Source organism: Scaptodrosophila lebanonensis, unplaced genomic scaffold, assembly GCF_003285725.1.
Source record: "Scaptodrosophila lebanonensis strain 11010-0011.00,11010-0021.00 unplaced genomic scaffold, SlebRS2 tig00000147-arrow-arrow-pilon, whole genome shotgun sequence".
Taxonomy (NCBI): domain Eukaryota; kingdom Metazoa; phylum Arthropoda; class Insecta; order Diptera; family Drosophilidae; genus Scaptodrosophila; species Scaptodrosophila lebanonensis.
Window position 1 is genome coordinate 336000 of NW_022060591.1, and position 72089 is coordinate 408088.

Below are 72089 nucleotides of genomic sequence, written 5' to 3' on the forward strand. Positions count from 1 at the left end.
GAAATTCCAAGAATTACGGGAGTTACGATTTGGGGATATTCACATCGTGGACTAAAATTTGGTATCCATATGTCTTATAATCTCCGAAGTCATTAAACGAATGGAAAATCGGGAAATCAAAAAAATAAAACAAACTCGTATAGCGTACACACATAAACCATCTTTGTGCAAAATTTGGTGTCTCTATCTCTTAAAGTCTCTGAGATCTTATCGGACTGACAGACGGACAGACAGGGCTAGATAGACTCGTCTTGCACGCTGATCAAGAATATATATACTTTGTGGGGTCTACCACGCCTCCTTCTGCCTGTTACATTTTTCAGCTCTCGCAAACCTTATAAACTCTTGTACATTTCATGTACAGAGTATCAAACAAGTAAAAAGCTAAAGTCGGGGGTCCCGACTTGGAGAATCTGGATACCAAGTTTGGTTATTCTAGCTCTTATACTTTCTGAGATCCTTGCGTTCATACAGACGGACATGGCTATATCGACTCGACTTGTCACCCTGATCAATAATATATATATACTATGTGGGGTCAGTCACGCCTCCTTCTATGTGTTACATACTGTAATAAAAGAGGGAAGCTGGTTCGTTTAGCTTCAAGAATGCACTGTGTCTTGTATGTTTACTTAGCTCTTTTTATACAAAATGTGGCTTATGTACTAATTATGTATATAATGTCTTATGTATTAACAATATTTGCTTAATGTCTAATGTGTGTAAGTAGATCAACTGTGTAAGTGTAAGTGAAGTGGAGTGGCATACGAACTTTGGTTGTTCCTATTCTTTTCCCTATTCATCGATCGTCAATAAGTCTGCTTCGTTCGCTACTTTGATTGGTCATTGGGTCAGAGCCAGTGCTGACGCTGCAAGTCAAGTGGCGCACTTAGAGCGTTGACACTTGCCTTGTCAGTAAGTCAGCGGGCTGTAATCTTAAACCTTTCTTTCGCGTTCGTTGCTTGTGACAGTGGGCACTAGGTATTGATGAACCGTGGCTATACTACAATACATTCGCACAAAACTAGTATACCCTCTCACCCTTTGGGTACAGGGTATAAAAAGGGAATCTTTAACAAGCACGTGTATAGCTTCTATGTCGCTATACTGAGGTTCGATCTGCAGTGCAGCTAGGTGTGCACCAATGTCTAGAGTACGCCCAATAATTCCTGTCAGTATTTTTAAGGGAAAGCCCCAGCCATCCTCTTTATTTTAGTATTGAGAGCCAACTGTACTTGACTGACGTAGTTAGTTAGTTAATAAATACCCGGTATATTAAGCCACGGTGTCAACATACAGTTCCACCTGGCCGTTTCCACTGCTCTAGCACCCGACGAAATTAGTTGATGCTCTTACCCAAAGGAATTGCACGGATCTTGGAATTTTTTATTGAAAAATTCGTTCTTCGGTCGCTTATGAGCTTACGTGAGACTTTGGTTGCTTCTGATACTTTTAGAGGTGTGCAGGAAAACTTCAAATTTCGTAAGAGCATCTATGACGGTCAAAATATATGGGTGATATTTTCCTACAAACAGCACCATGAAGTCAAAATGTAAAACATCAAAGGGAATCAAGGTTCTCTCTTAAAAACTTTTTTCTTTCCTGTGAACTATTTCGAAATAGATATCATAAATTCATAGCGGGCTACGCGTGGTAACCAGTCTTTCTTTAGTTGTGTTTCCTTCAGTGCCCTTCAATCCATGACCAACAGAAATTTAACGCCCAAAAGATAAAGTCGAAAGTGTCTTTCCGCATTTAGCATAGCAAGAGTTTCTACTTCGAAACTGTGGTAATTAACAAGACAGTAGGAGGCGTGGCAGACCCGACAAAGTATATATATATATTCTTGATCAGTATTACGAGTCAATCTAGCCCTGTCTGTCTGGATCTCAGAGAATATAAGAGCTACCATTCACCAAATTTTGCACAAAGATGCCTTATGTGTGTACGCTGAGCAACTTTTTTTATTTCTTGGATTTTTCGTCCCCACTCCCCTGATATGGGAATTTTCCGTAACACCGTTCGTATAGTCACCCAAATATTGGAGACTATGAAACCTAGGGACACCAAATTGTATTCCAAGATGCCTAATATGAATACGCAGGATTTCCATCACTCTTTTTGACTCAAATTTGGGAAGTACCTACACTTATTAATTCTGTGTCAGTATACCAAGTATCGTCATGATACGCTGATTTTAAAGGAAATTATAGCCTCTCTCTGTACTCTAGGCCCGCGGCTGTGCTGCTTTGTACAGACACACGAGAAACACACATAACCACACAAATGTATAAATGTGCAGTTATACACGCATTACGTGAGTTTAAATACCCAAGGAGGTATAATCGATAAAAAAAATAATTGTCCTCGTGTTAAGTGGCGGCATGATGGATCAAATGTAAAGTGTAATCTCTGCCCGCGGTTGTTGTTGTTGCTTTCGCTCGACTCTGTGCTGCTCACTTACACGAACATAAAGTCACGCTTAGTCACAGTATCGATATAAATCTATTAAAGTCAAACAGTGCGACTCTATTCACCTGTTTTATATTTTTGATGTTATTAATTTTAATTAATTAGTTTAATTTAAAAAAAAAATTAGCTATATAAAATAGTGGGTTTTTATGAGAGTGGGTACAGGGTATTTAAGAGTTCAACCCGTTCAACTCCAGCATTCCTTTCTTGTTTGATACTGCATGTTTTGCCTCAATCCCTGCTATTGGTAGAGTATGAAAAAGTGATAAACTTTTACCCCTTCTGTTATGCAGACAACTGACTTGCTGTTTAATACTTATAGTATATTAAAATTCCGTTAAGTACAATAAAATCAAAATAACTGTGTTTTTTATAGCACTCCCTATCGGCTTCTTACGCACAAGTATTTTAAATCTCAATCCAGCCAAGACATTTTTCATTGCTGTTTAAAAGGATATTATACTTACCCATACAGATAATCAAACTGTTTATCAATTAGGGAGCTAATAAGATCCCAAAATTACTTTATTTTTTACGCAATTACAAAATTCAAATAACGGTAAATTTCACAATAAGAGGCATATTAAAATTGCAGAATTAATGCTGCCCATAAAGCAGTTCCGACCCTGGTGGTATGCTGCTGGGATCTACGTTAGTGTTGAAATAATTAACAGGAGTGTTTGCTAACCCTGCAGCGTCAGAACAAGGGACGGTGACCAGATTAGTTTGGTGCTGAGATCCCATCTGAGATGGGACAGATTGTGGCACCTTCAAGTTATATGGATTCTGTACACATTCTTGATAAATCTCGCTGGAAGAAAATGAGGGTTCTTTAAAAACTGGTGCAACGCTCATGCCCACGTGTGAAGATTTTGGCAACAAGGAATATGTATTGCCAGGTACTTGGGAATTTATTGGTACACTAACGGGATCGTTAGACTGTATTGATTGGTGTTGTAACTGATACACTTGCCGTTGCATTGAGGTTGGATTCAACTGCATTGTTGTTATAGGAAGCTCAAAGGCAAATGTGGAGGAGTTGTAGGCGTTGTTGCTGGTGATAACTGTTTCCTGCAAAATGGCTGGAGTCGAAACGGCGGATGCTTCGTTTACCAAGTCAGGAAGAAAGGTTTTATTAATGATGAGGTTACCGTCATTCGTGGTAATGGTTCCATCTATAACTTCTTTCTTAGCTGTTGGCTGTTGGGGCGACACAAATATAAAATATGATTAAAAAAAGGTTATATGGATAAAAACAAATAAGCAGGGGAGCATAGTCGAATTAGCTCGATCTTAAAATACTATACATCGAACTTCCGTAAGGGAAAAGCGCGTAAAAACTTGGCGTGCGAGGTTTTGCTGTTATATTGTATCGGAAATAACTATTCGCTTTAATTGAAATGGTTTATATCAGGGACTGTAATCATTACTTGTATAAGTGTTATTAAAAAAATTACAAAATAATGATTATTTTTCAATTTTATTAATTCGCTCACAGTTTAATGATTAATTTTGAATTTTACTTTAAAAATTAACCAATAATCATTATTGATGAACAAAACTTATAAAATAATGATTATTCTTTGAGTTTTATTTTTTTGATCAAAAATAAAACTCAAGCTGAAATTTTGTTTGTTTCATAAGGATTAAGGACAAAATTTATATATATCCTTTATCAGTGAGTCAAGGCGAACATTTTTAATTAATTAATTTTTAATTAACTAAATAATTAATTTATTAATTAATTATTTTTAAAATCACAAATGCGAATGTATGTAACAGGCAGAATTATATTCAATGCAAAGAATAATCATTATTTTATAATTTTTTTTTTTTGCTCATCAATAATGATTATTGGTTAATTTTTAAAGTAAAACTCAAAATTAATCATTAAATTGTGAGCGAATGAATACAAATTAAAATTTATAAATCATGGTGAAAATACATACATAGATAATCCTTAAAAAGGATGTCAGTAAATTCCTCGCTTTCCAAAAGTTACTATAAGTGATGATTTATTCGTTTAAAAAAAAAAAAAATCATTATTTGCGGTCCCTGGTTTATATAGATTCGGAATGTTAGAATTATGGTGCACTAGCATGAATTATTAAGTCTACAAGTTTATTCGCAATGGGTTAAGCCGTGTCACAAATCCAGGCATTTTTCCAGACCGACGGACGGATCTATGTAAATAAGTTGAGCCAAAGAAGTACCAACAACAAGAGCTGCTTGGGCAGAGATTACATTTATGGCAGAAATTTGCTTTCAAATTTACCTATCCTGGCATATGGACACATAATCACTAATAACCCAGTCAAATTAGGGTTTCACCTAGGAATTTGAGATAATAAGCTAAAAATTGGTATACACCTTTATTTTGGCATTGTATCAGGGCTGCTACAGAAATCTCTTCTGCCCAAGTTTCGCCTCAAAACCAATTATCGCTGCACGGAAATGGGAGATTTCAAATCTTTTTTGTTTTGCTGGGAGATTTAATTAAAAATACCAACAGACATTTTTCCAAATAAAAAAAAATCATTGGAATAAGCCTTATAGTTGTTCTGAACAATCTGCATCAAAAATAGTTTGCATATCCTACGTAAATATTATTAAATTACCAAATTATTAAATGTATACTTAAAACACCAGCATCCAAAACAACCGCACAATAGAGAAGCCCCATTGGCCCAAATAGAACATTACATTTTTCGAACATCACATTTTGCTGAGTTAAGTCTAAAGTTGTGAGTCAATTGAAAGATAAAAATAAAATATAATTGACGCAATGCTTGTTTTAAATAAGTACCTCATAACTGTGTATTAATTAAACAAATTTGGCGAAAATTGTGTGTCGCCGATTGGGCAAGTCTGTTTCTTAGCGAAAATGTGAATGGTCATAAACTGCCATTTGAATACACAATACGGTCCAGGGAAACAAAATGTATGAAAATTTTTGTAATTTCTGAATTCAATTTTAAATGATAATTTTTGCAAGATCGTCACAACAGGACGAAATTTAATTTTTAATAAACAACATTATTTTGGGGGAACATATAAGTTTCTTAAACATTTGTTGTATTTTTTCAACAATTAATTGGCGTTTCCGCAAATGCTCGCGGGGTAGTATTAATACAAATAGCATTTTTTTATATAACATAATACGTTACAGAATTTAAACACAATTAGTCAGTCATATGTAATTGTCGGCAATCAGCTGTTGCTGACAGTTGAGTGCGTTACAGAATTTATACAGAATTAGTCAGTAAAATGTGAGCGGCGACAATCAGCTGTTACTGACAGCTGGCAGGGAGGGGAAGTTCGAAAAAATGAAATCATACGCCAGATTGTTAGCTCGACAGGTTGTACGAGCATGTACACACTGTTTCAAGTACAAACTCCTGTTAGTGCTTATGTGTCCGTATGCCAAGTTTCATAATGATAGACTGATTTAGCAGGAAGTTATAGCCATAAATATAATTACTGCCCAAGCGCTGGCTGCAGCTGTTGTTGATGTTGGTGCTTTGGTTGACTGCAAACATGCTCACACAAACACGCATAGATATGCATACACTCACATAGACGCAATTGCTATGTAAATGTGCAATTATACACCCATTACGTGAGTTCTAATACCGAAAGAGGTAAAATCAATCAAGTTTTTTTTTTTTAATTTTCTTAATTTTTTTCATTTTTATTTCAAGTCCGGGACACTCGACTTTAGTTCTTTTTCACTTGTGTATTATTAATAGCCACCATCTTTTGAGACGCCGATCAAGCGTACCTGTCCCCGCGCTGTTTGGAGTTTTTTGGGCATTGCCTGCTGCCCAGTATTGGACTGATTCAGGAATGTGCGGAGTCTACCAAATTTATCTACGTTCACAGTGCATTGCCTGACGCACAGTGATGGATATACAAGGACTGGTGAATAAAGTATTGTGCATTGCCTGCGGCAGGCAGTGGTTGATATAAAGTTTGTGCATCGTCGCCGTGTCTCCTATTTAACGCGAAATGCATAGTGCAATGTAATGTATTTCCCCAAAAAAACCGATTCTGTTTTTGTTGCCAAAGTCTAGGTCACTCACTACAAAATTGTTCACGCCGAAGAGATTGTAATATCGACTCTTGTACTAAACCGCATAATCGTTTGCTGCATTATAGCGCCGCGATGCAAGGTAAAAGGAAAATCCAAGAACCAAAATCAGAAGTCAGTGTTGTTAATACAAGTACAACGGTCATCGAAAATGATTTTCCAGATAAGTTTGTTTCAAAAGGGTCCAAAAGGAACATGTGAAATTATTGCATTCGTTAATAGGTAAAGTGAAGGTTCAACTATTTCCTTGATTGAGAACGATGTCGCTAAATTGATAGGAGCTAAAGGAAATAAATGCCTAATGACGCTAAAGTTGATTGGCGATAAATTCGTAAGCGAAATGTCCGAACAAGTTAATATAGAGGTAGTACCTTCCACAATTTGCCGTCTGAACACAAATAAAAACAACAAGCTGCGACTTATTTTTGACGCCGCTGCTATGATGAATGGAGTGTCTCTTAATTAGAACTTAATGAAAGGAACAGACGCTTACGAATCCGTACCGGTACCAACAATTTTAATGAAATTTCGTGAAGGAAGCACTGGCATATGTGAAAACATCAAGGAGATGTTTCATCAGGTCGCCATTCGAAAAGAAGACCAAGATTCGCAAAGATTTTTATGAAGAGATAGCAATGTCAGCACGCCTAGCACATACGTTATGCAAGTAATGATTTTCTGACAGTTCTTCTTGTTCAGCGCAGTATGTTAAAACACAAATGTCAAAACCTATTTAGATAAAAACAGTAGATCCGAATTTGCCGCACTTCGGAACGGACAATCCGTACCAAAAGCCAGTAAAATCGTATGATTAGCCCCAGAAATTTACGAAAATATAGTTACTGATTGGTGATCAACGCACAGTCCAAGCGGTAAAAGCTAGGAAGCTGAAATTTGGACTAAGTATCCTTTCATAGTGTAGGTGCCCACTAAGAAGGGATTTTTTAAAATTGCTCCAAAGGAGGGTGTAGTGTGCTCACATAAGGAGTGCATACTGTATGCTATGCGCACTTGAGAGCACACACTGTAACACTTTGTTGCAGTGTTTATGCAAACTCAAGAGCTAGGCATAATTCATACGCGACGTAATATGATCGCGCCAATATACATTGGGCAGCATAAGTGCAGCGTCGGCATGTTTAGCATGGCGACGGCGCGGTTAATGTCCCATAGTGCCCACGGCATTTTCCCTCGCACTCTCGCTGCCCACAGCGCTGAGTATATAAGTTAATATATAATGCGGCCACTCCGCTGCCGGTGTTTCTGGTAGCGCAGCTACGCGGCCTTAGCTTAAAGCTACTTTAAGTAAAATGCAAGATACAGTTATGAATGTGATGTCTTGCGAAACAGCTAAAATAAAGAAAGAAACAAAAACTGAAAGTGTTTAATTTGGATACATAACAAAAACTGAAAGTGTTCAATTTGGATACAAGGGAAAACATGCTTCAACGTTTGTATGAAAAATCTTCAAATTACATCTGATTAACTTTAAACATTGTTTGAATTTGTTAGCTGCGCACTAAGAAGGGATTTTGGAAAATTCGAGTTCTTGGAGCTTGATTATTGGGTTTTAATATTTCTTCACTATTTTCCAAATAAAAAGTTTGTGTTATTAATGTTGTTCGATCCATTTCCAATAACTATATATACAAATTGGAATTCAACGACTTTAGAAATATAGAACTATGTTTTTCACTTTACAAATGCAGCAACAATAAATAATAACAATATTAATGTTAGCCACATTTGCATAAAATAAATTAATATTTTACGAAAAAGTAATATTATGTACTTATGTACTCGGTGCTTTAAATTGGACTACTATATACACATGTAATAAATTAAATATCGACATTCTCCTAATTATTCGATTTACAAAGAAAAATGTGTGTATCCATTCGCCGTGCATATGGATTCGTGATTATTTACAGCCAATTACGTGATCGCGTTGTGACGTGCCGAAAAAAGCCGACACATGCCTATCTCTAGCATCTTATTTGATCGCATATGTAGATTTACCGTTTGTATTAGCTGACGCAACAACAACGCTACAAATGTATTCTGAAGAATTCTGGGAAACATTAAGCGTTAAGCTTATTCCGTGAATGTATACTTGCGATTTACAAAAGCAGAAACACGCCTTTTACACTCACAACATTCATATTCAAAAAACTCATATGGATAAGTGTTGAACTGTACAATTGAATACATACACTCATATGTGAGTATATGTACATGCATATGAGGATAGCTAGCGCCTGCATCAAAAAATAAAATGTACATATGTGCATATCAGCGTTGCCAGACGTCCCGATTTTGACGGAACATCCCGATTTGTATAGCCTGTACCCAAAGGGTGAAAGGCTATACTAGTTTTGTGCGAATGTATGTAACACACAGAAGGAGGCGTGGCAGACCCCACAAAGTATATATATTCTTGATCAGGATGAGAAGACGAGTCGATATAGCCATGTCCGTCTGTCCGTCCGTCTGTATGAGCGCAAGGATCTCAGAAGGTACAAGAGCTAGAATTACCAAACTTGGTATCCAGGTTCCCCCAAGACCTAGGCAGGTCAAGTTTGTTTTTTTATTCCGATATACCCCCCCACTCCCCCGCTATTAGTGATTTACGTAACTCCCGTAGTTCTTGGAATTTCGAATTCAAATTTGGTAATTCCAGCTAGGGATTGTGTCCGTGTGCCAAATTTCATCATGATAGGTCAATTCTAAAGAAAGTTATAGCCATAAGTAAAATCGCTGCTCATGCGCTGCCTGCAGCTCTGTCGGCAGCGCTGCCCGCAGCTGTTGTTGTTGTTGCTGCTTTGGTTCAACTTTGTCCTGCATACATACACGCATATAAACACGCATAGGTACGTGATGTAAATGTATGCTGTTAAAACTGAACATAAACATGTATTCTAATTTAATTTAATTAATTAATTTTAATTAATATTTCATTCATTTTTCTTAATAATTTAATTTTTTTTAAATATATTTTTTTTAATTTTCCCTTTTTGTGGAGAGTACAGGCTATTTTACTGTCGGGCTTGCTCGACTGTAGCATTCTATCTTGTTAAATCAAAATCAGGCTCAGTCCCGCTTTTCGGGAATAACTCGATCATGCGTGCAGCGTGCTAAAGAATTTCGGACGAGTTGCACTTATAAGTGAGGACTGTATGTATGTTGTTGTTACATTTTACAGTCTTTAATTCTAGAAACTACTACCCCTTAATGTCACAATTTATATATTTATGCATATGTACGTATGTATGTATTTTATGTAGATACATGTTTAGGTATGTAAATATATAAAATACTTGTAGTTTTTATAATATATCTGCCTTTTCAACCCATTTTTTGCATTGGGGCTTTACTGGTACACGAAAAAAATTGTATGTATTTATGTACATCTGTAGGTAGGTATGTAAGTATGTACAATCAACGCACAGCCGAAATGGTAAGCGTTAAGAAGCTATCAAAGTGTGGGTGAGTACTAAGAAGTGGTTTTTGAAAATTAGAAATCCGATTGACTTTAAAAATGGTTTATCTATTTACTCTGAGAAAGAATACAGAATACCTCAGTAAAAAATATATTTTGCATTTATTTTTTTTGTATATAAGTAATGGATAACTATTTGATCAATAATAATTTAACGCAAAGAAATTGGAATTGGAACTAAATCCGGCATTTTTGCAGGACAATGCATTAAGGGGATATTTCTTGTCTAGACAAGTATAAAAGCTAAAGTCGGGTGTCCCGACTTTGAAATACTCTGTACATATACTTACAATAATTATAGAAATTAAGAAAAGTAAGAGAATAAAAAAAAAAAAAAAAAAAAAAAAAAAAAAAAAAAAAAAAAAACGCTACAGTCGAGCAAGCCCGACAGTGTAATACCCTGTACCCAGGTAAACTTCCGTCACTGAGGTATATGCGCCTCTAGCAGAATCAAAAGGAAGAAGATGATGCTGCAGCTTGTGGGCGTAGTACCGAAAAAAATTGTTTCGCTAATAAACTTTCTAAGACCTAACCGATTTAGATGAAATTTTAAAAAAAAAAGTAGATAATCATATAGAAATTATGTGTGCAAAGTTAGGGTAGCTTTTGAAATGTGGACGGTATTGACGAAATACTGTGGCGAGGGAAGGGGGGGAAATTTCAAAAAATAAAATAAACTCGTCCTTTGTCGGACCTAGGAGAATCTGGACTTTGGTTATTCTAGCTTTTATAGTTTCTGAGATCCTTGCGTTCATCCAGACGGACGGACATGTCTAGATCGATTTCTCTCGTCATGCTGATTCAGAATATATATACTTTATGGAGTCGGAGATGCTTCCTTCTGCAAATTACATACTTTGTACAAACCTAATATACCCTTTTTACCCTACGGGTACAGGGTATAAAAAATTTGATCGATTTTACCTCTTTTGGTATTCGAACTCACGTAAAGGGTGTAAAATTGCACATACACAAAGCAATAGCGTCTGTGTGAGTGTATGTATGCCTATGCGCATCTATTCGTGCCTGTGTAAACATGTGTGCAGTCAGCCAAAGCACCAGCATCAACAGCCGCGGGCAGCGCTTGAGCAGCGCTGCAGCTGCAAATATATTTATGGCTATAACTTCTTGTTAAATCGGTCTATCATAGTGAAACTTGGCATACGGACATATAATAACCAACTGGGGGTATTTCCATTTTTAGTTCGAAATTCCAAGAATTACGGGAGTTACGATTTGCGGGGGAGAAGGGGGGAAGGAGGGAAATTCCAAAATATACATTTTCTGCGTATTCACATAAGGCATCTGGGACTAAAATTTGGTGTTCCTTGGTCTTATAGTCTCCGAGATATAGGCGATTATACGAATGGAAAATCGGGAAAACCCCCATAGGGAGGAAGTGGGGGGGGGGGGGGGGGGGGGGGAATCAAAAAAATAAAACAAACTCGTATAGAATACACACATAAGGCATCTTTGTGCAAAATTTGGTGTCTCTATTTCTTATAGTCTCTGAGATCCAGGTGTTCATACGGACGAACAGACAGACAGGGCTAGATCGACTCGTCTCGTCATGCTGATCAAGAATATATATACTTTGTGGGGTCTGCCACGCCTCCTTCTGCCTGTTACATTTTTCAGCTCCCGCAAACCTAAAAACTCTTGTACATTTCATGTACAAAGTATAAAAAAACGTCATATTGGGGACCCATTTCCTCCCTCCAAATTTTTTGCAACTGTAGCCCAGTTATTTGCATCTTTAATCCTGCCCTAATTTGGGCTCAGCTCATTACTTTGGTGGTTGCCAAAGATCGAATATGCCGTTAAAGTGCGGTCACCAACTTTGGGGGACATTTTAAATAATTATTAATTTTAAGTTCGCCAAAAAACTGGAATACGGGTTGCCTATTTTTGGATGGAGTTCGTGTTCTCACCGGAAAAAAATTCAAGCGCCGTACCATAAAGCAATCTGTCGCAGCCTAAATGCCTTTCCAACTAAATGTTAAGAGTTAAGTCGAATCAATTGGTCGCACGAATTTTGAGCTCCGCTGTTTTCTGAATTTAAACATATATTCTGAACTTATCGTAAAATAAAAACAAGATAGAACGCTACAGTCGAGCAAGCCCGACAGTAAAATAGCCTGTACTCTCCACAAAAAGGAAAAATTAAAAAAAAAAATTTTTTTTTTTTAAATTAAATTATTAAAAAAAAAGAATTAATTAATTAATTAACATTAATTAATTAAAATTAATTAATTAAAATTAATTAATTAAAATTAAATAATTAAAATTAATTAAATAAAATTAAATAATTAAATTAAATTAGAATACACGTTTATGTTCAGTTTTAACAGCATACATTTACATCACGTACCTATGCGTGTTTATATGCGTGTATGTATGCAGGACAAAGTTGAACCAAAGCAGCAACAACAACAACAGCTGCGGGCAGCGCTGCCGACAGAGTTGCAGGCAGCGCATGGGCAGCGATTTTACTTATGGCTATAACTATATGGATGTACCTACCAAAATTGATTTCAAAATTCCGAGAATTACGGAAGTTATAAGAAAAAACACGAATTGCGGGGGAGCCTTTCACCCTTTGGGTACAGGCTATAATAACCTCAACCATTAACCGTTAGTCTGTTGCTGTGATTTCCATTTAATTTCAACCGTGTTAACGAAATTGTGTTGAATATTTATTAATAAACTTGAAGTGCAGTGACATTGTGAAGCTTTTGTTGTTGTAGTTCACCTCCGTCTGCAAATTTTTTTTCACATAACAACAACAAATAATAGTACTTCTCTTGACTGATTTTTGGTCAAGGTCTTGAACATTGATTGTTGGAATTTTCCATTTCTGTAACACAAGCTCTGGATACTTAAAAATTATTTTATACTTTTTAGTTCGGTTTGCCATTTAATCGTGTTTTTTGGTTTTTTAAACTATAATTTATTTTCTTAATTTTTAGTCTCAAAAAGATGTCAAAAGTAATTATAGAAATAAAGAGCCTTGTCCTATGTTTGACAATAAATCTAAATTCTTTTCATTCATGTTTACGTAACCCTTCCATTTCAATAACGCATCACTATTACATGGAACTTTTCCCGTTAGCTTGGAGAAATCAATTTCTTCTATTCGAATACCATTGAGTGATCTTCTGCGACTCAGAGCTACATAAGCCTGACCGGCAGCAAACAATCGAGATCCCAGATAAATAACTGCATGATCTACCGTAAAGCCTTGTCTACGGTGGAAGCGATACTATAGCTATATTTTGCTGGAAACTGTATTGATATTGGTTTAATTAGATGTATACCATCTTGACCAAAGTCAATACTTGATCACGACGAAAACTTGGCCAAATATTTTCAGTGATAATACCCATATTACCATTTACTAAACCTTTTGCCACGTTAATATTCGATCTCATCATTACTTTAGCTCCCACGAAAATTTTAAATACTTTAGGAAGACCACCCGTCTTGTTAATATCATTAGGTATAACAGAGTCCACATTCTTATCACCTAAATTTCGTGTAGCATCAGTAAGTTTATCTTGTGCTTTTATTGTAAAAATATTTGTCTCTTTTTTCTCAAAATACTGAAGTACTTTTTCATTATGCTTAGCTACTTGATCATTCGTTGGGTAGATTCTTAATGCGTTATCAATTGAGAATTCATTGTTAGTATCTGTCGAAACTTTTTCTAGAAGTATTGTAAAATGCTGAGATGTCAATTCTCCAATCCTCAAGGCGTTCAGTACATCAATGAATATTGTGTCTCCTCGTTGTCGCATATTTTGTTTTAGTTCAACAAACTTGAAGAGCCGCCATAAATGTGTAGCTGGCTTCATATGTTTTGGTTGTTGAAAAACTTGATGTCCTCGTACAGGAGGTAATTGCATTAAATCACCGAATAATAAAAAGTTTATCCCTCCAAAAAAGCATTTGAACTTTTTAATTGTCGCAGACGAGAGTCAATCATACAGAGCATCTCGTAAGGAACCATAGAAATTTCATCTATAAAAAGAAATGCTACGTGTTGCCATAGTTGACGCATTACTCTTAAATAGTTACCAGTTAGAATTGGCATATTGACGATGACTCCATCTTTTTGTACAGGTAATTGTAGCAGACGGTGTTATGTAGATCCACCGACTAATCATGCTGCAACTCCAGTGAGGGCACCAACTTTCACTGCTGATTTTCCATAACACCGATTTACTTGGTTTTTCAATAAATTAAACGCGAAAGTTTTTATACTCTGTACATGAAATGTACAGAAGTATATTGCTGAAAATGTAAGAGGCAGAAGGAGTCGTGGCAGACCCCACAAAGTATATATATTCTTGATCAGCGTGACAAGACGAGTCGATCTAGCCTTGTATGTCTGTCCGTCTGCCCGTCCGTATGAACACTTGGATCTCAGAGACTATAAGAGATAGAGACACCAAATTTTTCACAAAGATGCCTTATGTGTGTATTCTATACGAGTTTGTTTTATTTTTTTGATTCTAAGAAAAGTTATTAGCGAAACAACTTTACTACGCGCACAAGTTGCAACATCCGCTTTGCGTCAAACTGTCCACACCAGAGAACAGCAACGAGTATGTTCAAGTATGTTCGACCACCCCTGCTGAAAATGCAATCAAATCAGATCTCGGCTTAGTTGCAAACGAGTTCGAACGGGTTAAATTTTCTTATGATCGAACTTGAATGAGCCAGAGTTCTATTTTTGCGAACAAGTACCAGCCTTGATTGGTTTGCTCTCAAACAATTCAGACATTGCGCGAGTTGTACTCGGGTTTTGCGCAGGTTATACCCGAGTATGTCTCGAGTATTGCGTGGGTTTTACCCGAGTATGATCGTAATAAAATACATGTATGTATGTACATATGCATGTATGTACATATGCATGTATGTACATATGCATGTATGTACATATGCATGTATGTACATATGCATGTATGTACATATGCATGTATGTACATATGCATGTATTTGTGCGTGCATGCGTTGCTTGCAATTATGCGCAAACATGTGTATACATATTTATATGCGTATTTTAAATAATGATGCACAGAATTAAAACAAAACATATTTATTGATTTTCATATTATGACATACTAGCAGGTATTGCCCGTCTTAACCCGGCTCAATATAATGTTTCCAATTGTATTTATTTTGTGTGTGCATAACCTACCCATATGTTTTCACCTTATAAGTTACCAGTAGGAAGGCATTTAAGGTATTTAAATGAACATTTTCTGTTCTTGACAAAAAATTGTTCAGTAGTCCGTTACATTTTTGTTCTTGCCAAACTATTTCGTTAAACGAACATGACCACTATAACTAATATTTTTTAAAGCTCGTTTTCCCCCCTTTGGAGCTAGAATTTTCCAAAAGCCTTTCTTAGTGTGCTCCTACACTATGATGGATGCTATGAAAGGATACTTGAGTCCAAATTTTATCTTTTACCATTTGGGCTGTGCGTTGATCACCAATTAATCAGGACAAACTGTTTTATATATAGAGATAACGCAACGTTTTAAGATAGACTATGTGCAAAAAAGGGGAATAATTATAAGGGTATATCCTAATTTTAAATTCACATTTGAGCCTTTTCGTGCCATATTGAGTCAATACGGTCACGCACAACCTCGGAATATGAAACACGGCACTCGTGTCCATGCCGTGCAGCGATGAGCCACGATCAAAAAGCACTGACAATTCTCATCTCAATTTGCTAGAGTAAAACTTTCGATAGTTGAAGCCACCGATACCATCAAAATATCGAAGTTTGAATGCAATAAGCAGAATATTTAAATAATAAAATCTAATTATTTATTGAGATCAATAAGAACAAATCATATACATACATACATCTGCCCGCAATGCGAAGCAGAATATGCGTAGCTCCGTTATTCGGTTTCTGCTTTACTATCGCTTACGCAGACGTTGCCTAGCGACGGTAACTGTTAACTTTTGGCGTTTTACCTTTGCAATTAACATTAAATGGTCAAAACGAAAGAAGAAGAGCGAGCCAATGACTTGCAGTTGTTGTTGTTGTTTTGTATGTACATGCTACATACATATACAGGCATACATACATATGTATGTACATATGTATGTATGCATGGGCACACATAGATACGAACTGTTGCTTGTTGTATGTATGTGTGAGTGTGTGTATGTGATGTCCCCAACTATTTGATATTTGACATATGGCAAGTAAAAAACATATTGCTATATTTTAATCGTTGAATGCCAATTTGTTGATATAGTTATGTTGATTACATTACCCAAATTTGAAATCGATCGGACAAAATTTATAACACAAACTATTCATTATACTCTGTACATGAAATGTACAGAAGTATATTAGGTTTGCGGGAGCTGAAAAATGTAACAGGCAGAAGGAGGCGTGGCAGACCCCACAAAGTATATATATTCTTGATCAGCATGACGAGACGAGTCGATCTAGCCCTGTCTGTCTGTCCGTCCGTATGAACACCTGGATCTCAGAGACTATAAGAGATAGAGACACCAAATTTTGCACAAAGATGCGTTATGTGTGTATTTTATACGAGTTTGTTTTATTTTTTTGATTTTTCCCCCTATGGGGGTTTTTCCGATTTTCCATTCGTATAATCGCCTATATCTCAGAGACTATAAGACCTAGGAACACCAAATTTTAGTCCCAGATGCCTTATGTGAATACGCAGGAAATGTATATTTTGGAATTTCCCTCCCTCCCCCCTCTCCCACACAAATTTCTCTAACTCCCGTAATTCTTGGAATTTCGAAGATTTTGGAAATACCCCCAGTTGGTTGCTATGTGTCCGTATGCCAAGTTTCACTATGATAGACCGATTTAACGAGAAGTTTTAGCCATAAATATATTTGCTGCTGCAGCGCTGCTCAAGCGCTGCTCAAGCGCTGCTTGCGGCTGTTTGGTTGACTGCTAACATGTTTACACAGGCACGAATAGATGCGCTTAGGCATACATACACTCACACAGACGCAATTTCTATGTAAATGTGCAATTATAAACCCTTTACGTGAGTTCGAATACCGAGAGAGGTAAAATCGATCAAATTTTTTTTTTATTTTCTTAATTTTTTTTATTTTCTATAATTATTGTAAACATATGTACAGAGTATTTCAAAGTCGGGACACCCGACTTTAGCTTTTTTACTTGTTTGAAAAAGTGAATAAATATTAAAACCCCAACAATAAAATTAAATGCGATATATCGAAAATATCGATACTTGTGTTGATATATCGTAATACATGTCGAATACAAATACATCGAAAAACATCGTTTGAGAGTTATTGATTATAATACTGTATTCGATTGTTCACTGTACACATACATACATACATACAAATGTATTTGTATGTGTACTGTAACTGTAAACTTTTGGCATTTTGCGTATGCAATGAACAGACGTAAATGATCAAAACGAAAGAAGATTTGCGAGCCAATAACTTGAAGTTTCTGTTTTAAAAATTTTGATTTGAAACCATAGAACACTATTTATTACAATTAAACAACAGTGTTCGATGGCCCACTGCATACTTGTACATACAAACCTATATATGTATATATATACTTGTAGGAATGTATGAACGTACATACATACTTATTGATGTACATACATATGCACATACTATACATACAGACGTATGTACATATGTATGTACGTATGTAATACATATGGTGCTGGTGTAATTCATAATGCGAAATTCTTTCTAGGGGGAGCAATGTCCCCCCTGCCCAACCTGCGTACGCCCTTGTAGTCCGTTGTCCTAAAAACCCCTTATGCCAAATGTACTAAACAAAGAAAAAATAACATAAAAATGTTTATGTTATAATGTTAATAATTTTTAATTAATTAACATTTCTTGCCCTGTCACTGCAAGACGAATGTACTTTTGTACATATGTATGTATGTATGTACGTACATACATGCACGCAACTACACGAACAGCTGCTTGTTTGTATGCATGTGTTTGATATTTTTTATTGTTTGTTCATTTTACAAATGCAGGCGTAAAATGCATATTTTAAAAATCGTTAAATGCAAAGTTGTAATTTTAGTTACGTAGATTATATTACCCAAATTGGAAATCGATGGGACAAAATTTATAACACAAACTTTTCATTTGAAATAGTGAATAAATATTAAAACCCCAATAATTCAAGCTCCAACACAAATACAAAATTTGTTTGTATTCTTTTATAGATTATAAAAACCAAATTTAAAGTTGATCGATTCAGAAATGCGGATTTTTCAAACAAAATTTGGAGCTACTTTTCCCCCCTTTGGAGCTCGAATTTTCCAAAAATCTCTACACCATGATAGGATACTTGAGCCAAAATTTCAGCATCCTAGCTTTTACCGTTTGGGCTGTGGGCTGTTGACGCGGTTTGCTTTTGTGCCCCAACATTTTTTTACAGGAAAACTGCCATATTTTAGGCCCCAAAAAAAATATCAAAAAACCAAGTATACAGTTTTTCTTGAAATTGTTCTGAAATTGTACAAACTAAGTTTAAAGCTAATCAGATGAAAACTGTAGATTTTTCATACAAACGTTGGAGCCTGTTTTCCCCCCTTTGGAGCTCGAGTTTTCCAAAATCCCTTCTTAGTGGGGACCTAGACTATGAAAGGATACTTGAATCCAAATTTCAGCTTCCTAGCCTTTACCGTTTGGGCTGTGCGTTGATCACCAATCAGCCAGTCAGTCAGGACAAACTGTTTTATATATATAGATAAGAGAAACTAACTTTACTCAATAGCATTACTTATGCCACATATATATATTTTTTTAATGGAATATGCAGTCCTAGCTCTTTTTACCTGAGGGCCATCGCAAATAAATGAATGTAACTGAGATATACCTAGTATATTCTTCACTTCCTTCCATTTTTCGTTTAACTTATAATGAAGGGACAACTTTTCAATTTCAGCAGAAGGCATAAAATATATTTTAGTTCTATTAATGTTGTTTTCTGCACATTGATAAAACGAAAGAGCATCCTCTAAAACAATGTTTTTCGATTTGGTTATTTGCCACACTTTTCTTTTAATTACGGCACCAAGTCCATCAACTGCTCCTTCCCGCGAGAACTTGCAAAAAAAATTCCATTCAATATACAAGCATCCAATATCTTTAATTATGTCAGTCAAGCTTGTCAAAATATATTTATTTTTGAATTGACTGCAGCTTCCATTCGAAAATATTAAAATTTTGCCCATACAAGCTTTTAATTTCGAATAAAAGCTTTAAAACAAACAAAAAATACGTTTTTATTTATTTTTGTATGTACATATATAAATAAGGTTGTTTTAGAATTTTTTTTTAATTTATACATTTTGCACTTACAATGTCGCACGCAACAAACTTTAAATAGGTTCTGCGACCAAAGCGCTGACTATTTTTTTCAAATATTATTTGCAATAAAAAAGTGTGTTCGCAGCTAATATTTGACGCTCCTTGTACAAATACCTTTGACGCTCTGATAACAAATGTACATTTTCGATGTCGCACGCAACATCCAAATATACCTTAAAGCAAAGTTAAAAATTTACCGTAATTGGCAATCGCATCGTTCCTTTTACATTTTTCTTATATTGCTTAAATATAAACCAATATTTTATAGAGCAAATATCAATGCATAACGTCTCTCATTAAGAACAGTAATCAAAACAAAACGTGCAACAGATGTGTTCAAAACTTAACTTTTGCAGTTGTTTGACTTTGCATTTGAATTTTTCGAAATGTGTTATGAATAAATGTAAAATTTGATTACGTTAGTTAAATTTGATAGATTCTCTATACAAATATGTTAAAACATCATACTTTTACAGACTTCGAATTTTTTGGCTGCGGTTGACATTTCTAGAGACATGCCCATATTTAAAATAAATGAAATTATTTAAAAACAAGAAAAGAATGCTAAGTCGAGCAAGCTCAACTCTTAAATATCCTGTACCTCCCACAAAAAAGGAAAAAATGAAAAGTTTAAATAATTAAAAAAAAGTATATTAATTAAATTATTAAATTAAAGACATGTTCATGTACAGTTTCAACAGCATACATTTACATCAGAATCGTGTCTCTGCGTATTTATATGCGTGTATGTATGCAGCACAAAGTTGAACCCAAGCAGCAGCAACAACAACAGCTACGGGCAGCGCTGCCGGCAGCGGTACAAGCAGAGGATGGGCAGCGATTTTATTTATGGCTGTAACTTTCTTTAGAATCGACCTATCATGGTGAAACTTGGTATACAGACATTATGGAACACGAATTTCGGGGGAGTGGGGGGGGGGGGGGGGGGGGGTGTATCAGAATAAAAAAATAAACTTGACCTGCCTAGGGCTTATGGGAATCTGGATACCGAGTTTGGTTATTCTAGCTCTTGTACCTTCTGAGATCCTTGCGCTCATACAGACGGACGGACGGACGGACATGGCTTTATCGACTCGGCTTGTCACCCTGATCAAGAATATATATACTTTGTGGGGTCTGCCACGCCTCCTTCTGTGTGTTACATACATTCGCACAACACTAGTATAGCCTTTCACCCTTTGGGTACAGGCTATAAAAATTTAATTACTCCATACATAGAAGACATGTTTATGTACAGTTTTACATTTACATCACGTGTCTATGCGTGTTTATATGCGTGTATGTATGTAGCACAAAGTTGAACCAAAGCAACAACAACAGGTGCGGGCAGCGCTGCAAGCAGAGCATGGGCAGCGATTTTATTTATGGCTATAACTTTCTTCAGAATTGACTTATCATGATGAAACTTGGCATTTGGACTCATAAGCACTAACTGGACGTAACTACTGAAACTGATTTCAAAATTCCAAGAATTACGCAAGTTATATAAAAAAACACGAATTGTGGTGAAGTGGGGGGGGGGGGGGGGTTGGTGCCTAGGGCTTAGGGGGACCTGGATACCAAGTTCGGTAATTCTAGCTCTTGTATCTTCTGAGATGGCTAAGTCGACTCGGCTTGTCACCCTGATCAAGAATGTATATACTTTGTGGGGTCTGCCACGCCTCCTTCTGTGTGTTACAATCGCACAAAACTAGTACAGCCTTACACCCCTTGGGTACAGGCTATAAAAATTTTAACATTAAAACATCTATTAAAATAACGGTAACATCAAAAACAAATTTTGCACATACATACACTGCCGCTCAACTGAGTAGGTTCAACGATTCTCAAAAGTTCAAATGGTTATATCTTTTCAACCAAATCGTCGATTTTTATCAAATAAAATTTTGTAGGAAGAATAGTTTATTGTTAATAAAACAGCAAAGTTTGAGGCTTAAGGCAATTTGTTTTCCATTATTTTTTTAAATTTTTTCAAAAACATAAAATTAAATGCCTTTTTTTTTGGCTCAATTGAATAGGTTCAGTAATTTAAAACCTAAAAAAGTAAATAATAAACGCGTTTTTCATGACTTCAATAACTTAAAACATAAAAATAAACTAATTACGAGTAAATTAGTATTTAGTACAACCATCTTTGGTTGTAATATCTTCAAAGATTCGATCTCTTAAGGACTTATAATAATTTTCTAGGACTGTAATCGATATAGTAGCGCAGGATTTTTGTATGGCGTCAATTAGGCTCTCAGTGTCGTTCAATTGTCGCCTGCCTTCGTATACTTTTCGAGACAACAATCCACAAGCGTTTTCGATGGTGTTTAGGTCAGGTGAATATGGCGACCACTCGAGCAACTCAACATTTTGGTCCTTGATTCACTGTTTTACCACTTTTGCGGTTTGAATGGGACCGTTGTCTTATTGAAACAACCATGGAATCGGTCCAAAAATATTATAAAAATGTGGAAATGCCTTTTGGATCACAGTTTTGTACACATTTGCATTCATTTTTGTTGACACAAACTGAAGCTCACATGTCTCATAGAACGAAATCGCACCCACACCATTACGCCGCCTATACAACTGTGATTTCGACTCAAAACACATTCTTCCTTTCATAAGTCGTGATAGTAGAAGTTATAGCCATCCGGTACTTCCAGGCTGAATTTTTTTCCATCGTTAAAACTACCTTCTACCATTGATTGTCCCAGGACATGTGCTTTCTGGCAAATCGTAGGCGTGTCGCCTCACGTGTGTCATTGAGAGGTGGTTTTCTTTTTATTTTTAGTCTCTTCAAATGCTTGGCGCTCCGAATAATCCGTTTTACCGTTGCCAAACTTGCGGTTATACCGCATTCTTCCCTGATTTTAGCCGCAGAAAGTTGGGAATTAGAGGCGATTCTAAGGATTCATCTTCTGTCAGCTGGAGTTGTCGCATGCGGAGACCCTCCTTTCATATTTTTCCCGTAAAATTCTTCATTGCGCACAAAATTACCAACAACATTTTGACTTATTCCAATTATCAGTGCAATTTCGCGCTGATTTAGGCCGGAATTGAGATATCCTTTTATTTTACCTTTTTCAAAGTCATTCAATTGTTTCTCGCGACCCATTCCACCAAAAAACAACGGTAAATACTTCTAATTACAATAAGAAAAAATGTTGACACCATTAACTTTACGCTGCCGATCACAAAGTAAAACTAAAGTAATTGAACCTATTCTGATGAGCCAAAAAAATGCAGCGTTTTTAGGCAATGTAAAGCGAAAGAAAATTTCCTCAACTACCGTTTGAAAAATCCCGTTACTTGTTTATGCAATATTAAATGTAAAAAAATAAAGGTTCACAACATATAATTTTAAAAAATTTATGTGCAGTACAAGCTGAAATATTGGACGAAATTAAGGCAGCATTCTTTGAACCTATTCAGTTGAGCGCCAGTGTATATCCATTTTACTGAGGTAAACTGCGTTGTATTTTTGTAACTTTTCATTCAAGAGTAGAAGAAATAATTATGACATATGTATTGATGTACATACATACAAGTATGCGTGTGTGTATGCTCATATAAATGTTGTGCAGTTGCATAAGTTGACCAAATAACATTGCCAAATTGTACAATTCTAGGAATTACTGTCCTTGATTTACTTATGTATATACATACAAATTATTTATTTTACTTTATGTTGTAATAAGTGGGGCCCCATCAAATGGGCCCCATTATAATAACTCAAAAATGGGAGTCTTTTGGATCAGTTATGTTTTTATTCATCAAGTATAGTAAAGCAGAAACCGAATAACGGAGCTACGCATATTCTGCTTCGTATTGCGGGCAGATGTATGTATGTATGTATATGATTTGTTCTTATTATTATAAATAATTAGATTTTATTATTTAAATATTCTGCTTATTGCATTCAAACTTCGATATTTTGATGGTATCGCTGGCTTCAACTATCGAAAGTTTTACTCTAGCAAATTGAGATGAGAATTGTCAGTGCTTTTTGATCGTGGCTCATCGCTGCACGGCATTGACACGAGTGCCGTGTTTCATATTCCGAGTTTGTGCGTGACCGTATTGACTCAATATGGCACGAAAAGACTCAAATGTGAATTTAAAATTAGGATATACCCTTATAATTATTCCCTTTTTTTTGCACATAGTCTATCTTAAAACGTTACGTTATCTCTATATATAAAACAGTTTATCCTGACTAATTGGTGATCAACGCACGGCCCAAACGGTAAAAGATGAAATTTGGACTCAAGTATCCTTTCATAGTATCCATCATAGTGTAGGAGCACACTAAGAAAGGCTTTTGGAAAATTCTAGCTCCAAAGGGGGCAAAACGACCTTTAAAAAATATTAGTTATAGTGGTCATGTTCGTTTAACGAAATAGTTTGGCAAGAACAAAAATGTAACGGGCTACTGAACAATTTTTTGTCAAGAACAGAAAATGTTCATTTAAATACCTTAAATGCCTTCCTACTGGTAACTTATAAGGTGAAAACATATGGGTAGGTTATGCACACACAAAATAAATACAATTGAAAACATTATATTGAGCCGGGTTAAGACGGGCAATACCTGCTAGTATCAAATATAAGAACAAAATTTGTTAGAACAAAATTGTTAGAGCCTTGGTTAATAAGGTAAAGTCAAGCTGCCAAGCCTGCAAAAATGCGTACATAGCACTATGGTTTTTTGCCCGTATTTTGGCAGAAACTCGAAATATATTTACCCCAAATTTAGTTCGTACGCATATTTTAGTACCTCAAGACGACATACCAAGTTTGGTTCAGTTTGGGTCACTATTTCATATAGCTGCCATATAACCGATATGGCCGACTTTCACTAACTTCAGTATTTTTAACTGTATCAAACCAGAAACTGGCCTATATTTTTCTCCCATGCAATATATTTTAGTTCACAAAATATAAAAATTGGATATGAGTTTAGTTTATTTTTTGATTCCCCCCCCTCCTCTTTCTCCCACGCTACAGAATTTCGTTAATACTGTCTACATTTCAAAAGCTACATAAACAAAACTTTTCACACGTAATTTATATATAATCATATATCTTCGTTTTAAATTTCAATGAAATCGGTAAATTTTTCGAAAAGTTATTAGCGAAAAAATTTCACTCCAGAACTCGCCCACAAGCAACAGCATCAAGAGACCTCATCTTCTTCTTTTTGCGTCTGCTATGGGCGTATATAACTCAGTGCTTGAAATTTCTCTGGGTACATGGTATTCAACAATCATGTTAGAATCAAAACAATTAGTTTTTTATTTTTTTATATATTCTGCTTAAATGCGTCCCAAACAGTAGTTTTGCTGCAACAAACGCAATTTTACCGAAAACGTGCAAATTGGGGCGAAGTTCTTTGGTAATTCCATAATAAACATATATTAGTTAGATTTCCACATTTATAACTTTTTGCAACTATTTACCATTCAAAAGTACTATTACACGAATCACAGCGCACATTATAAAGGTTAATTAAAAAAACACATAAACAACACATGGCACAATTACATAAACACACTTCATCGCTTTAAAACAGTTTTGGACTATAATTTTAATTAACGTTTTCCATTATAAGACTTATTATTTGTTGGTTCTTTTCGTAATCTGCAAGCTCTGAAAGTTTACCAAAAATTGCCGCCAAAATCACAAATCACACATGTGTTTCACACAATCAGGTAACTTCGACTGCGCGCCAAGGAAATGGTGTTGCCATATCAGCAGGAATTAATTTAATTTTCGCTTAACTAAACAATTTATAATAAAATACAAATAAAATTGTTTACATTTGGGTAAATTTTTTTTCTTTCTGTCAAAAATCATAGTGCATAGTCCGAAACCGCTATTGATGGGACATAAACCGACTTTCGCCATATGTAAAAGCCTCTACGTATATTGGATTAAATTATTTTGGTCCGTTGGTGGTCGCTATTGGAAGACGTCAAGAGAAACGCTGGGTTGCTTTGTTCCCTTGTATGACCACTAGAGCAATTCATTTGGAGCTCGCTAAGGATCTCTCATCGGACTCTGCTATAATTTGTTTGCAAAATGTTTGTTGCGACAGAGGCTTACCGCAGAAAATAAGAAGCAACCAGGGAACGAACTTTATTGGTGCAAACCAAATACATTGAATTGAAGCCGCAAATGGCATGCCATCAGAGTGTGGCCGGCGCCGCATTGAATGGGAGGAGTTTTATTAAAAGGGTGTAGCATTTACATTGAAATAAAACTTTGCAGAGTTTGTTAATAGAAGCAGACACCTTGATTGATTCTCGGCCATTAACACATATTCCTTTTGAAGATTCCTAATCAGAACCTCTCACTCCTAATCATTTCTTAATTGGGTGCCCTAAGATAATGCGTATTGGAGACTTCACATTCATCCATAGAACATAATACAAGGTGCGTTCCAAAGTAAACAGGACTTTTTGAATCTAGCGCCCCCTATGTCGACTGGTGCGTTAGAATCTGCTATCTTTATCGATTGTCCAGTGAGAATTTCATGACATTTCATCGATTGGAAGTGAAGTTATTGCGTTTTAAGTGTCAGTATGTTTGTGTTATCGGTGCGAAAATGAGCTTCGAACAAAGAGCCAACATTAAATTTTGTTTTAAAATTGGTAAAACTTTTACCGAAACGTTTCAATTGATGGAACAAGTTTATGGCGATGATTGCCTACCCCGTAGCAGAGTGCACGAGTGGTTTCAAAAATCAAAATAGAATTGAACATCTCCAAAACATCGATTTATCGCATTTTAACCGAACATTTGGGCTTACGAAAGGTGTGTGCACGGTTTGTTCCGCACAAATTGACTGACGACCAAAAATTGCTCAGAATCGATCTACGGTTGTGACCGAATATTTGACCAAAAATCACATTTTAACCATTAACCACTCGCCGTATTCACCTGATACGGCACCGTGCGACTTCTACCTTTTCGGAAAAATGCATTTGCCCATGAAAGGAGAGCGTTATGAAGACGTAGAGGCCATTCAAAAGGCTTGCACCGGCTACTGGCGGCCATACCGGCCAACGAGCTAAAACACTCGTTCGACATGCTTTTGGATCGTGCAAAAAGCTGTATTGAAGCAGAAGGAGACTATTTTAAATAAAATAAATTGATTTTGCGAAAAAACCATTTGTTCTGTTTTTTTTTTTTTAAAGTCCTGTTTACTTTGGAAAACACCTTGTATCTCAATGCATTCATCACCTATTCGCTATAAATAATAATAAAAATAATAATTTTATTTCAATTGTAAAGGTCTAACGCACATCGGTATGTATCGATGTTATTGTAACGTATAAGTAGTATTTAAATAAGAGTGTATATTGATATGGCATGGGGGTAGGGACACACTGAATGAAGCAGATACAACCGATGTGGTCCAAGCGAGTCGAGCGGATGAGTTGGCTTCAATCAAAAGCCAGATTGCGTAGTACACCGCTCGTAAAAATCTTGCACAACTAAAAGCCGAGGTTAACGAACTCGAAAGTCGGCCACAACAGGAAATCCAGCGATCTCAAACGGATCTGAATGAAATACAAGCCACTATACCCGTATTCTCAGGAGACGATCATTTGTCCGTACATGTCTGGCTTCGCGAAATGGAGAAGACAGCCCGGATGCACAGCTTATATGACACCCAGCTTTGGTCGTTGGGCAACCGTCTGCTTCAGGGATCAGCAAAGGATTATATGCTGTACGAAGAGACGTCCAACTGGACAGAGTTCAGAGAGCGCCTATTCTTGGTATTTGGTCATAAACTGACTAATAACCAAGTCGCTAAGCTCTTGCAGAACCGAACTATCGCAAAAGGCGAGTCGCTGCTGCAGTATTTTATTTGCATGCGAAACATTGCTCAGCAAGGAACATTCGAGGACGTGGACGTAATCAAGTACATTGTAGATGGCCTCGGAGATCGGTCCAACAAAAGATGATGCGGTTCCAGACTCTGCAGGATGACAGCGTGCGCAAACCAAACGTTTCGCGTACGCTTGCTGCTGGCCGTACACAAGTTGTCGGTTCGCCGATCACCACTGGAGAGATCAGATGCTACAAATGTCACCAGATGGGGCACTTGAGTCGGCAATGCCAACGAGCCAAGAGACCAGAAGGAGCTTGGTGGACCAACGTAAATTAGAAATAAGCAATTTTCGTGGACTTAGTGGCCAGCCTATTTTGACATATGGGAAAGTCAGCTGTTTTTTGTTATTTCATCAAAAATATTATAAGATTGAAGTTTTTGTAATTCCTAATTTTATTTTACCAACGCCACTATTACTTGGCAGATACGCTCTCAGAAGCCTTAATGTTAAACTAAGTATAGGCAGAAATGTAAAAGGCTGTACTGAAACAGCATTATTAAATAATTCAATTTCTTTTGTTTACGACTCGTTTTGTGCATCTCTGTTTGCTAAATTACCTAGATATAATGATAAGAAAAACAATACTGTTGGCATTGCCATTAATAACGTTTCTGTAAGCACGAATGCATCTATGGTTGAGAGTGAGTTGCAGAATTGGTTTTCGGAAATGCAATCAGTTTGCGCTGTAGCATTGGACAACAACATTGTTGGCGTGGGCGGCGAGTTTGGTTGCGACGCAATGCGGGAGTGCCAGAGAATTGTGGATGGCCATTATGTTGACAAGTTTTCGATGAGTTACGGGTCACCTAAGCTTATGATGAGTATTCGACTGACTGACACTACTGCCTTCTATAACTCCCCGCAGATTGTCCTATTACGAGAGGGGTGTTGTCAATGACACTATAAAAGAGTTGTTGGAAAATAAGCTTACTCGGCCAAGTAATTCCCCATACTCATCGGCAGTGGTATTGGTGAAAAAGAAAGACGGGAAAATTAGGATGTGCGTAGATTACCGTGGATTAAATAAGAAAACGACCAGAGATAATTTCCCGTTGCCCTTGATAGAAGATTCTTTGGGATACCTTGAGGGTAAATCGGTATTTTCTGTAATTGATTTAAAAAGCGGTTTCCATATGGGAGTAGACGAGGAGTCTGTTAAATTGCTGCGAAAACTACTTGATAGACTCTGTGAGAATAGCCTCGAAATTAATTTCAAGAAAAGTATTTTCTTACAGAAGCGAATCGACTACTTAGGATATGATGTCAGCGCCCAAGGGATTCTTCCTAATAACTCACATCTCAAAGCTATTCAAGAATACCCGGAGCCACTCACTGCTAAAGCGTTACATTCATGTTTAGGATTATTTTCCTATTTCCGCAAGTTTGTTCCGAAATTTTCAAGTGTGGCAAAGCCATTAACAGAGTTGCTGAAAAAGGGAGGCCCTTTTCCAATGCAAGCGCTTGAAAGAGTTGCATTCAACACATTGCGATCTGCCTTATCCAGTCCGCCCGCTCTGTCTATATTTAATCCCAATTATGTAAATGAATTGCATACGGATGCTAGCTCGCATGGATTCGGCGTTGCGTTGATGCAACGGCAGCCCGATGGCAAGTTTCACCCAGTGTTCTTCTACTCTAGAAGAGCAACGGCAGCCGAGTCGCGTTATCATAGCTTTGAGCTTGAGACTCTGGCCATATTTGGAGCATCGTCCATTTCTAATAGTTACTGACTGTAGTTCCTTGGTGCAGACTTTGAGCAAGAAGTCGATAAAAACTATAATTGCTCGATCGCCCACCGACTAGGTTCAAATATGGCGCATTTGGATGCATTGAGTAGACAAACTGAGCTTTTACAGGATAATTCTGGGGACGTAGTTGATCCGTGTGTTATTGTGTCCAAAGAACCCGACATAGAGAAAGCGCGTGATTTAGTTAGAAAAGTAGATTCGGCCAGTTCGTTTGATAATAACGTATTAGACAACAGCGATGCACAAAATTATTTGGTGTTGTGGGTGCCACTCCGCAAGATGTTGATTTGCTATTACAGACGGAACAGATGAGAGATCCTGAAGTGCGCCAACTGAGTGAAAAATTGGAAAATGGCGCTGCACAAAATTTTGAGTTGATAGATGGAATTGTGTATAGAATGAATACTGAGGAAAAACTATGCTTGTATGCTCCAACTCTAATGCAGGAAGAATTAATTAGAAGATGCCATGAGAAATTAGGTCACCTTGCAGCCGAAAAAGTGCGATTAAAAGTAAAGTCGAATCATTCATTAGGAATTGTTTGCCGTGTATTTTGCACTCCGTGCCAAAAGCCATACATAACAGAACATTGCATAGTATTCCAAAGAACCCCGTCTCATTTGACACGATTCACATTGATCATTTGGGTCCGTTACCAAGTATAAACTCGAAGAGGAAGCATTTGTTGGTTGTCATTGACGCGTTCACTAAGTTTGTGAAATTATACCCTGTTAATTCTACCAGTACGCAAGAAGTGAAGGCATCCTTGGAAAATTATTTTGAGTATTATAGTCGCCCTCGACGAATTGTTTCAGACAGGGGTTCATGCTTTACGTCGTTTGAGTTTGTAGAGTTCCTTGAGACTAGAAATATTGAACATATAAAGGTAGCCACTGCAGCGCCGCAAGCCAATGGGCAGGTCGAGCGGGTGAATCGAGTGCTGATACCGATACTGGAAAAGTTGTCCGAGTCCTTCAATCAAGCTGACTGGTATAAACTGATTAATCGGACTGAGTATGCTTTAAACAATTCGGTGCAATCTAGTACTGCTAAAACTCCATGTGTTTTGTTGTTTGGTTGTGATCAGAGGAAACCTATAGTAGATGAATTAACCAAGTACCTGGTAGAGAAATTCAGCTCTAGGGACCCCGACAACCTTGAAACCGTAAGACAGAAAGCTGGTGCTAACATTCAATTATCGCAAGAACGCAACGAAGTTCGTAAATGATTTTGTCGCTATTCGCAATGTCGACGCCACTCCTGGGTTATGTAAGAAATTCGCTCCTAAAAATGGCGACCCATATAAAGTAAACCGTGTATTTCCGAACGATCGGTATGAAATAACTGATATTGACGATTGGCAGCTTACGCAATTACCATATTTAGGAATTCTAGAGGCAGCGGGACTCAAACCATGGATGCATACGCGCGATAAGCTAATAAGTCTGTGTTTGTAAACCATTATTGTGATCGAGGTCGATCAAATGTCAGGTTGGCCGAATGTAAAGGTCTAACGCACATCGATATGTATCGATGCTATTGTAACATATAAGTAGTATTTAAATAAGAGTGTACAAGTATATTGATATGGCGTGGCGGTAGGGACACACTGAATGAAGAAGAACAAGAGAAGAGAGGTATAAAGTGTGCACGAAGTTTAAAATCGCAATAAATATAAGCCATCCGTAACGAATAATGCTTAATAAATATACGAAGTTTACACAATAAGATATTGTAGTCACAGGAATTGTAAGAAATAACATTAATGCAGTGCATACTTCAGGAAAGCAGCAGAACATAAAATAATTTTTCATTATTAATAATCTCTAATCGAAAACTGAGAATTTCTTTGGCAAATTATGTCTTTTTTATATATCTCAACAAATTCTAGAGCTTTTTTTAATAGATCAGTCTCATTTAAAACTTTTAAAATGGTAGGCTGCAAACAACTGAAATTTGAAAGAATTTCATTCATTTGAAGGAAACTCGATTTCATTTGGTTTATAATGATACTCGATAAAATATGTTCACTTTGAACAAACTTTCCGGATCTTGTAGACACTCATCTTCGAAAAGCTCATCAAAATTGCGTTTTACCTTCCTCTGTCGAGTTTTATAAAATTCACGGGTGATGGAAAACTTTTCTGCTACACTATTCGCTTTTATTTTCAAATTCAGGTCGATACCTTTCCAATTCTTCTAGACAAATTTTCAAACGTTTTAAGGCATTTGAAAGATCGATGGGTTTAGACTGAAATGCCTTAGAGGCTGCATCGATAGTAAGTAGGATCTTGCAATGGATAACCAATAACATAATAAAATTGTAGTTTTCATTTTTTTCATCTGATTTGCAATTTAACAAACCGAACTTTTAATGTTATTGAAGTTGTAGACTCACTTTCTTTATTAGATATAAAACTTGATAAAATTCGCTCCCACTTAAATATTTTCTGGAACTAGGTATTAACTAACTTTCACAATCAACTTTACTTTGCCACCATTTTCATATTCAATAAAATAACAAATACGTAAAATCAAAGATACAAATAACCAATTGTCAAAATAATCATACAAAGAATACGCAGTCAGTAGAGCCCTCATAAAAAAATATCAAATCCAGAATTCCCCTAACATAGTGTTGCTAGCATGCACCAGCAGCGGCGCCCCTCGATTCCTCGATCGTCAATGCTCACCCGCGCTGCCAACGTACCGCGACAAAATACATATTTAGCAGCCAATGGACGCGTTCTAAAATGAATAGAGATGTGCAATTACCGGTATTTTGATTGACTGTTTTTTGACGGTCATAAATACGTAAAATTACTCGTCATGGGTAACGTGGGGCCCTTGCATTTTGTCGGGTCGAGGGCCCGTTGCATTTTGCCAGCCCTGCCACTCTATTGTTGCGCCACTGACTGCGGTTCAACTAGCTCGAGATGGGCAAGCTTCACTAAAGACGGGAACTACCACGCTTCAAAGACCAGCGTCTAAGTTGGCAGTCCTCGACATATTTGGTGAATCTCCTGCTCCGACTTTGTCGATTCACGGGGGCCGGAATGTTACAAATTAATTTAAGTTTTGAATTTGTACTGTTTTAATTTGCAAGTACCTGTCGATTATTTGTTAATGACTCTACTTATCGATGATTACTTTAGAATTAAGTATCGAATTATCGCGTCAGTATTCAAGACGAAGGGAAAGGATAGGTATGTAAACGCAGCAAAAAGTTATAATTTGTAAAACTAAGTTACTTTATAGATAATAAAACATCACCACAATCGCTCAAGATATCCACTGCATTTTGCCAAGTGAAGTGTATTGGTTGTCGTTGTCGTTATTCGCGGACCCTTCGGACAGTGCTCAACAGTATCCGTTAACAAGCTAAAATTTGGACACAAGTTACCTGTTAAGGTGTAGGTGACTCTAACTTTAAACTTTGCTTATATATGTTTTTCAAAATTTGTATTATAGTTTACTTATGTATATTTATATGTATAGTTGCTTTAAGAGTACCAAATATATTTCCCAAATTGTACTGCTTTTAATAATACTACATAAATAGAATATAGTACGTATGAACGTACACAGTAATATGTATTGCACTATATGCCCTTGGAACGTACCAAAGTAATATGCTATTGGTAGTTCCTTAAGAAAGTTTGAGGAGTGTCGGAAGAGAAATAGCGTATTGTAAATTATCTTATAATTGTAAGGAAAAATACTTAGCCCATCAAAGACGGGCAAGACCTTCTAGTATGTGTATATTTTAGGTAGTGGCATTTATTTACCTTCGCATGTTGTTGGTGCGTCTCTATTTGTGAAGGTTGCAATGTTATGCTACTCATAGGGGATTTCACCACTGACACTATTGCAGGCAAAGTATTTTGTTGTTCTGGCTGTTGTTTTTGATGCTGTTGCTTAGTCGAAGTCAGCATATATTTGCCTGCAGAAATGCAAAAAAAAAATATATATATATATACAGGGTGTCAGGTATATATATACATGAATGTCAGTATGTGTCAGTTGATCAAGAATCTTGATTTAAAATTGGTTGTCAAAAAAAATAGTTGCTAAGATCAGACATAAGCATAATGGCACGTACGTATTAAACGGTCATACGCTACAGTTGATGATCTAGACGTACCTTCATCATGAAATAGCTCCTCCTTTAGATTCGGCAAAAATTCTCCAATGCGGCGCCATGTTAGGTCCCAGAGGGCATGCTGCAAAGTGCCATCTTTGTTGTGAAACACCCGTACTGAGTGCATGACTAGTAACATATTTTTTAGTATCTCCTGCATTTGCTCCGATAGTGTGTCTGATCCAACCTTCATAAAGCGCTCAATATAACTAAGTATTTCTAGCCAGAGCTCGTCAAATGCACTGCCCAGCTCGATAAGCGTGGTCAGGTGCTGCAAAAAGACCTTGGACATAATGGTTGCTGTACGTATGCGAGACTCTTCCAGTAACATTGTATCCAGTCGGGCCACATCAGCCCTCTCCGGTAGCAGCTCGTTCAGGAGTGGAAACAGAACTTGCTCAAAGCACGAGGACCATTCGACGCCCGACAACGTCTGTAGGTCATGAACTAGTAGCGCCCTTTGTTGCAAGCAGGATATAGCATGGGTGCGTACTTCGCGTCGTCTATCCATGGCCAGACGAGCGATGCCCTGCAGCAGGGGACACCAACCGGGGGACCAAAGTGATTCTGCCTGCTGTGCAGTGGAACCCTCTTCAGCCCACCAGCGAAAAATTTGGGCAGTGCGCGTGTAAAGCGTGTACATTAGGTCGAGCAGCTGTATGGAAAGTTGTTCATATCGCTGTGCTAAGTCCTCATCCTCTTCGTTGGGCATAATATCGCTGACATCAACGGACCCGAGGGAAGCCAAATTACAGCTAGAAGTTGCCGCGATAGGGCTTCCAGGCCCTTGCTTGTGTGTGGCGCTGCGTTCACCGCGCTTTGGTGGCACCTTTTTGTTTGTCCTCCGTTTTGTCGGTGCTGCATAGACAGTTTCCAATTTTCGGCGTTGACGTACGCCTCCATCTCTAGAAGCCTCGACGAAGATTCGAATGCAACGAACACAGGCTTCAAAATTGTATGGCGTTATGTGAGCTACGCTGCGCACAATAAAGGCTAATGAGTCCCAACATTTGAAAAGAGCAAAGGGCGAATGTTCTTGCAGCTTGCAGTTAAAAATAAGCGATGAGCTTGTAGTAGTGCCTGAATTAGGTGGTGATTGCGGTCTGTGAATTAATTGGAAAAATAAAAAGCATTATGTGACTGATATGGTGAAAAAGATTATTATCACGATGTCAATTAAATACCAGAACAAACAAAAAACAAGTGTAACAGTTCAAGTCGTGTGCCCCGACTTTAAAATACTTTGCACATTTACTCTGTACCAAGACAAGAAAGGAATATTAGACTCGAGCGGGCTCAACTCTTAAATACCTTGTACACCAGAGAACTGCATCGAGTACTACATTTTCGGTCATACTCGAGTATTTACCCATACTCGGTATGATTATTTCATTTGGGTATAATGACAAGCAATGATTGGTTTTAAACGAACCCTCACCAACCAGTCAGTTCGACTCACAACTGCAAAAACTCAGAAGTGAGCGGTTGTGACCGAAACTTTTTGCCTGCGTGCAAGCAATGACCGGTTGTGAACGAACGCTCACCAACCAGACAGTTCGACTCACAAGTGCAAAGACTCATAATGAGCGGCGGTGACCGAAACTTTTTGCCTGCGTACAAGAAATGATCGAACGTCGTATTTACAATCATGCCCGCATGACCGAAATGATCAATGATATCGGCGCGTGCACGTGCACTTGCATTTTCTATTGTTTTTTCGGCTATTAGTTAAATAGTAACTTCGTATACAAGTATGTTAATGCATATAAATTAAAGAAGCCAACAAAACTATTAGCGAAAAGAAATACCTCCCTTTTTATTTAAATTAAAAAAACTTATGCTATTTTAATTTATATTAATTTGTTTATTAAGATATTTGAGGTCCTTTTTTAAGAAATAAAATTATGCTAAATATCATAATATAAAAATAAATATATGTGTACATATGTTTTCTTTTCATTCTGTACCTCTTTATTTAAAATACCTACATACATATACACATGCTTGCGCATAATTGCAAACAACACATGCACGCACAAATACATAAATATGTACATACATGCATATTTCATACGGTCATACTCGGGTAAAACCGGCGCAATACTCAAGTATTACCCGAGTATAGCTCGCGCAATACCCAACAATACTCGACAAATAACGGCACTATACTCGTTCGATCAAACGCTCATTCTGCAAAGTGTGGTTTGCTTCGATCAGGACCCAGTCATTTTAAACGAAGTGACCGAGCCTGAACTCTTTGAAAGCAAACCAGTCAAGGCCGGTACTTGTTCGAACCGACCACAATAAGCAAAGTGACTGAGCCTGGTGTGCTCGAAAGCAAAACAATCAAGACCGGTGCTTGTTCGTAAAAATATAAAGATTGCTCATGCAAGTTCGACCATAAGAAAATGCTGAGAGTACTCAACTCGTTCGAGCTCGATTGCAGCCAAGCAAAGATCTGACTTGATTGAATTTTCAGCAAGGGTGGTCGAACATACTTGTTGCAGTTCTCTGTTGTACACATCCCACAAAAACTATTTTAAAAAAAAATTAATTTAAACAAATTTAATTCATTAAATAAATTAAAAATAAATAAGAAAGGAATGATAAAGTCGAGCGAGTTCAACTCTTCAATATCCTGTCCACCAAAAAGGAAAAACTAATAAAAAAAATTTCTTTTAAGTAATTTTAAAAAATTATATTAAATTAAATTTAAATTTAAAAATTGAAATGGTGTTTTCGGCAAAATCAATTTATTTTATTCAAAATAGTCTCCTGCTTCAATACAGCTTTTTGCACGATCCAAAAGCATGTCGAACGAGTGTTTTAGCTCGTTGGCCGGTATGGCCACCAGTAGCCGGTGCAAGCCTTTTGAATGGCCTCTACGTCTTCATAACGCTCTCCTTTCATGGGCAAATGCATTTTTCCGAAAAGGTAGAAGTCGCACGGTGCTGTATCAGGTGAATACGGCGAGTGGTTAATGGTTAAAATGTGATTTTTGGTCAAATAATCGGTCACAAGCGTCGATCGATTCTGAGCAATTTTTGGTCGTCAGTCAATTTGTGCGGAACCAACCGTGCACACACCTTTCGTTAGCCCAAATGTTCGGTCAAAATGCGATAAATCGATGTTTTGGAGATGTTCAATTCTATTTTGATTTTTGAAACCACTCGTGCACTCTGCTACGGGGTAGGCAATCATCGCCATAAACTTGTTCCATCAATTGAAACGTTTCGGTAAAAGTTTTACCAATTTTAAAACAAAATTTAATGTTGGCTCTTTGTTCGAAGCTCATTTTCGCACCGATAACACAAACATACTGACACTTAAAACGCAATAACTTCACTTCCAATCGATGAAATGTCATAAAATTCTCACTGGACAATCGATAAAGATAGCAGATTCTAACGCACCAGTCGACATAGGGGGCGCTAGATTCAAAAAGTCCTGTTTCCTTTCAAACGCACCTTGTATATACAAAAGTGGAGACATGTTCATGTACAGTTTCAACAGCATACATTTACATTAGAATCGTGTCTCTGCTTGTTTATACGCGTGTATGCATGTATGCAGCACAAAGTTGAAGCAAAGCAGCAACAACAACAGTTGCAGGCAGAGCATGAACAGCGATTTTTTTATTGCTATAACTTTCTTCAGAATTGACCTATTATGATGAAACTTGGCATACGGACAGATAACCACAAACTGGATGTATATGCCAAATTCCAAGATATAGGTAAGCTATGGAAAATCACTAATAGCGGGGGAGTGGGTGGAGCATCGAAAAAAAACTCAAACTCGTACTTTTGTACTGGATATTAAGTTTAGTTATTCTAGCTCTTATACTTTTTGAGATCCCTGCGTTCATACGGAGGGACGGGCAGGCGGACATGGCTATATCGACTCGCCTTGTCATCATGATCAAAAATATATATAATTTTTGGGGTCTGCCACGCCTCCTTGTGTGCGTTACATGCATTTACACAAAACTAGTAGCCTTTTACCGTTTGGGTACAGGCTTAAAAAAAAAAAACAAGATAGAACGCTACAGTCGAGCAAGCCCGACAGTAAAATAGCCTTGACTCTCCACAAAAAGGAAAAATAAAAAAAAAAAAAATTTTTTTTTAAAATTAAATTATTAAAAAAAATGAATGAATTAATTAATTAAAATTAATTAATTAAATTAAATTAGAATACATGTTTATGTTCAGTTTTAACAGCATACATTTACATCACGTACCTATGCGTGTTTATATTCTTGTATGTATGCAGCACAAAGTTGAACCAAAGCAGCAACAACAACAACAGCTGCGGGCAGCGCTGCCGACAGGGCTGCAGGCAGCGCATGAGCAGCGATTTTACTTATGGCTATAACTTTCTTCAGAATTGACCTATCATGATGAACACACGGACACATTAGTACTAACTGGATGTACCTACCAAAATTGATTTCAAAATTCCGAGAATTACGGAAGTTATAAGAAAAAACACGAATTGCGGGGGAGTGGGGGGGTGTATCAGAAAAAATAAACAAACTCGATCTGCCTAGGGCTTATAGGAACCTTGATACCAATTTTGGTTATCCTAGCTCTTGTACTTACTGAGATCCTTGCGCTCATACAGACAGACGGACAGACAGACGGACATGGCTATATCGACTCGTCTTCTCATCCTGATCAAGAATATATATACTTTGTGGGGTCTGCCACGCCTCCTTCTGTGTGTTACATACATGCGCACAAAACTAGTATAGCCTTTCACCCTTTGGGTACAGGCTATAAAAACGTAATACAAGTGTTAAAGCTAAAGTCGGCTATCTCGACTATGAAATACTTTGTACATACGTGTAGAATAATTATAGAAATGACAAAAATGAAGATAATTTTAAAAACAAGTAAACAAATTTTTGATTGCTTTTGCTCCTTTGGTATTAGCGTTCATGTAAAGGGTACATAACAGTGCATTTACATAGGAATTGTGTATATGTGAGTTAATGTGTGTCTATGGCTGTGTGCAAAGCAGCAAAAACAACAACAGATGCGGGTAGAGCTTGGGCAAATATTAAATTTATGGCTTTGATCAAACCTGGAACTGAAATGAGGACTCATCTGTCCATAACACATTGTGCCAAGACAGGTTAAATCAAATTACAGACGTTTCCCTTCATTTGTTGAGGTAATATTAAATATTTTGCGTACAAAAAGATATTTATATAAATAAATAATAATTTTCTGCATTCCCTTGCTTGAAGGATTTCGCCTAGTTCTGTTTACATTTAAAATTTGTTAATTTCGAAGCACGTCCTGTTTATACTCCGTACATGATGTGTAAAAGAGTATATTAGGTTTGCGCGAGCTGAAAAATGTAACAGTCAGAAGAAGGCGTGGCAAACCTCACAAAGTATATATATTCTTGATCAGCATGACAAAACGAGTCGATCTAGCCCTTTTCGTCCGTATGATCACCTAGATCTCAGAGACTATAAGAGCTAGTGACACCAAATTTTGCACAAAGATGCCTTATGCGTGTACGCTATACGAGTACTTCCTACCCATATGTTTTCACATTATAAGTTACCAGTAGGAAGGCATTTAAGGTATTTAAATGAACATTTTCTGTTCTTGACAAAAAATTGTTCAGTAGTCCGTTACATTTTTGTTCTTGCCAAACTATTTCGTTAAACGAACATGACCATTATAACATATATTTTTTAAAGGTCGTTTTCCCCCCTTTGGAGCTAGAATTTTCCAAAAGCCTTTCTTAGTGTGCTCCTACACTATGATACTTGATACTATGAAAGGATACTTGAGTCAAAATTTCATCTTTTACCGTTTGGGCTGTGCGTTGTTCACCAAACTGTTTTATATATAGAGATAACGAAACGTTTTAAGATAGGCTATGTGCAAACAAGAAAGGAATGCTAAAGTCGAGCAGGCTCAACTCTTAAATACCCTGTACCACCCCACAAAAAAGTAATTAAATTAATTAATTAATTAAATTTAATTAATTAACTAAATTAATTTAATTAATTAACTAAATTAAATATAAAATATTCCATGCATGCATACATACATTTACATCAGAATCGTGCCTTATGCGTGTTTGTGTACTTGTACATATGTATGTATGTGTGCATTGGGCCTGGTTATATGGCTATAACTTTCTTTCCGATCATTCTATCATAATGAGACTTGGTATACGGTTATATAATAACTAACCTAATGTGACTACTAATTTTAGTTCAAAATTCCAAGAATTACGGGAGTTATAGAAAATCGTTAATAGGGGGGGAGTGGGGGGGTGGATCAGAAAAAATGAACAAACTCGTCCTTTCTCGGTCTCAGGAGAATCTGTATACCAAGTTTGGTTATTCTAGCTCTTATACTTTCGGAGATCCTTGCGTTCATACAGACAGACAGACGGACAGACAGACGGACATGGCTATATCGACTCGGCTTGTCATGCTGATCAAGAATATATATACTTTGTGGGGTCTACCAAGCCTCCTTCTGTGTGTTCCATGTGCACTCGCACAAAACTAATATACCCTTGTACCCTTTTGGGTACAGGGTATAAAAAGGCGAATAATTATAAGGGTATATCCTAATTTTAAATTCACATTTGAGTCAATACGGTCACGCACAAACTTGGAATATGAAACACGGCACTCGTGTCAATGCCGTGCAGCGATGAGCCACGATCAAAAAGCACTGACAATTCTCATCTCAATTTGCTAGAGTAAGACTTTCGATAGTTGAAGCCAGCGATACCATAAAAATATGGAAGTTTGAATGCAATAAGCAGAATATTTAAATAATAAAATCTAATAATTTATTGAGATCAATAAGAACAAATCTTATACATACATACATCTGCCCGCAATGCGAAGCAGAATATGCTCCGTTATTCGGTTTCTGCTTTACTGCCCCAGTCGTTGCCTAGCGACGGTAACTGTAAACTTTTGGCGTTTTGCCTTTGCAATTAACATTAAATGGTCACAACGAAAGACGAAGAGCGAGCCAATGACTTGCAGTTGTTGTTGTTTTTAGAGCATTATTTTTTTTACAATCAAACAACTGTGTTCGATTGCCCAATGTATACATTAATACGAATGTACATGCTATATTCATACACAGGCATACATACATACATACATATGTATGTTTCTCTTTACTTTTTCAACCGTACGTAGAGAACCGCACACATAGACACGAACTATTGCTTGTTGTGTGTGTATGTGATGTCCCCAACTATTTGATATTTGTTGTTGCTGCATAAAGTTATTAATGAAAACCCTAATGCCAAATGCACTAAACACAGAAAAAATTACTTTTAAAAATGTTATATAATTTTCAATAAATTAAAATTTCTTGCTCTGTCAGTGCAAGACGAATGTACATACATACATATGTAGATACATATGTACATACATAGATGTGCACATATGTATGGACATTCACACATTAGTGTCTCACATTTTGCTTTGGCTATTTCAATCGTTTGCACGCTACTACACGAACAGCTGTTTGTATGTGTGTGTGTGTGTGTGTATGTATACTTAGTTGTCCCCAACTATTTGATATTTTGCATTGTTTGTTCTGCCAGTTTGTAAAATGCATATTTTGAAAATCCACGAATGCAAAGTTGTAGATTTAGTTACGTAGATTACATTACCAAAATTTTAAATTTTGTTCCAAAATCCCTTCTTAGTGCGCATCTACACCATGATAGGATACTTGAGCCCAAATTTCAGCATCCTAGCTTTTACCGTGTGGGCTGTTGACGCGGTTTGCTTTTGTGCCCCAACATTTTTTTTACAGGAAAGCTCCCACATTTTAGGCCCAAAAAAATAATGATAATAATAAAAAACCAAGTACACAGTTTTTCTTGGAATTGTTCTGAGAATATACAAACTAAGTTTGAAGTTAATCAGATGAAAACTGTAGATTTTTCATACAAACGTTGGAGCCTGATTTCCCCCCTTTGGAGCTCGAGTTTTCCAAAATCCCTTCTTAGTGGGCACCTAGACTATAAAAGGATACTTGAGTCCAAATTTCAGCTTCCTAGCCTTTACCGTTTGGGCTGTGCGTTGATCACCAATCAGTGAGTCAGTCAGTCAGGACAAACTGTTTTATATATATAGATGTAATTAATTAATTAAATATAAAATATTCCATACATGCATACATACATTAACATTTACATCAGATTCGTGTCTATTCGTGTTGGTGTACTTGTACATATGGTTATAACTTTCTTTCTAATCAACCTATCATAACAAAACTAAGTATACGGATATAAATTCACTAACTGGATGTGCCTGAAATTTTAGTTCAAAATTCCGAGAATAACGGGAGTTATAGAAAATATTGAATAGGGGTGCATCGGGAAAATTGAAAAACTCGTCCTTTCTCGGGCTCAGGAGAATCTGTAAACCATGTTTGGTTATTCTAGCTCTTATACTTTCTGAGATCCTTGCGTTCATACAGACAGACAGACGGAAATGGCTATATCGACTCGGCTTGTCATGCTGATCAAGAATATATATACTTTGTGGGGTCTGCCACGCCTCCTTTTATGTGTTCCATGTACACTCGCACAAAACTAATATACCCTTTTACCCTTTGGGTACAGGGTATAAAAAGGAACAAGAGAGAAAGCTACAGTAGAGCAAGCCCGACAGTAAAATAGCGGGAGAGTGGGGGGATGTATCAAAATAAAAAAATAAACTTGACCTATCTAGGGCTTAGAGGAACCTGGATACCAAGTTTGGTTATTCTAGGTCAGGTACCTTCTTAGGACGGACGGACATGGCTATATTGACTTGTCTTATCATCCTGATCAATAATATATATACTTTGTGGGGTCTGCCACGCCTCCTTCTGTGTGTTACGTACATTCGCAGAAAACTAGTATAGCCTTTTACCCTTTGGGTACAGGCTATAAAAACTCACCTAGAGGGCGATGCCAGCTCGCTATCTCTGCTTATCAATATCCAATTCTCAGCAGTCGGGCTTGAATTTTTTGCCTTCTTTTCATGCAGTTGCTGTTTCATGCTCAATTCCGAATCGGATGTATAGCCACGCTCTAGCACCGCGCCATCATCTTCGCTGCTTAAGGCTCCGTCCGACTTGGTCCCACTATGGATAGCAGAAGGTATCGGCAGTGCTGTATCTTCGAAGGTTGGTGGCATAGCACCCGCTCCCACACATTCCAGGATGGTAAAAATGATCTGCCAGTCTTGACCCGAGTGTATGTTCTGTGCTGAAGTCTTAAGCAGTTCATAGATTCCAACCGAAATTTGTTTTGAGATACTCAGCAAAACCGTAGGCTTCAGTACGAGTACCATTTTAAGAGACTGCAACACAATTGGGCAGAGCTCTTCGTTTCGCATCAAGTATATAGCTACTTTTAGCACAGCTACAATGCAACGATTTAGTAGGTAATCGTACCCGCAAGAGGCGCTGGCCAGAAGCAGCTGATACAAGTGATCGCGAACTGCTGGCCATAGCAAAATCATGCGGTCTCGATTGTGAACCACAATCTTAACAAGAAATTCCATCCAAAAAACGGTCACATCTTCCGAATATGGTACACCAATCGACTTGTGCGCATTAGGTGTTCTTAACAGCGACAACAAGCACTTTAGCAACTCCTCCAGTGACTCAAGTTGTATAAACTTGGACTCATCCAACATTTGATCTAAATTACATTCATTAATGCATTTGCGGCCGTGCTTAATGAAGTCCTGCTCCTCGTATGTAGGCTCACGTTGACCCTCTGAGCTGAGATAGGAGTACAAGCTGGAAAACAGACCAGACTCTTGTTTTTCGCGAGGTTTTTCTAATATCAATAAAGCCTTTCCATTCACTTCACAGAAATCCTCCACTTCTATAAGTGATTTTGGCAGCAATTTAAGCCGAAACAGTTGAAGAAACAAATCCAAAATATGGCGCCAGCTTTCACGCAAGCAATCGCCGTATTCATGCACTAGTACGAACACTGTCCTCATGGCAGCCTGTGCCTTGGCATTCAATCCAAAATTGACAGCATGGACTATACCATTGTTTGGTGGTGTTGGCTCATGTTGCTCCACTGTATTCAAAAGCGTAGTGAATTTACAAAGTGTTAGTATAAGTGCATCGAAGTCGGCGTGAAGATTATAATGGGCGGAGATAGCAGCAGATTTGATGAATCCTGAGAAAAAAAATCGGTGACGAATAACATTAAATATATTTGCACATTTTTGGCGGAATTATAGGATTTACCTGACAGCGCACTTTGATACCCCATCTCAGTGCTTTTGTCAAACATAAAACTCAAGGCACTCAGTGAAGCGCCCCATACAATATTGAAGATTTCAATATCATAGGCTGCATTATGTACATACTGGAAGCGCCCGTCATTTGTAGCACCACGTCGTAACAACACTTTCCATAGGTAGTTTTCACGTACCAAGCCCGTTTGCTCGGCCGGCATAACAATCTCCTCGTTTCTGTTCAAATGTGGGTGTAAGTATAAGTAAAATTAGTGTATTTGAAACACACTTACTTAATAGCGTTAAATATCAGAGCTAAAAGGTCCTGATCAAAATCGTTACCCCCATTTAGTCCGCGAAGATTTTTCGTGAAATCCTCTAACGTCATGGGTACGTTGAGACGCTTTGCATTTAAGTTATGTTGATCCATGTTCAGCATTATTATAGCATAGGCCAACCGAAAAGCAGCGTCAGTGTTAGCGAACGGCTCATTATTTTGTTTCTGCAGGTAATCGAACTTTGTAGATACTTTTTCAACGTATTGATTTTGGTAACTTACGTGCCAATGATCAGAAAAATGCTCGAGCACAAGAAATATTAATGGCGCCTCGCCAGGTAATCGAAATGTTTCTAAATAAAGCCGCAGTGCTTCATCTATTCTCAGACCGGTGAAGTCGAAAGAATCTACGAAATTAATTAGAATCTTTGAGTCCACGTTTTTTTTTCTTGAGATGTATTCGCCAATCATTTTTTTATCCAGTCCGGGGTTCTCGCGCAAAAATAAGGCTACTTGCATGGGATCTAAATGATTGTTAAGTATACCATGCTCTTGCAGATATTGAATGCCCTTTTCAGGTCGCTGATTAAAGCGTTCTGTACCTTGCGAGAGCAATATCTTCTTTTGCTTAACTTCGATTAATTGTTTGCTAGTTATTTGTTCACTGCTAAGTTGCAAGCGTAGTCGTCTTGGACTGTTGCTAATCAAATTTGATATCTTCTCTATAGAAAACTGTTGTCGCTCCTCATTGAAGACCGGCGTCTCCGCTGTACCGCCTTCAATTATAATTCCTTCAAGTCCCGAACTATGACGAGAGTGGCGACAGCTGCTAGTCTGAAGCGCATGAGTCTCGGTAACTTTATCGATATTACTCTTGGCCGCCATACAGTTGCGTTCTATGATATCTATAACGCCGATCAGCGTATCCATGGATATAATGTGCGTGCTGTACACAACATTCGTTGCCGATAATGTGTATTTAGATAACATATTGGTAAGGCTCTCAAACATATCAGTGCAGTACAGATCGCAGTCGTAGTTTATGTATAGCTCAGGGACAAAGCCCGGTATTCGCCACAGCTGAAACAAATTTTCAAGCGCTAACTCTCTCATCTCATACGGTGTCCTCGGATTATCACTGGTAATTATCTCACTGAGCTTTTTTAGATAAGCTTCCAACTGAAATTTTAAATAGCCACGGAGTGACTCAAAAATCAGAAAACAAAGCTGCAAGTTGATAGAAAAAATACTCAGGCGTTCTGAGCTGAGCAGCTAAAAAAAATTTCATTACTCATATAAATTAAAATTCAAATAAATTTTAAAACGAACCGATAACAAATTCCTACACAAATCGTCCTTAACCAATTGAAGCAAGGCTTGGTATTTGCCAATATTGTCAGCGCCGACTTCGAAGGCAACGATGAGTAGATTAAGACCAGTATGCAACATGTTGTCAGAGTTCTGTTTATCCAGTGGATTGCAAAGAATTATGAGAAACCTAAAGAGCTCTTGAATAAAAGGCAGCCCATAAGGCGTTAGTGAAGCAGACAAGGCTGTCGGGTCCTCCACCAACGGCTGTTGTGTAAAACGGACACCCACAGAGTTTATATACTCGCTACTGATAGTCCCGGGAATGTCAATACCAGAGTAGAAGCTTCCATCAGGTTCTGTTGACATGATTGTATCCCTAGTTTCCGACTTGTCTGCAAATATAGCGGGCATTGCGGTTTCACTACTTTTAACAATATCATTTATCCCGTCGAACGTAGTAGGTGTTTGTGTGATCTTGCCCTGCATATCTAAAACATTGCCCGCTGGCGTTGCTGGCGTTGTTGCTAAAATTGACACTTTTCGATGTGTTGGCCTTAGAAGATTGCACTGCGGAGTTTGCGGTTCATCAGGCTTAGAATACACAAACTGCGTTTTTTTGATTTCCGATACTTCCATGGATTGATTTCGTGACACTTGTAATGCCTTGTGTGCAGGCGAAGTGCTAGTACTGGCCCCTGCTGCATTGGAAATATTAAAGCGTTTCTGAAGCCCCGTTTCGCTTGGCTCCTCTGTAAATTGAGGCAGGCGCACGAAGAAGAGTAGAACCATATCTTTAAGAGACTGCTCTGCAGAACGTCGTAGTAGCTCACTTAGTCGAGGCTCGAAGCAAATCTTAAAACAACTAAGCATCACTTCACACATGGATTCATTACTAACAGCAGCGCCTTCTGGACTTCGTATTAAAGTGTGCAACACCTCGATGACGCGCATAAATGTAACACTATCAGAAGACTGGTCTGTGCCCATGAAGCGTGCATGTGTTACAGCGTCTGCTACCATTTCTACAATGACAGGCAGGTTGGGTGTGGTTGGGTCTGAAAGTAATTAAAATATTTTACTGGTCGTAATTTGTATAATCGATATAATCTACTTACCTATCAAGCCATAGGACAAAAATTTGTTTATTGAAGCCAGAGCCAGACTAGTTAGAGGACCAGTAGTATCTGCAGTACGTATGATTTCCAGGAAAGGCGTTAGAAAAACGTTTGGTTCTATCACGCGTAAGTCATTTTTTCGATTCAAAATTTGTTTCAGATCAATAAAAAGCTTTAATAAACTATCCTTCTCTTCGTCCTGAAAAATTGTTGATGACGTCGGATTTTTATCAATTGTATTCATCATGAACCACTTACCACGTAAGCTGTCGCATTCCAACGTGTACCACGTCGCATGGCCGTCATTATTGTGGTCATTTCACCACGGACCACATAAATCCCATTGCCTGGTATTGACATTATGCCTAATTTTAAATCGTTTTTGTTTATTCAAATGATAGAAACTGTAATAGAGCCACGTTTTTCCTAACTTTTTTCTAAAAATACGAAACCTTTATTACAATGTCCATGTAAAACAACATACATGACTGAAAGAAAACATACACTCAATTATCCACATGTGCAGCAACTCCGACAGAAGAATCTGCAGCCCGGAATTAATAAAACATTTTTAAATTTGTATATATTGGTGACGTTTAATAAAACTCTGTCAGAAATAAACACACCTGTGCATTAGTGCTGTGCGAAACATCGATGTAAAATCGATACATCGATGTTTTGCAATTTTTTCCAAACATCGATGTTTTATTTCCGATTTTCGATGTTTTTTACTACTTGAAAAAAAATCGCGGGAAAAGCTAGGTAAGTAAAAGCTAAAATTTGCATTTTTTTAATAAATCCCCTAATATAATACAGAACAAATTACTAATATTATAGATGGATATTGGTGTTGGCAGTGCTTGGAAATGGAGAAGTTTTTAAAAGAATCTAATAGCAAAGGTAATTTTTATCTTGCAGCTGCAGTCTTATTTGTGTATGTGTATTTTCATTATTTGTACATATATTAATATGTTGTTCTATGTAATGCAAACTCAACTGAAATGGATAAGGAACTTGAGGAAGGTGGTCCTAATAAACGGGCAAAATATGGAAAGTCAACTGTGTGGAATTTCTTCTTTAAGTCTAAGGATGGCAAGTCTGCTAAATGCCTTAAATGTGGTAAAGTGTATCAAACATGTGGCAATACCACCAATTGAAGAACTACCAACGACCTCAAGCTCTATTTTGTCGTTTATAGACAAAAAATACGAAGCATTTTATTTACAGATCTCAAAATATACTTCTGTACATTTCATGTACAGAGTATAATGATAAGTCCCTTAAGGCATGTATATGCAAGTACCTCTGCGTTCCTGCAACGTCCACTGAAAGTGAGCGCATGTTCAGCAAAGCTGGACTTATAGTTAGCGAAAAAAGGAGTTCGCTTAAATCAAAGAATGTAGACATGCTCATTTATATTAACAAAAATGAGTGGATCTCAAATAATTAGTCATGAATTATATTTTTTATGTTATGCTTTTCATTTTGTTATACTTGTATTCTTTCAATTTATGAAAATATTGTTTTGTTGTTTTATCTGAAATTAGTCATTAACTATAATTTTTTATGTTATACTTTCTCTTGTTTTTAGTTTATTATTTGAAGTTATAAAAATATCGTTTGTTTTAAACCCTTTTGTACCTTTATAAATAAGACAAATCAAAACGAAGTGCCCTATGTTGTATATTAATTTTTGTTTGAAAATTTGTTAGTGGAATTTCGATGCATCGATACATCGATGTTCTTCCCCCAAAAAAATCGAAACATCGATGTTGGTAAACATCGATGTTTCCCCAGCTCTACTGTGCATATTATCGCAACCTAGAACTGAGCGATAATTATAGTATATGTGATTTGTCACTGGAAGTCACAACTGTGACAATATGATGAAATACACAGGTACAATGATTTGGATACGTTACTCTTACCTGGAACATGGTACTAACTGCGCACATGATCATGTAGTACCAATTTTGCCTATATGCTTAATATGTAACATCTTAAAAGCAATTCTATCGACTTAAAATTCAAATTAGCTGTCACAATTTCTGCCATTGATACTTTTCGTCAGTCACAATTGCCCTCGTGACACCAATCACAATATCGATTATATGTAGTTGCATTCCATTGAAAATGTAATGTTAATAGAGCGAAAAGTTAATTTGTCTACCAGCTTTCCCAGTCAAATTAGTTAACTTCTTACAACTAATTTTGATTGGTAATAGATTCATCTGCTTTATTTAAATATTAAAATAAATATTATTAAATATAAATATTTATAAATATTCATCCTAAAATATTGACAGAAATGTTAAGGCCCAATTATGTACATATATTCTGCTAGGAAAACGATAATTTTAAAAATACATTTTATTATTATTATTTAGCGAACCTAAATAAATACACGATAAGGATGTAGGTTATGATGCTGAAGGCCGTGATTAGGGTCACAGAGGACTTCTGCTGGGCTGGGATACGTAACTCAGGAGCTACTGTCATTACAAATCGTTAGAAATGTAAAAGCTAAGGTTGGGTACCCGACTTGTAAATTTCTCTATACTTACATATGCATACATACATACATATGTCTCTGCGTACCTTCGTGTGAGCATGCGCGCAATATTGAATTGATCTAAAGCAGCAACAACAACAACAGCTGGGGACGGAGCTTTAGAGACTGCATTTATGGAAGTTCTTTAAAATCGGCCTACAACGATAAAACTTGGCATACGGACACTTATGTAATAACGAATTGTTTAACATAAATATGCAAAATCTGATGCAAAAATTTAAAGAATTCGTAGTTATGGAAAATCACTAATAGCGGAATGGGGGGAGGAAATTTGGATTTTGTGGCTCTAGCTCTTATAGTCTCTAGGATATTGGTGATTCTACAAATGGCTTTACGGTTCCCTAATAGCGTAGGGTGGTGCATCAAAACAAAATATTATGTGTCAGGGCGATAAGCGATAGAAGTGAAACTTCGTTCTTCGAAAATTATTAGTTTTCGGACTGTTGATTAAGCGTAATGGAAAACGATAAAAAAAAATTTTTTGTTTTACATTAATCGATTTTACTATTGGGAAAACCGCTTAAACATTGAGAAGAGTGGATGCAGTCACCATCGATTATTTGGCAGCTCTAGGGCCCAGGAAAATAAAATTTCACAGTTAAATGAAGGAAAATACACATTGCTAATTTATAATGAAGTACTTGAAAAATGTAGTTAAATTTTTCACGAAATTTGCATTCGGAAGCACAACAACAACATCGACAACAAAAATCACCGGTAGAGCTATGAGTATATTCTAAGGCAAATCAAGCAAAGATACACGCACTACGTGCATTTTGTGCATCAATCTGCTTGTGAGTCTTGCGGCGACAACTGCATGTATTTTGTTTACAATATTCGTTCGTCATCTGGCTTTTGCTTGTGTGTCTGGAAGACATCACTTCCGTAACGAAACCTTGCCGATCCAGCAGGACAAAACCGTGAAGTAAGAAGTTTCACTTCAAGGCATACCTTCTTTTGCGTGTTACAATAATAGCTTACAATTAATGGCTTACTATCTCAACTGATCATTTTGAGTTTCACATTATAACTAACTTAAATAAATATTCAAATCAGGCGACATAGCGGTAGCGTGGGCAATAGAATGCTGAATCGCCTCGTGACCGTTCTTGCAGTTGTTCTTCGGCACAGGCATGCGAGTCGGCAGCTGTGTTGGAATGGCGTCCGGTCTGATAGCTTGGTCAGCAGATATTACCGTGCGCGTGTGAACTGGCATCTGTGTTGCAACGACGTCCGGTCGAATGACCTGGTCAGCTGATTTTGCCTTGTGCGTGTTAACTCCGCTGCTCACGTTGATTTGTGACGAGGTGGACACCGCAGATTTTTTCGTAAAGACGCCCCGATGGTTGAGGTATACTGTGCCGTTCAGGGAAATGAGGTCATCGTAGGTTGCCGGATCTGTTCCCGAAACCAGCTGACTGATGAATGAAATGCGTGTTTTCGATACTCAGTCTTTGTAAGTATGGTAGGCTTAATATCTCCTGGTGGGCTGTTATGTTGACCGGCGTTGACGCTGCTGGGCCAGGAGACTTGTTCACATAACTCTTTAGGTTACGGTATAAAGAACCATTCAAAAAGACATCTTCGTCGAAGGTAAGGAGGAACGTACCGGTTACAATTTTGACTTCGTTATCACTAGTGGTGATAGCCGCTGTTTCGTCGTTGATGATGATGACGCCGTCGTCGATGACCCTGAATGACTCGAGATGTCTGGGTCGAGTGGTGCAATGGAACCTGCCACCAGATTGTAGTTGTTGGGCGCACGTAGTATAGGGCAATCTTCTACAGAAAGTTGTTGTGAGCGTAGCGCTGCAGTTTCCGATTGGAAATATTTCATTACCGCAATCGGCTATGATGTTTCGTCAGCTATGTTAAGGATGGTGTTATTGTGTTGTACAGGGTACAAGAGAATCTTCTTACATATTAAACTTGGCTTAGGGTATTTAATTAGAAAATGTAAAAAATTGTTACTTAGTATAACTCTGATTTGGGCTACTTCCATCAAGTCAGTAATGGTTATGTTCGTAGAACGCTCACTGATTATGTTATTTAAATCGTTAGTGTCTAATATTGCTGGGTTAATAATTCCAATCTTTGTGAGTGTAACAGATAACATAAAAGTTTCAAGTTCCGAAATTAATATTCTATTTCTTGAGAGCAAAGTTCCGTATAAGTGTTCTGTGTTTATATGGGTATTCATTGAATACTTTATTAGCATGTTTACTGTGTCTGTTAACTTATTTAGCTGTCATTGCGTTTTTGTATTAATATTTACCTGCCTATTTGCAAATTCAATGAACTCCTGTTGTGTCAGTTTCAATTTTTCAAAGTCGTCAACATCTGAAGTCCCAGCTACTACCTTTAAAACAGTGCCTAACATATTAATGCTTCTGGCGTGCCGATGGTGAATGTCTATTGTTGTTAAGAGTGTTCTCGTGTGTTGTATGTCCGAGTCTAGTATCTGTCTCATGTGTGATTGAGGAAAATGGTTTCTCAACTTCTCTGTTTCACCATCATTTCCGCGTACATTGTTAGATTGGTCGAGTGCTTTAAATATTGGAAATCTTTCCAAATTGTCGTGTTTCCGTCCATGATTGGTATGTAGTCCGCGTTCGAAAAGTCAGTCAGTTTAGCGTTTGTCATTGTGACAAGAAGTAGCATAGTCCAGATCCTAAGTGAGAAAGGAAACCCATATTATGGTTACCTTATAATATCTTTATGAACCACCCTCCCTTTAATCAAGACTGTGGTCCCCAAGTCTGCTTCTACCATTTCTTCGTTGTACAAGGATGTTAGTTTATTTCCCAGTCTCCTATTTGATCTTACGATTCTCTGTCCCCTACTTGGAAATTTCTATTTTCTCTTACTTCGTTTAACCTTTGCATTTGTATATTCTGTGCTATAAGGACTGTATCTCTTATTTCTGCGTCAAGCTCTGGAGGAGAAGAATGAATCACATCAATAGGTCGTTTGTCGGTAACTGAATGTTTTGCCCGGTTGTATTCTATAGTTGCCTGAAGTATTAGTTAGGTTGTATCAGCAATATTTCTTCCAGCTCTCAGACATCTTGCGATTTCAACAAGAGTACTATGGAATCTCTTTACCTGTCCATTCGAAGTGCTATGAAGCGGTGGTGTATTTACAACCTGAACGTTATATCGATTATTTAGAAGTGATTTTATTGTTTCTGATTTTATGGAAGGTTCGTTATCGCAATATATAGTTTTAGTGTACTTGTAGAAGTTCATGAGCTGCAAGATTGCCGATTGTATGTCTATTATTGTTCTGGAGGCGATAGGTTGGACAATCGAAAACTTTGAAAGCTTGTCTTTACAAGTGAGGAAATATTTCTTGTCAGTTGAAAATCTGTCGACGTGCAATATCTCGCCTACACGCAATGGAATAGGTGTCTCTACAAGTACCAGCTTCTGAGGGTGCCGATCATACTTCTCTTTTTGACAAATTCTGCAACCTTCAACCACCTCGTTTGCAAGTTGGGTCATCTTGGGAAAAAAATAATCTTGGACAATCTGTTTTACGTTTTCTTGAGCGGCCCTATGAGTTCTATTGTGCTCTGTGACAACTATTTCTTTCTGCTCACCTTTATTCAAAATATCGGTTACCATATGTTTTGCATAACGGAATGTCATCGTAGGGTATGCTTCTATTAGTTTATGTTGAATGAATGCTAGTATTGGTAGTTCACAGAAAATTGCGTTTATTACGTCCTTCTTGACCGCGTCACATACCTTCTGAATTAACGTTTCTCTACTTGAGAAATGTGTGAGGTGACGAGTTTTCTCACCAAACCAAATAACAGTCCTGAGGCAGATCCACTTTCTTCTATTACTACTTGGTTCCGAAATCAGTTGACTGGTTTGTCTGTTGATTCAACAGTGTAAGTGAGTGACAACTAGCTATGTATCGTTGCGATATCGGGCTGTGCATCTTCCTCCAAAGCGTGGATGTTTTGTCTTGACAATGCATCTGCAACGTAATTTTCCTTCCCTGGCTTGTAAAATATTTGAGCATTATGCTCGTCAATGTAAGCCTTCCACCGCTTAATTTTTGCGTTAGGGTTGCGGTCAGAGACCGCGAATGTGAGGGGCTGGTGGTCGGTAAAGATATTTAGATTTTTTACTCCGTACAAGTAATTCCTGAGGTTCTTCAGAGCCCACACTATAGCGAGCAACTCCCTTTCGTTTGTGGCGAAATTCAACTCTCTATCCTTCAAAGTCCTAGATCATAGTTATGGGTTTTCCGTCTGGAGACAAGACTGCCCCCAAACCAAAGGACGAAGCGTCGGTTGTTAGGTCAAACGGTTTCTTATAATCGGGATAGAGTAACATTATATTTTCGGATGCAAGAACCTGTTTAAGCCTACTGAATGCCTCGCATTGCTTTTAGTCGAAATTTACTGGTATTTTCATTGACTGGCCAGCGCTAACTTTTCCGTTTTCTCCCTTTAAGATATCCCTCAAAGGCCTTGCTATTGATGCGAGGTCTTTAATAAAGCATCTGTAGTAACTTGCCAATCTAAGAAAGGATCTGACATTGAATAATGTGGTTGGTTGTTCATAGTTACGAATAGCTTCTACCTTATAGGGAATGTAGTAACACCACCGCGTGATACCACAAAGCCTAAGAACTCCACACTGTCTTTAAAGAAATTGGATTTTTCTGGCTTGGAATAATTTGTCCAAGACCCATGCTATGTGTTTTACACGATCATGCATATTTTCTGAGAAGATTATGACCTCATCGACGTAAACGTAGCATGATTTCCCGATCTGTTCTCTAAGTACGTCGTCAATGGCCCTCTGAAAAATGCTTGGTGCATTCTTCAAGCCAAAAGGAAGCCTGCAAAATTCGTATTTCCCGTTTCCCACTGAAAAAGCTGTTTTTTCTCTATCCCTTTCCGCGAGTAGGATTTGATGGAACCCTGATAAGGGTCCGCAAATACATCGGTTCGGTTCTTTAACATTTCCTGGAATTCTAATGAAATCTTTTGGGGAACTTTGATATTTTCAACTTTTGTGAAATTTACACTTGCACATTAAAGAAATTATATTTTTTCTGATTCCGTGTCAGTTATTAATCTTTGGTTTTTAAAGTTTAGTTTTGCGCTTGTTTGTTTTAGTAAGTCAAGTCCAATTATTCCGTCAAATGTCGTAAGGTTGTGTAGTACAAAAAACGTTGCGTTTTAGTTGAAAAGATGCAATACGCATTTCTGGTTAACTGTATTAAAACTGTGAATTGATTTTACCCGAAAAGTTTCGTCTACTGGTACGACTCCCTTTAATTCCTGCAATGGTTTTATATAATTTTTTGAAGCTCCCGTGTCTATTAAAAGTTTAATATTTCTCCCTGCAATTGTTCTTTCTATAAACGGCAGCAGGGGGTTGTGCCTAAAAAATTAGCTTGGTCGTACACCACAAGGTCATCATTAATGTCATCTGCCTCTAGGTTTGCGTCAGTCTGGTATTCAAAAGAGTCTGGGTCCGGTTGAGAGTCATCTTGGGTCAAATGATTCATTCTTTGGTGTTTTGGTCCCGCAAACCTTGCAGTTCCACTGTTTGGTCTTTTGTCAGCCTGTCCCTGAGTGTTAGTATTACCCTGGTTTTGATACTGCATGACTTGTCTAAACCTTGCTGAATTATCTACTTTCATTGGTTGATGTTGTTCTTGTCTCTGAGGAGGTCCGTTAGGAGGTGTCTGTCGTTTACTAAAATGCGGATTTTTCCAATACCGTTATTATGTTATTACCGTTTTCCCCTGCCGGTATTCTGTGTCTGGCTTGTTGCCTACGTTCATTCCTTTGTGCCCTTTCCTTTATACTTCGAGCATAATTACTAGCGAACGTGTAGCGTTCGTGATTAGATTCAACCTCTTGGGCCAGAGCCAATCCGGAGGGAAGATCTTTCGGTCCTGCCGAAAACAGAACATTGCTCAATGATTTCTTAGTTCCTGAGATGAACACTCGTAAAGCGTCCATTCTATACTTTTCATTCAGTGCGACAGCTCGGTGTTGTCGTAGGACATGATCGTTTTGTTCGTTAGTAGGGTGAGTTTCTTTTCTACTTCGTCGTAGTACTGTAGGAGTGTCAAATTGTCTGCGTCCTTGTATTTTTCTACTTCCGGAGACACTGCCTAAACGTCAGGTCCTGTATCTGTGCATCAAAACTTCTTTTTTGAGCGGCAAGTGCATTGTTGACTGCCGCTTCTATTAATGCCTGTAATTGCTCTGAAGACATAGCCATATCAAGATTTTTAAATCTGTCCAGCAAATCTTCTATGTCACTGTCACACATAAGTTTTGTTACTACGCAAAGATTGGTATTTTAACTTTGTAACAAATTTTATTATATTCTTCCTTAAATTTGAATTGTTTAAAAAAATTTTTTTTTTAATTTTTTTAATTCTTATAGTTTGTAAATTGTCAATTAGGCGATCTACTTACATGCTCTTATCTAGATCTAATTCTAGTGTTGCCGCCGCCGTCGGTGTTGACGTTGCCGCTTCTGTTGTAGAATTTCCTCTTTATTCTGTTGCTGCCGTCGATGGTGGCGTTGTGTATTGTTGTTGTTATAACAATTTTGTCTGTCGCTGCCGCAGTATGCTGCTTCAGATATTGTTGTTTTAACAATTTTATTTAAACATTTATTATTTAACTTTTATTTTCTGTTGGTGCCGTCGGTGTTGACGCTGTATGCTGCTCCAGTTGTTGTTGTTGTAACAGTTTTATCAAATTAATTTATTATTTAATTTTTTTTCTTTTGCTGCTCCTGTCTGTGGTGACGTTTTATGCTGCCGCAATTTGAGTGACTTTTGGGTTTTTTCACGTTGGGCGCCAATTAATAAATTCCTGACGTTGGTGATTATTATGCCCGACCGACTAAGGATTTATTATTCAATTAACACAGTGCTTTGTTGCACTAATAAAAGACAAGAGCTCGTGTATTCCGAACGGTTTAATATCCAAAAATCAACTAACTGCTAAAAACATTATTTCTTATAACTAAAGCTAACCCTGTCCCTCAAACATGCTGACACTGCGCCTCGTGCATGGTGTCGCATATCAGCTGCTTACATCGCGGAGCGTTGCACTCTGCAATGACGGTTTTCGTTGTGCAATATCCACGGACGTTGCTGATCTTGCACTATTATCACGCCGGCTCTGCTATGTCGACTTGGCAACTTTGTCGCTGAGTGGTCGTGTTAACTTACACACTAATTTAATAATTTTGCACTCATGCACATTAAAACATATGTAGCATGCCGCACTCTCCATAATGATGCAGTAAAGCAACATTAATAGGGGCGGGAGACTCACCTTCACCATGGGATAGCTCAAACACGGCCCTAGAATAGGGTATCCAATAAAAAATATTTGCGCTGGATACAGGCAGGGTGGGTATGCCAGGGATATTCCTACTAGATCCAAATATTCGTACGTGATAGCTTGAGGGAGTTATCCGTTTATTTGTTTTTTGTTGCATTACATTTCTTTTATTTTTTGTTCTGGTAGGGACAGAATCCCGTATAACACCAATTGCAAGCGTGTGTGACGTGGATAGTAAGTCACGAAGGAGCGGATGTAAGCCCTTCGTTTGCGACTGCCATTTGGAACGACTCTAGGCAATGTGTGATATAGGGGGATTCCAATGCGTAAGTTTAGTGTTTTTCGTTTTTGTTGTGTTTCTTGAGAGTGTCGCTGTGTTGTCATTTTGTTTGCCTTGTGGACGTGGAGTACCGGTGGCCCAGGATGACAAGTAAAGTCGCCTGCGAAGCACCGATACGCACGGTGAGCTAGTGCAGATGGTGGACATAGTGGTCTTGAGTTTATTGTATTTCTTTCGTCAATTCGCTTGTGCACAGTCGCTGTAGTGTCATCGTGTTTGCCTGGTTAACATAGAGTATCGGTGGCCCAGGATGACGAATGAAGTCCCCTGCGATGCGCCGACACGCACGATGAGCTAGAGCAGATATAGAGGAATTGATCGAAATCGCTAGGTTTTTAGCGATTGCAATAAACAATATTTAACTAGCTATTAAATGAGACGCGGTATTGTTTCGATTATTAATGTGGCTTTTAATGGCTTGGAAAATTGTACAGACGATGTTAAACGTGCGAGAATTACTTAGCAAGTCCTTTTGCCTGCTGCCGCTAAAAGTCAGCGGGCCAGCATAAGAAAAGGAATGCACAAAGAGAGCGCCACAGAGAGCGCAGTAAAGGGCGCGATAAAGAGCGCAAAGAAAAGGCTTAGAAGCTAAGTAGGGTGCTCCAACATTCCGGCCCCTTTGAAGGACTCCCGGTCTTTCAAATCCACACGGAGCACCGCCAACATCGTGGGCTGGTCGCCTAGCAGCGCCGCTGCCTCCAACAATCCTCCTATGTGAGGAGGTCGGGGAAGAATGAACCACCAATTGATTCGTCGCTCTGCCGCAGAGTCCGTCAGGGCGTCCTTTCTCCGCTCGAAAGCCGACGGCAGGTCCCTCAGCAAGCCGCTTGTTCCCGCGAAGTTCGTCACGTTGTCGCTAAAGACCATTTCCGGCAGGCCGCGCTTCCCGATGAACCTGTAAGCTCTCAAACGAGTTCACCGAAACTTCCCTGGATTCCGAGCGACGATCACCCATTAGCCAAGCCAAACGACCGTACCACAAGTAGGGCAGACAGCAGCTCCACAGTCCAAACGAGCAGTTGTGGTTGATGGTATCCAGAACACCAATGCACCAAGCTCCAAATCCAAATAAATGTAGCAGGATGGTATCCAATCGACACCAGCCTCAAACAAACGAGTAGCAATCACACGACCGCGCACAAAAACCAAGCCACAAAGCCCACAAACGAACGAGAAAATAATCTTAAGAAAACCGATGTCCCTGCTCGGGCGCCAATGAAAAATCACTAGCTTTTTAGCGATTGCAATAAACAATATTTAACTAGCTATTAAATGAGACGCGGTATTCTTTCGATTATTAATATGGCTTTTAATGGCTTGGAAAATTGTACAGACGATGTTAAAGGTGCGAGAATTACTTAGCAAGTCCTTTTGCCTGCTGCCGTTAAAAGTAAGCGGGCCAGCATAAGAAAAGGAATGCATAAAGAGAGCGCCACAGAGAGCGCAGTAAAGGGCGCGATAGAGAGCGCAAAGAAAAGGCTTAGAAGCTAAGTAGGGTCCTCCAACAACAACCATTTAATTTATTGACTGCCTTTCATCGCCGTCAGGGCGATAAATGTAGCAGGCAACGAATAGTGCAGGATTTTGGCGTAAGGCAGCTGTAGAAGGCGTAGAAATTTTTGGAACCGTGTTTGTGTCCGGCTGAGTGTGAGTCTCAGCCCCTATAAACAAAAATTGAAATAAAAGAAAATTCGTTTTTTTTTTAAATGTTATTAAGTTTTGGTGTTTAGTTGGTATACGTATGTTTACATTTTTTTTGTGTTTGAGCGTATATGTTTTTTTTTTCTTGGTTTCAGTGCAAAGTTTGGTGTACATATAGTTACAGATTTTTTATACCCTGTACCCGTAGGGTAAAAAGGTTTGTGCAAAGTATGTAACATGCAGAAGGAAGCATCTCCGACCCCATAAAGTATATATATTCTGAATCAGCATGACGAGAGAAATCGATCTAGACATGTCCGTCCGTTTGTCCGTCCATCTGTCCGTCTGGATGAACGCAAGGATCTCAGAAACTATAAGAGCTAGAATAACCAAAGTTGGCATCCAGATTCTCCAAGGTCCGAGAAAGGACGAAAGGAATTTCGTCAATAGCGTCCACATTTTAAATGTTACCTAAACCAAACATTGCACACATCATATATTATCTACTTTTGTTTAAAATTTTATTCAATTCGGTCAATTCTAAGAAAAGTTATTAGCGAAAAAAATTCTCTACAGTACAACCCCCCCAAACTGCAGCAACAAGTTCGCTCTTCTTCTTCCTCTTTTTGTAGGGTATTACACTGTCGGGCTTGCTCGACTGCTCTCTCTTGTTAAAATTATATTTAGTGCTATATTCATATTTATTTATCATATTCACTTCATTATCTATTTATTGTTGTACTTATTATTTTTTTTTTCTAACATACATAATCGACGTACATATATTTGCGCGCCCATTGGTTTTTGTTGTTTTAGGCGCTTGCAAACATATTCATTGTTTTGAATACATATATACAACAATTCAATTGATACGCGAATTTTACTTCGGGGCCTGCTTGAAAGCTGAACAAATTTATAATCTAAAATACAAATAAATATTATAATAAAAACAGAGCGATTTTAAATTGAAAATGGAGAAGGTTTCTGCGCGTACGTATAACACCAGGTCGAGAACTGACAGAAATAATGATCTGGAAGAGCACCTTGAAGGAGCCGTCGGTTTTTCCACCGGTGGCCTCATACAGGCCGAGGCCGTCCATAGCACCAGCAGTACACTGGGACGCCGAGCCAGTAGTCGCGTCGGCGGTAGAAGCAGCAGTGACGCCGGCGAACGAAACATACCGCCAATCGCAAAAAAGGGGGCATCAACAAAGTGTTGAAAGAATAAATCCGAATGGGTTTCCAAGACTTGATGGGCGCGCTCAAAGAATTCTTGCAGCCGCGAGCGACTAGCGGCGATTCAGCTGCTAATGGAGCATGGCAACCGCCAGTCAGCCAAAGTCGTGGAGCAGTTCCGAAACGGCCGCATCAATACCAAGCCGAGCCTCTAACACCAGCGAGAAGCGTTTCGCGTCCGGTAGAAAGGCCAGTGGCAACTAATTCCTCTAGTGGAGCTGGCTGTAGCAGCAGCACAGCGCGACATTGGCGAAATCCCGCTGCACAGTCGGCCCGGCGAGGTGGCAACAGGCGCAATGATGGGAGTGGTCAGATAGACTCACCTCCTCCGTATGCAGCGGCGAATGGCAGATCAGGATGGTGCCGCGTTGAGTAGCGGGACATTTTTTTCAGCGGCGACAAGGAGAAAATGGCTGTAGAAGACTTCGTTTTTCAGGTAGAGTTCCTTCAGAGGCAGTGTCGCTGCGCGTGGTCCGAAATCTTAAACAGCTTCCATCTGTTAGTAACTGGGCACGCTCGCGAGTGGTACTGGCAGTACGTCAGGGACCACCGAGCAGACAGCTGGCTAGAACTCAAACGAAGTATGCTGTCCCGTTTTAAAGGCGCCGCCGACGAATTCGAGTGCATGTGTCAATTGCGCGAAAGGCGGCAGAAGGCAAACGAAAGCGTGGAGGAGTACTTCCATCTGAAAATGAGATGATGAGATACATTAAAAAAGGCTTGAAAACAGAAATAGCTCGGTATATGTATGCGGTGCGCGGGTACACGGTAGACCACTTCCATGACGAATGCGTAGAGGTGGAAGCTATGGTCCAGCGGCGAGAAGGCTTGTTCCCAACACGCAGCGGCACACGTTTTAGTGGCGGAAACCGTCCATCGGCAGTGGAGGAGTTGGTCGACGACACTAACGGCGAGGAGTCGGCGGATTTCCGCATCATCGAGGAAGCGCAAGGCGTCCGCAACAGGCGTTAGTTTGCGCGTTTTCTGTTATGGATGTGGTAAACCAGAAACCTAAAGTCCCTCATGTCCCGATTGTGCGGGAAACGGCCGCCGGAGTGCGGGGCAAGTGGGCGAATCGCGCTCGACCAGGATGGCAGCGGAGCGGTCCTAGAAGAGAAAAATGATAATAAAAATATCCCTTATAGTAGTAAGTTGAAATTTTTACCGTACGAAGAGAAGATGCGGGTATATCTAGAGGCGCGCAATAAAATTTTCGCCTAACATCAATTAGACGGCATGAGAATGGTAACAGGCAAAGTTAAAAAGGCCCGAGCGCGATTCCGACTAAGAAGGCAGACAAAGAAGCTGGTAGCCGAGGCAGTGCGGCGCGAAGGAGCAGTAGACCCGAGGATTTTTGCCGAAGTACTGGTCATGTGCTACGTGGTTTGCTGGATACCGGGGCCTCGGTAAGCGTGCTAGGCAAGGACAGTCTGGAACTGCTGAAAGAGATTGGCGTGGAGCCCAACAAATACTTTTCAATAATTAAAACAGCAGGTGGTCAAGATCGAGCCGCAATTGGGCGGGTGCGCTTACCAGTAAAGTATCGGGAGGATACCAAAGAAGTGGTGTTTTATGTATGCCCATCGCTCAGGCAGAACGTGTATTTCGGCATCGACTTTTCGGCTGTTTCGGCTGTTTAACTTAACTCCACTATTAATTCCCCCAGAAAAGCCTGCCGTTGGAAGACTTGTCCTCGATGAATTGCTAGCTGATAGAGTAGCGCATTATGTGGACCAGGATGAAGTAAAGCCGGAACCAGATATGTGGGAATTAAATGAACAACAAAAGCTGAAATTGGAACGAGTAAAAAAGGAATTTTTAACTTTCGAAGAAGTGGGATTAGGAAAGACGACTGTGGAAACTCCCCGTATTGAATTGGTCAGCGGGGCAGAGCCAGTGAAAGAAAGGCACTACTCTCTATCACCTGCTATGCAAAAGATTTTGTGGGATGAGGTGGAGCAAGCATGCTTGCGCTTGGCGTCATCTAGGTAAGCGCACCACCATAGTGCGACGGCCGGGCAAGAACCGCTTTTGCCTCGATGCCCGCAAGTTGAACAAACTGACTCTAGAAGATGCCTACCATGTGTGAAGGGAATCCTATCTGGAATCGACCAGACATATTATATTTCCAGTATAGACTTGAAATTTGCGTTTTGGCAAGTGGTGTGGGAGGAGTCCAGTAGAAGGTGCACTGCGTTTGAGGTACCAGGGCGTCCTTTGTACCAATTCCGCATGATGCCTTTCGGTTTGTGTAACGCCGCTCAAATATTGTGCCGGCTGATTGACAAGGTCATACCAAATGAGCTGAGGTCCAACGTGAAAGTATACCTGGACGATTTGGTAGTCTTCGCGGCTGATTTTGATACACACTTGGAGTACCTGCAGAGTACCTGGATTCTCACTCGGTGGCGAAGCTATTGCAGCATTTGAGGCGTTGAAGAAGGAGCTCACATCTGCGCCAGTGCTGGTACACGCGGATTTTTCACGCCCATTTTTTGTACAGTGTGACGCATCCCATATTGGCGTCAGAGCCGTATTATTCCAAGTGGATTTGCAGGGAAACGAGAGGCCCATTGCGTTCTTTTCTGCGAAGATGAACAAGCACCAGGTGAATTACTCGGTGACCGAGAAGGAGTGCTTGGCGGCGGTATTGGCGATACAAAAATTCAGGCCATACATCGAAATGATGCCGTTCCCGGTTATAACCGATCACGCCACTCTGAAATGGCTGATGTCAATGAAAGATTTGTCCGAACGATTGGCACTTTGGTCATTGCTGCTTCAAGGCAGCGATAACGTCGTGGTGGATATGCTGTCCAGGAGCACCGAAGCCGAAGCTTTATAGGAATTGGATCTCTCTCCAGGAGACCTGTTGGGTATAGAAACCACAGAATTTGAGTCAGAGGAGTATCGAGAACTGATTAGCGAAATTCTAAATCAAAAGGAAAAATTACCTGACTTAAAAATTTAAAACGTAGTGATCTACAAGACATCGTTCAATCGGCTAGAAGATCAGCTCGAAGACAGTGTGTGGAAACTGTGGGTTCCGCGGGAGTAACATAATGTTTGTTAAGCTGATACTGACTCCGAAGTAGGGAGATAAAAAACATCTCGAGTTGTTGAAGATCGGCAATCAGAGCGAAAGATCGTGGAGTCACTTGCCCGAATATGCAAAATAAAGTCGTGGGTTAAGCACCTCCAAATACGACTCAATATATTAAAACTAAATACTTAGCATAAAATCATATAATAATTGTGAATACATACAACTAAATAAAGACTTGTTCATTTCTCGTTAAAATTCCCTGCACAACCATAACATTATTGACGCAGTCGTGGTTATTAGCAAAAGGCAAAGAAAAAAAATAGTTAATTAATCGAACCTAATTAAAGTTTAGTGCAGTGGCAGAACAATAAAAGCAACAAATATAGTTGTTAAATGCGTAAATGAACACAATTACTATTAAGCTCGAAAGAAAAAACGTGGCTGTACATACATACATACCTTACGCCGAAAAATATACATACATAATAAAATAAAGCAGAAGGGAATGTGTATTACTGCGATAGACATAGCGGTTTTAAAGTGAGAAAAAAAGAATAAGAGACAAAGTTTAAAACGACAATTCCGTTATCAATATGGAAGAGCAAATGCAAAACTTAGCTCAAGCAATGAACGAAACTCAAAACTCTCTTAGAGTTCCTGTTAATTTGCAAGCGTCGTCAATGCAACAGATGATGAGCCAACGTGAAGTCAATTAAGAGAGATTAAGCACCCCACACCTTTTTCGGGAAGAGATACCGGTAGTGTCGCAGCATTCATACAAGCAGCTGAGTATTATCTCAATCGCAAGCTAAAGAGGCTAGCAGTAGCAACCATTTACTTGGAGAAGATTTAAGGAGAAGCTAAATCAGCATTATTGCATCTGGAAAACTACGATGACTGGGAGGCCGTAAAGAATGAACTAAGGAGTCGTTATCGTCCGGCTGTCCAACCTGAGGAGCTCTATGAAAATATTGGAAAGCTCAGGGCTAGTAGCGTAAGTGAGTTACTTGAAAAAGTTAAGCAATTTAGGAGCTTAAAACATGAATTCGAAATTTATTATTTAGACTCACTGCTTGTTCATAAAATTAAAAGAATATCTCAGGGTACGTTAGCGTATGCAATCAGAAATATGGCTCAATTAGATAATATTATTGAAGAATTAAATACAACAAATTTTGAAAACAATTGTATAAAAAGTGAATTCCGTATTTTTGAGGGTAGAAATAATGTGAATATCCAAAACAAAAGTAAACAAAATCATAACAACAATGCAAATCAACAAGCATATCAACAAAGGAATATTAATTACGAAAATAAGACTGTTAACAGACATTATACACAACCTACTATCAACCAAAATAACAATAATGGTCGACAAGATGGTTACAACAATAATTTTCAAAAAGCTGTCACTCAACAGTCAGGTCAATCAAGACAAACGCAAAATAGTAATCCCTATAGACAATATTCTCAAAATTACCAAGAATCAAATCGATTCCGTCAAACTAATTACAACCAACCAACACCAGTTCCAATGGAAATAGAAAATGTATCACAAGCAATCTATGATGAAAGTAATAATCCATTCTTGCCCTCAGACTCAGACTATAATCCACAGCACATTCAAGGTTTCGACTATAATGATAAGAATAACAAGCTTAATACTGATCCAACTCCTGAATTACATCATTTTTTTTATCAACTAGCCTCAGAATTATCACCTTTAATTAAAATAACTTTACAGAATAAAACTTACAGCGCATTAATCGATACAGGAGCCCTAGGGGAAGCTTGATGGACGAAAGATTAACAAATTTAAAAAAAATTCAAATACCACCAATAAAATTACAATTACCGGAAATGATGTTTTTAGGGAAGAAGTCCATACACCAGCTCCAGATGAATTTTGTGTGCCAAAAGAGGCGTTAATAAGATGGAAAGTAAGCAAGTTTCCAGCAAACAGGCCATATCAGTTTATCATAGGCACAGATATTTTGTATGGGCTTCGTGCTAACATCGATTTTTTTAATAGTAGATGCATAATAAACAGACAAATCTTAAGATTTACACAACATCCGTTCGACAGGGTCACAGTTCTAGAAATACAAGCCAAAAATGATATTGAAATATTGATTGATATGAGTAAGTTAAACCTTGAGGAGAAGACCGCACTTTCCAGAGTCTTGAATAGATTTAAGAAATTGGTTTATATAGAAGGAGACCAGCTAACACACACCCATGTCATTGAACACGAGATCAATACGTCAACTGAAGAACAAATCAATCCCAAATTGTATCGCTATCCTGTAAAATATGAAGATGAGGTAAAGTGTCAAATTGAGGAATTGGAACAACAGGGAATTATTCGGAAAAGTTATTCTAGATTTTCAAGTCCTCTAATCGTCATTCCAAAGAAGATAGACAATTCAGGCAAACAAAAATACAGGATTGTTATTGATTATCGCAGACTTAACGCAAAAACTGTGGACGATAAGTTCCCACTGCCAAATATTGATGCATTGCTAGATAAATTGGGAAGGGCGCAGTACTTTTCTACCCTTGATTTTGCCACGGGATATCATCAAATAGTGGTCAAAGAAGAACATAGACATAAGACAGCTTTTGTCACTCCTTTTGGTCTTTACGAATTTGTTCGGATGCCGTTTGGCTTAAAAAACGCACCTGCAACACTCCAAAGGCTGGTGAATAATGTACTTCGAAATTTTATAAACCAAAACTGTGTAGTATATGTAGTATATATGGACGATGTACTAATATTCAGTACGTCACTTGAAGAACACATCCTAAACATAAAAGAGATAATGTATGCCTTAGAAAAACATAATTTAAAAATTCAGATTGAAAAATGGAAATTTATGAGAAAAGAAACTCCTTTCTTAGGCAATATTCTTACTAAAAGTGGTATTGCACCAAATCCGGATAAGATTAAAGTAATAAAAAATCTTAAATTACCTAGTACAATAACCCAAATTAAAAGTTTCCTTGATGTGACAGGGTATTATCGAAAATTTATAAAGGATTATTCTTAAGTAGCTTATCCTATCATAAAGTATTTAAGTCACAAAAATTATTAAAACAAACCCCGATTACATAGATGCATTTGAGAAACTTAAATCGATGATTACCCAACACCCAATACTTATATATCCCAATTTTTAAAAGGAATTTATTTTGATAACAGATGCATCTAATGTCGCTTTGGGCGCAGTGCTTACACAGGAATCGCAGCCTATTTGTTACATTTCACGAACATTATACAAATACGAACAAAGCTTTTCAGCAATTGACAAAGAGTTTTTGGCAGTAATATGGGCAGTATCATATTTTCTTCCCTATTAATACGATAGACCTTTCACAATCCTAAGTGATCATCAGCCATTAAAATATTTGGTAGCGAAAGGTAATGGAAAAGATTTATCTGAAAGGCATACCAAATGGTTAGCAAAACTAAATGCTTACTTATAACTATAAATTTGGGTACATAAAAGGTAGTCAAAATAAAGTAGCAGATTTCTTATCAAGAATTCCTAGCAATAAGGAAGGAGATGAGAAAACTAAAGCCGAAGACGACTCAGTATTCAAGAAGAGGAAATTGAATCGGAAAATTGTGAGTCAGATAAAGACTCTACAGCAGGTACTATACATTCTGCTGGAGAAAACTTGCAAGATTATATCGTTATTAAAAAAGAAATTGTGAATAAATATAATATACAAATAGTTTTGGTTAAAAACAAAACATCAAGTATAGAAATAAAACACAAACACAAAATAAATTACATAGAAGGGAGGGAATATAACACAGAATCCAGGCCTTAATACTCGAAGAATAATACAACTGGCAGTAAGGTCGTATCATACGAGAGTACATAGTAGTATCCAATCAATAAAATTGATAAAGGGAAAGTTTCGACCGATTAATAAAAACAAAATTGAGAAAAATTGAAAAACTTAATACTAACAGGACGGTATGTGGAAAAAAGAGAAGAAGGTTTTATAAAGAACTATAAAGCAGTTAGGCATAAGGAAGAACCAAAATATAAATACTCTAAACTTAATAATATTCATTCAACAAATATAAAGAGACCATATAAGTATACAGATATTCCTATAGAAGAAAAACTATGTAGATATAAAGTATTTAAATATGAAATTAAATTTAAATTTTTGATTTATACCGTTATTATTACCATTATTATTATATAAAAAATACATATGTACATAAATATTAAGTAAACCTATATGATTGTACACATTTAAAATAAAGCATATTGTAAATTAGAAATACTTGTTTAAGATACAAAAACTCATTAAGATGACAAACATTATGTTTTTATACTCTGTACATGAAATGTACAAGAGTATATTAGGTTTGCGCGAGCTGAAAAATGTAACAGGCAGAAGGAGGCGTGGCAGACCCCACAAAGTATATATATTCTTGATCAACATGACAAGACGAGTCGATTTAGCACTGTCTGTCTATCTGTCCGTCTGTCCGTCCGTCCGTCCGTCCGTATGATCACCTAGATCTCAGAGACTATAAGAGCTAGAGACACCAAATTTTGCACAAAGATGCCTTATGTGTGTACGTTATACGAGTTTGTTTTATTTTTTTTGATTTTCCTTCCCACTTTCCCCCTATGGGGGTTTTTCCGTAACGCCGTTCGTATAATCGCCTATATCTCAGAGACTATAAGAGCTAGGGACCCCAAATGTTAGTCCCAGATGCCTTATGTACCGACCTTACTGTCGTCCATTTCTTTCCTAATATCGGCGGTAATTTTAATTAATGATGTAATACAACTTCTATTACTTCTGAAGCCCGATTGTTTGAGTTTTGATTGATTGAGTGAGTTTTCTACCATATAATTGCTAATTTGTTTGGTCATCAAGTGTTCAAGTGCTTTTGATAGAAATGGTAGATTTAATTAAAATTGTGCCTTTTGCAATGGTAGTTCTCTAGAAAAGCTACCTGTTTTTTAGGGTATTTTTCAACTTTGGTGGAAAATAAAAAAAATTACCCTTTAGTACCTCTTCCATATTTTCAAAATATGTTCCCGAAATATTCCTTTACCTAACCCTAAAAACTTTCATCCGCCCGGATCCGACGGTGTGCACCAGAGCAAAAAGAGTGCCGAAACTTTGGAAAAAAAGGTGCTGCCACGGGTATAAGAAGAACAAGTAAAAAGGCGGGTGTCCCGACTTTGAAATACTCTGTACATATGTTTACAATAATTATAGAAAATAAAAAAATTAAGAAAATAAAAAAAAATTTGATCGATTTTACCTCCCTCGGTATTCGAACTCACGTAAAGGGTTTATAATTGCACATTTACATAGCAATTGCGTCTGTGTGAGTGTATGTATGCCTATGCGCATCTATTCGTGTCTGTGTAAGCATTTTCGCAGTCAACCAAACAGCAACATCAACAACAGCCGCGAGCAGCAATTTTAGTTCGAAATTCCAAGAATTTCCGGAGTTACGATTTGCGGGGTAGAGGAGGGAGGGAGGGAAATTCCAAAATATACATTTTCTGCGTATTCACATAAGGCATCTGGGACTAAAATTTGGTGTTCCTAGGTCTTATAGTCTCCGAGATATAGGCGATTATACGAATGGAAAATCGGGAAAACCCCCATAGGGGTGAAGTGGGGGGAAAATAAAAAAAAATAAAACAAACTTGTCTAGAATACACACATAACGCATCTTTGTGCAAAATTTGGTGTCTCTATCTCTTATAGTCTCTGAGATCCAGGTGTTCATACGGGCGGACAGGCTGACAGACGGACAGACAGACAGGGCTAGATCGATTCGTCTCGTCATGCTGATCAAGAATATATATACTTTGTGGGGTCTGCCACGCCTCCTTCTGCCTGTTACATTTTTCAGCTCCCGCAAACCTAATATACTTCTGTACATTTCATGTACAGAGTATAAAAATTCATAACAGGTAGAGTCGCTGTAACGTCTATTAGGAACACTTTTTTTTTTTTTTTTTTTTTTTTGGGTTTAAGTTACCACGATGCCCTTAGGTATTGTGGAATTATTTGGCCGCCCACTTATTGGTGAAGTGGAAATTGCCACACTAGATAAATGTAGGATGTTGCTTGAAATTACAGTTTGACTTTTGTGTCATTTATGAAGTTTACTATTGAGTTATATTCTTGAACCGACTCATGCTTAAAGAAAGAGTGCAGATTGTTATATTTGGTTAGCGATGGGACGCGTTGTCGATTTGTATTATGTTTTGGACATTCAAATATGATGTGTGATGCGCTATCGGGAACGCCGCAGCTGTTACATTTGTTATCGTCGATAACATGCATTTTTGAAAGAGTGACTTTATCGAATGTGTATCCACTAAGCAGTCTATTAATTAGTTTTGTATTGTTTGCGTTAAAATTGCAGCTCTTATTTTGGAACCACGGTTTTCCAAGCGTGGTCGGAAAAAGTGCGCAGTATGCTCTGTTTTTCTCTGCCACGAATCTGGCGTACTCTAGTTCCCATTCGTCATGGATTAGACTGTACATGGTACGCACTGCATCCTTTAAGCTCCATTTTAGCACCATGAAGGTGCCGCCTGTTGTTGCTCTTTTGGCTGCCGTGTCCACCGCGGTATTTTGGGGAATACCCACATGTCCCGGTATGAAATGTAATTCTACAGCTAAAACACTGGAACAGTTATTAATTTTTCTTTTAATGTTGTTTGCTATGGAATTGTTAAGCGAATGATTTATTAGTGTTTGCACGCTGCCTCGGCTGTCCGTTAAAATTGCCACATGGGAAATTCTCAACCAGATTGCATGATCAACTGCCTTTTCAATTGCAATAAGCTCTGAGGAGAGAGACGAGAGGATTTTGTTTGTATAGAAACTATCTACAAACCCTGATTCTTCCTGCAAAAAAGCAGAGCTTGAGTGGCTGGAGGTGACCGATCCGTCGGTAAAATATAGCTTAAAGCCTCTGCTTCTCAGACTGGAGGCTTTCTCATTAAAAATCAGGCGCATGGTTGAATTATCCATGGACTGCTTGTTTCTTGCTGAGCCCTTCAAAAAATCCGTGTCTCCTTTCATTTTTGCGCATTTGAGAGGTATTAGAGGAATCTCTTCAATGTGGTCTAGTATGTTAGCAAACCTCTTGTAAACCCTCGCATAACTAGTGTTTATCGTGCTGGTGGATGACAGCAAATCGCGGACTGGTAAATTGAAAGCAAATGCTTTTGCCAATTCTTTGGCTGTGAGGAATAAAATCCTGAAATCCGGTGGCATCTCTGCTGCCATGTGGTAGATGATTTGAATGGGGGTACATTTTATTAGTCCTAACGCTTTTCTCAGGTGCATATTGGTATGGCTTTTGACCTTAGCTAGGGCTGTCTTGGATAGGTTGCTAAAAGAGGAGCACGCGTATTCCAGCCTGCTCCTGACGAAAGCCTTGTGCAACAAGATTCCTTGCCTAGGACTGACACCGTATTGACAGCCGCTAAAGAGCCTGATGAACGCACATGATTTATTGGCCTCTGAGATAGCCTGACTAATATGGGTGCATGCCGAGTTATTTGCTGTTATGTTCCTGCCTAAATAGCTGATTTGTGCAACTTCCTTAATGTGGAAACCTTGGCTTACCAAATTTAGTTGTCTTCTGCGTGAGCTGAAGTGAATGACTTTGGATTTGGCTGGATTAAAAGATAAGTTGAGCCTGCTGCATTCTCTTTCAAATTTTTCTACTCTTTCACTTAGCGTTAAAACGGCTAAGTCAAACTTCTTGTGAAAACAGATCAGAAAGAAATCATCTGCATATTGAAAAAGCAGACAGTTCGAATTGTTTATGGTGTGTAACTTGGCTGTGTAAATGTTGAAAAGAGTGGGACTTAAGCAGCTACCTTTGCAAACTCCTCTATTTATTTCAGCTTTGCTCGACCCCTTTACCAGATATCTGCGTCGGAGGAAATCAGTTATCCACCCTACCTGGTGTGGATCAAACTCCACGGCACGAAGCTGGTGGTCTAAGGTTTCAATATCCACACAGTCAAAAGCCTTTTTTAGATCTAGACATGCTGCCACAACTTGGAAACCCTCAGTCTTAAGGTATTGAATCTTGTTAATTATATCGTTTATGCATAGAGCTGTCGATCTTCCTTTCCTGAAAGCATATGATCTTTCCGGTAGCAGGTTGCGACTGGCAATATGTTCGTCGAATTTCATTTTGATTAGACCCTCTACTGTTTTTAACAGAACACTAAGCAGGCAGATTGGTCTGTGGTTACAAACGAGGTCAGAGTTTGAGCCCTTTTTTGGTACCGGCACCAGCCTGATCTGTCTCCAGGATTCTGGGAAGACTCCAGCCCGCCAAATGTCGTTTATCATATTAAAAAGTTGATTCTTCTTAGGGTTCGGTAATGTCTGCAGCATCCTATACGAGATGCCATCGAGCCCACATGCCGAATCTGGATTTCTCGCATTCAACACTGACATAAAATCCTCAAAGTTAAACAAAATGGGGACCCCTTCCTGGACCAATGATGTCGCCATACGTGGACAACTGAATGTTGTGGTTGGCGTGTTCTTTACTATCATAAGGAACTCCTCGTCCTCTGCTTTTGACCAGGTGTTAGCTGTCCTTTTCATTCTTTTATAAAGTTTTAAATGTCTTGTTCCATTCCACAGTGTGGGAGCTGTCGTCATTTCGTCAATATACTGCCTAAAATTAGCTCTGCGACAGTTTTTTATTTGGTTTTGCAGCTTTGCTTCTGCTACCATGAGTAGCTCCGCATCTTCCAGCTTTTTGGTGAAATAGAACTTTTTCCTGCAGGCATTTCTAAGGCGAAACAGCTTGTCAACTTCCTCGTTCCACCATCTCTTGGGTACATATTTGTTTTTGCTTGAGACCGTAATTGTATTGGTTTTTGTGATAAGGCGAACATTGCCATTGAGTGAATCCAGGTTTGAAAAGTCACTATTAGCGAAAACTCTCGCAATCCTATTATGAAGTACCTTTTTGTGACTTGTGTTCGCGCAGAATTGGACCAAGTCTATTAAGACTGGAAAATGGTTGCTGTTTGTTAGTTTGCTGCTTTGAGCCTGCCATCTATATTGAATACTACTCGTATTGCAGAAAGTCAGATCCAGCACCGAGCTTTGACCTGGGCAACGAGAAAACGTAGGGGAGCTGTCGTTCATACATACAAAGCCCGAGTTAGCTGCCGCCCGTTCCAAGCCATGTCCTTTGCCGTCGCTACTGGAGCTGCCCCATGTTGTGGATTTGGCATTAAAATCCCCACATATTAGTGAAGCAATGCTCAATGATGCCGCATACTCGAAAATTTCTTTTGCCCCCTTTTTCAGGATAGACACTGATAATGAGGGGGCCGCATAGATACCGTAAAGGCACAAATTTCTCTTTAGATTTAGGGTCTGAATGCCCATACATTCCATGTCGTTTTTGATCTTTAGGATTTTGAATTTGATTCCCCTTCTTATGTACATCCCTACTCCACCGTATCCGTCTTCCCTTGGCTTTCCATAAAAGTTAAAGTCAGGAATTCCACACTCTGAATTGTCTTTCACCCATATTTCCGACAGAATGGCGATGTCTATGTTGTTGTTTAGGAGGAACATGTGAAGAATTTGTTTGTTGTTGTTGAAAGTCAGGCTTTGGATGTTGAATTGGAGGA

The 72089-nt window shown here is 38.2% G+C and overlaps 1 protein-coding gene across 2 annotated transcripts; it reads right to left on the minus strand.

Moving 5' to 3' along the window:
• Positions 1 to 2959: 2959 nt before the first annotated feature.
• On the minus strand, positions 2960 to 46852 carry LOC115629442 (Golgi-specific brefeldin A-resistance guanine nucleotide exchange factor 1). 2 transcript variants are annotated; one of them, XM_030525896.1, is made up of 12 exons: positions 46728 to 46852; positions 46482 to 46660; positions 46224 to 46422; positions 45127 to 46163; positions 44080 to 45069; positions 43814 to 44022; positions 43531 to 43757; positions 42217 to 43459; positions 33266 to 34365; positions 32910 to 33064; positions 3400 to 3672; positions 3111 to 3283 (listed from the first exon to the last, which is right to left on the minus strand). In XM_030525896.1, exons 2-12 carry the CDS (start codon positions 46581 to 46583, stop codon positions 3248 to 3250), a joined length of 5571 nt encoding a protein of 1856 aa, XP_030381756.1. In that variant the 5' UTR covers positions 46584 to 46660; positions 46728 to 46852; the 3' UTR covers positions 3111 to 3247. The 2 variants fall into 2 exon arrangements, with proteins under 2 accessions (XP_030381755.1, XP_030381756.1); XM_030525895.1 differs by having other exon boundaries at positions 2960 to 3672.
• Positions 46853 to 72089: the final 25237 nt, after the last annotated feature.

Bases quoted from the DNA above. Each gene is read 5' to 3' on its own strand.
- LOC115629442 (XM_030525895.1), bottom strand. From the start codon at position 46,583: ATGTCAATACCAGGCAATGGGATTTATGTGGTCCGTGGTGAAATGACC. The intron at 46,164-46,223 runs GTAAGTAGATTA...AATTACTTTCAG, and splicing joins TTTGTCCTATGGCTTGATAG to ACCCAACCACACCCAACCTG. The intron at 43,758-43,813 runs GTAAGTGTGTTT...ACATTTGAACAG, and splicing joins CTGATATTTAACGCTATTAA to AAACGAGGAGATTGTTATGC.